Source organism: Enhydra lutris, unplaced genomic scaffold, assembly GCF_002288905.1.
Source record: "Enhydra lutris kenyoni isolate GAN:26980312 unplaced genomic scaffold, ASM228890v2 scaffoldscaffold106, whole genome shotgun sequence".
NCBI lineage: Eukaryota > Metazoa > Chordata > Mammalia > Carnivora > Mustelidae > Enhydra > Enhydra lutris.
The window spans coordinates 626924-695776 of NW_019154190.1; the positions used below are offsets into that span (position 1 = coordinate 626924).

Sequence of the window (68853 nt, forward strand, 5' to 3'; positions counted from 1 at the left end):
CTACAAACAGGTAGCAAGGTCCAGCGGGGCCAGGCGTGGGACTGGTCCATCAAAGCAAAGCTGCAGTTTATCCAACTGCCAGCAAGCTGGAGGGGAGGTCTGGGGCCGGTTCTGACTGCATCCATCCTGAACCAGGTGCAGAGAGAAAAGGGAGTCAGGGCGACCGCTATATCTGCCAGGACATCTGTGCCATCTGTGGTTTTGAGGGGCCTGTCTTAGGCTAGGACAGCAGGCTCACAGGGTCAAGGGGTGGTGGGGCATGGCTGTGTGTACTAACCAGTGCACGCATGCTTGAGGATAGGTGTGCTCCAGGTGAGGACCTGTGAGTCCCAATGACCCGCAGCAGTGAGTTTGGCAGACATTCCTTGGTCACCAGGAATGGGGATGATGGGAGGGATTGCATCACCAGAGGGAGAGTCGCAGCTGATGTAGGGTTCCCCTGATGCCTGGATTGTGGGACCCCAGTGTGTTCCTATTTATGAAGCAAATACTTGGACACATGCCCATGCTGTTCTTTTTTGCTGGAACACCCTTCCCTTTCCCTTCTGTCAACAAGTAGCTATTTTTATTTTACACCGAAACCCTTCCTGATATTTCTGTACCAGCAGCCTCTTCTGGACACAGGTGCACGCTCCATTGGAGACCATGTGGTGGAGGGTCACTCTGCTTGTCCAGTGCCTGCTGCTGGCTGACTTCACACACCCCGCTCTCTCAGCCCCCACTGCCTGGGAGATGAGCAGGAGGCAGATTATGATTTACGCCTCTGTACGTCCCACCCCAAAGGTCTTCAGGGAAAGCCCAGGCAAGGATGGCTGAGGGCACTTAGACCTTTCCTGGCTTGAGCACTTCCGCTCCGTTTCACTGCCCTGTGCACAATCCCATCCAGCAGGCCCCCAAGGGTCTTGTCAGGACTAAAAACCCCCTCCCTGGGCACTCAGTGTAGGGTTTTCCTGTTCAGTTAGTTGTGAGACCTGATTTGCATGATTCCCTTCTCTAGGCAGGAAACCAAAAGCTGCCTTCTGGTTTCCAGTTATTTAGAACAGAGCCCTGAAACTAGTATCTACATTGATATGGTATTGTTTCTAGCTTCCTACCACGTCCTGATTCCTCAAACACCTACTATGCACATTTGTCCCGCTTTAATGTCACTGTTGGCGTCATCATAATGTAAATTGTACAGCCACGGTAATAATGTTCATGTCATGTTCGATCATATTGCATTTCCTACGAGCGCATGGCACTGATCATCTGCTAGTATTAAAAACAAAACTGTTTAGACAAATCAACCCTGGGTCCCAGAGAAGGGAGCATCATGCTGAGTGTGTGTGTGTGTCTGTGTCTGTGTCTGTGTCTGCGTCTGTGTGTATCACTGGGTGGCCTCTGAGCCGGTCAACCTGCCCTCTGCTGGTTTTCAGCCAGATGAACCTGGGAGAATTTACTCAGGCAGGAGCAGCTGAGCAGACAGGCACCAGCCTGGGTTCCAAAAAGTGGCTGACCAAAGCACAAAAGATGGTTTGTCCAGTTCATCCTTTAGGAATAATTTTGTTCTCCCTGACAGAAAGTTAGCTCATCTATCCCAATACAAATCTATTATCTATGGGTAGCCTGTCTTTTTATCCTTAGTCAGAAAGCCGAGCAATGGCATAGTTTTCCTTCTCCAGCCCCTCCTATGAATGTGAGAGGCAGGGTTTCCAATCCAGATGGTTCCAGCCTCTGAGTGTTACGATGCCCCCTGCCCAGAGAACCTGGCCCAAAGCCACATCCTGTGACATCATCCCAGAGTCCTCACAAAGCAGCTTCGAGTACAACTCAGAAAAGATGCTGGCATTGTCCCCACTTTTCCAAGACCTGGAAGGGTGGTGGAAGGGGGCTGGGGTTGGGGTTGGCTCTGGCCAGAGATAACCCAATCTTGAAGGCCTGTGTCCACACCCTGTGTGTGGCTAAAGGGACGAAGCTGGGTCTTTTCCTGCAGAGGATCCATTAATCGTGAGTCCTGAGCTGACCTTGAGAATGTGACTTCAGGAAAACCCCTTGGTCTTTCTGGGTCTTCATCTGTAAACTAGGTGGATGTGACCAATATCACCTAAGGCTCTGACATCTTACTCATTCATGCATTAAGCCTCTTCAAGGCAGCACGCTGCTCTTCAAGGACAGAGCAGCAAACAAAACAGGACAATAAAATATTTTAAGCCCTACCCTTAGTCTGTAAGTGGGAATTTCAATAACTGAGTTAAATTTGTTATTTATTAGTCGTGTTAAATGCTATAAAAATGCAGAGTGGATGCGGGAGTGGGTGATTTTCAGGGGGCAGGTCAGGGGAGGCCTTGCTGCTGGCACCTGGGCACACACCTGAAGGAGAGGACCCCAAAGTCAGCCAGGAGGGGGTAGAGCATAAGAGAGCTTTGCAAGAGCTTAGGTGGGCCAGTAGGAGCTCTGACGAAAGCTGTCTTGTTCCCACTGCTTGGGCAAGTCATCAGCTATAAAGAACCCTTCCTGAGTCTTGCAGCCTCCCCTGACCGTGTCCGTGCTCCTGGCAAATCAGACAGGCTCTGTGCATGAAGGAACCAAATGCCCCACCCTCATCCTAATTGACCATAAGCCTGAGGGCTCCTCTGCGCAGGGGGGTGTGTGAGGTGGACCCAGACCCCAGAGGAGCCTGAACACCTGTATCCCATCCTCTGAGTCTTCCTATCCTCCCTGTCCCTCCCTGGGAAGTTTGAGGGCAGATGGCCAGGCACACCAGGACTGGGACGGCCCCAGTCTGGCTCTCAGAGGCCCTCACCTGGGACAGTGGTGAGGATGAGGCCAGGGTAGGGAGTGGCCACTTGTTGGGGGTCAGGTCCTCAGTGGCTGGTCTGCGAAGTGGCATGGGGGAGGGGTGCTGGGTGCAGGTGGGTCTCCAGGAGACCACCAGGGTGGGGCGGGGTGGAGCTCAGGACGGCAGGATGGGGTTTGGGGGCTGGGACAGAAAACCTTGCATTCCACTGAGCTCTGAATACACACACATACACACACACACACACGCGCGCGCGCGCGCGCGCGCACACGGCAGAGAATGAACCTGTGGGGGCTACCAGAGAAGGGGAAGGAAGGGGAGAGCCCCCTCCAGGACAAAGCTCCTCCAGACAAATGGCAGACCTGGGCTCCTGCTAGGAACATTTGCCCCACATTTGCCATGCCAGGTTGGGTCTGGCCCTCCCTCCCAGTGAGCATGGCAGGGTCTGGTGGGCTTGGGCACCTCTGTCCTTGGAGCAGCAACAGCCCCCGCAGGGACACGCCAGAGACCTCTGCTTCATTTCTGGGCTCCCGGTCCATCCAGACCGAGGCCTTTCGAGGCTCATCTCTCCAATTCTAGATCTTAGCTCTTTCCTTCTGCCTTTTTTTTTTTTTTTTAATTTACTTATTTGCTTTGTTTTAATGGAGAAACAATGGAAGCCTGGGCAGAGACCTTGGTTGAGGCCCCTTCTGTCCTCTTTCTAACCTTCTGACAACTGAGGCCATTTAACCTCCCTGACCCCTTGTGATGGCTAATCTTATGTGTCAGCTTGTCCAAGACATGGTGTCTGGATATTTAGCCCAATACCAGTCTAGATATTGCTGCTGAATTCATTTATTTTTTTTTTTAGACTAACAACAAAATCAGTAGATTCTGAGTCAAGCAGATTACCCTCCATAATGTGGGTGGGCCTCACCCAATCAGTTGAAGGTCACGGGAACAAAAACTTGGGTTTCCTGAGATAGAGGGAACTCTGCCTCCAGGTGGCCTTTGGATTGAAGTCATAACATCAGCTCCTCCGTGGGGCTCGAGCCAATGAGTCTGCACTGAAGACTTCAGCCAGCCCACCCCCAACTGCATGGCCAATCCTTAAAATAAAATAAATCTGCCTATTTATATATAGATTTCTTATATATTATATAAATTTATAGTATATATATTTATTTTTAGATATATATAAACATAATGTTTCTATATTTATATTTACGAGATACACAAACACACACATACATCCTATGGGCTCTGTTTCTTAGGAGAACCCTGACCAATACAGTCTTCTAGCCAAAAGGCATTTCCCACACCAGACTAAGCATCAACGTGTTAGAGTCTCTGGGACCCTTGGGCAATGGCCCCCTCTGCCCATGTGGTCCCAAGGGACCTGGAACAGCACAGACCTGCCTGGGACAGGCTGGTACTGGTGTGCCCAGGGCTCTATTTCCAAGCCCCATGAGGCCTGGGGAACCCTTGGCACAGTGACCACAAGGAATAGAAAAATAAAATCACACACTAACCATGAAGGAGCTACATGGGTCTGCTGCAGGGGGAGTGGGGGCACGGAGCTTCTACATGCCCAGGAATTTCCTGGTGATGGCAACGACCCTTGTTTTAAGCCAGTGACTCTGGGCAGGCTCCTGGGTGAGTGCTGGTCACACAGAAGATGGAGCCCGGACCAGAAGCCGGGAACTTGCCATCCTGCCCCCATCCCCTGGGGCCCCCATAGGAACCCCAGTAGTGGGGGGTTTGAGCAGTTCCCCGTGTGGGGAGGGAGTGCCCCCTGAGCCTGCAGACCACCCTCCCAGACCCAGTCCATGGGCCTCTCGACCTGGCTGTTCTTGCGTGTCCTATCACACATTTTCTTATCTAAGAAATTGGTAACTGTTCACAAGTGTCCTCCTGGAATCTGGGGAGCCACTCCAGCAAAGGATGGAGGCCCAGACAGGGGTCTGGGCACCTCCGGTTTGCAGCCAAGTCAGACAAGAGTTGTGGTCCCCTAAGGACCTGCTCCCTGAGACAGGTGTCCAGAGTGGGGGTGTGCCCCGGAGCAGGGAGGGGGCTGACACCAAGTCTGGATCGTGCAGAATGGAGGTGACCTGTGGGACACCCAGCCCGTGTCAGAGTGCTGACTGCGGCAGCCATGGGGCAGTGAGGCACAGACCCACAGGGTCTCCTGCCTCTTCACCCCTCATTCCTGGGGGTTCCCTGTCTGGAGCTCTGAATCAGTCCTGGGTACCAAGGTGTCAGGGGCTGGCTCACCCTTCAGCCATCTCTGTCACAGGGGATTTTCGGTGTCCTCGTGCCCCGTCCCCTGTGCCATGCTCCTGGCCACCTCCTCGGGCTCCATGAGTAGCACTTAGTAGCGTCCATCTGACCCACTTAGAAATACATAAAAACATACAGATATGGGTATATGAACACACAAGTATGATATATATCACAATCTCTGTCTCCCAAAACCCACATGTGGAATCCTAACCGCCCTCGGATGGTGTTGGCCAGTGAGGGCTGCAGGAGACAACTGGGTCACGAGGACCGAGCCCCATGCAAGGACCCCAGAGAGCTCCCTCCACGTTCCCACCACATGAGACCCAGTGAGAAGATGCCAGGAAGCAGGTTCTCCTCAGACCCTGAGGAGTCTGCCCGCACCTTCATCTTGGATTTCCAGTGTCCAGAACCGTGAGGAAGAGATGTCAGTCTGCTGTGGACAAGCCCATGTGACAAAATCACACACATTCCTAAACTGACAGACTCATGGACTCAATATTCTAGTTCTCCCACATGTGTGCATGTCACGTGAGCATCCACACCCCTGCTTTTTTCACGGTTATGCCAAACGGGCTGATAGACTTGAAAGCAAACACATGAGGGGCCTCCTGCTGCTGTCCCTGCAGATGGGCTGGCTTGTCCCACAAAAGGTGGGATACTGGAGTCTGGCCCCTAGAGAGGGCTTCGAAGGATTTCTCCAGACAGGGGGTAAAAGGAGCTGTGCCCCACACCGAGGCTGACCTCCCTCCCTCAGGCCAGGAGACAGCAAATTCCCTTCCCACAAATCCCAGGCAGACTTCCGGCATCACAAGGGCCAGGAGCAATCTAGGGACCCCACAGTGACCCAGTCAGCAGGTCTCATGTCTCTGACCTCTTAATCTCAGGGAAAACGTTAGCACGAGACCCTCAGTTAAAAGGTTGAGCCCGGGGCACCTGGGTGGCTCAGTGGGTTAAAGCCTCTGCCTTCGGCACAGGTCATGATCCCAGGGTCCTGGGATCGAGTCCTGCATCGGGCTCTCTGCTCAGCAGGGAGCCTGCTTCCTCCTCTCTCTCTGCCTGCCTCTCTGCCTACTTGTGGTCTCTGTCTGTCAAATAAATAAATAAAATCTTAAAAAAAAAAAACAAAAAACGTTGAGCCCAAGTCCAAGCCAGGATCTCACCCGAGTAGGACAACACCAGAAGGGGGACAACACGACCCCCAGCAGACCGCATGCTGAGCCCCGAGTCCTTGGCCATTGTCGTTGTACCCAACCTTGCAAGTGGGCATCAGGGTACTGCTGGGGCCCATTGGCACTGACGGCTCAGCCATGGGCCAGAAAGCCACCCCATCCTGAAGGAGAACACAGCTGAGCGGGATGGAAATCGTGGTCAGAGACCCCCTGGGATCCAATGGGACCCCTGGGTTTTCTGTGTACTACTCTGCCTTCCCTGGCAGCTCAGGCTCCTAGGAAGGTCTCCGGGAAGGGGACTGCCCCCAAGGCCCAGCCTCTCCACATGTCTTGGTCTTATAACTCAGAAGCAGCTGCTGGAGGAGACAGCATTCCCACCTGAGGTTTCCTCTGCAGGACACTGGGCTGTAGATTTCAAGGACCCAGACTTCCAAGTAGCCATGGGGGCTTGACAGACGGTTTCACATGGGGAGGCTCACAGACGGCACCAAGCATGCAGTCCTCAGAGGGATTCTACATAGCAGAGCGGAGCTGGAACCAGACCATCAGCTTCTTGGGGTTTGAAATGTGTGGGCCTCCTGAAGAGGCTCCAGGGGGCTGAGCCAAGATGCTGTGAGGGGCAGCGGTCCCCAGGACCCCTGCATGGCCGGTCTGCAGCCTCCTGCTTCCTGGGTCCAGAATATGAGGCCAAGAGGTGCTGCTTCCATCCCCAGAATTCTTTATAACAACATGCAAGGACATGGAAGGCCAGGGAGGTCACAAGGAAGGTCTGCAAGGTTGTTTCAGACCCTCCTGGCCAGAAAGGTCCGTGGGTTCCAGTGTCCACCCATCCCACAAGTGCTTACTTTTCTTCTTTTGTGACACCTCGTTATTTTAATATTTCCTCCAGTCTTGCTGAGAGATCCATCCCTGTGCAGGTTGAAGGCTCACGGCACAGTGGCTTGATTTCAGTACCTACAGCCACACGTGTACACCTTCTCCTACCGATCCAGTCAAAATGTCATAATAAAGGGAAAATGTTCCTCCTGGCGAGCAGCCCTCTTAGCCACTAACTTGCCTCTATATTCCCACACTGGTGTTAGCTACACTCACCACACGGCACATCCCATCCCTAGTGCTGATTTGTGTCCTAACTCTAAGTCTGTCCCTTTTGACTGCCTTCCCTTCCCCCCAACCACCCTACTCCTTGCTGCCAACCCCCGGAAACCACAAGTCCATCTCTTTCTCTCCAAGCCGGGGCCTTTGCTTTCCTGTTGTTCCATCCCACATACAAGTGAGATCATACAGTCTTTATCTTTGTCTGACTTCTCTCTCTCACTTAGCACAATGCCCCCGAGGTCCACCCCTGCTGGGGATGGTGGGACTTCCAAGGGTTTTATGGTGAAACACTATTCCACCGTGTATGTGTATAGATACACACTGTCTTTACCCATTCATCTGTCCATGGATACTTGGCTGCTTCCATGTCTCGGCTATTCTCGGTAACACTACTATGAACGCGGGGTGCTGATATCCTTTCCAGTTTGTGTTTTCCTTGCCTTTGGATCTATTCCCAGAAGTGTAATTCCTGGGTCATAGGGTAGCTCTATTTTCAACGTCTTGAGGAACCTCCATAGTGTTTTCCAAAGTGGCTGCACCAGCTTGCATTCCCACCAACAGAGTGAGATGGTTCCCCTTTCTTGCATCCTCACCAATACCTGTCATTTCCTGCCTTGTTAATTTTAGCCGTTCTGACTGGTACGAGGTGGTATCTCGTGTTGGGTTTGTATTTCCCTGACGCCGAGTGATGTGGAGAACTTTTCATGTGTCTGTTGGTCATTTGGATGTCTTCTGTTGAAAAACATTGATTTGGGTTCTCTGCCCATTTTTTAATTGGGCTATTAGGGGGGGTTGTTTACTGGTTTCTGTGTCCACTACTGAGTTGTAGAAGTTTTTTGTATGTTTTGGATATTTAACTCCTTATCAGTATGGTTTGCAAATATTTTTCCCATTCCATAGGTTGTCTTTGAATTCTTCAAAAGTGACATGATTAATTTTGGTCATATGAATTTCACCCCAACTAAAGCACACACACACACACACACACACACACACACACACACACAATAGCAATCCCTTACTCCAGAGTTCAACTCAGGGAGGTTTACCAGATGGCCAACTGGCCATAAATTCTCCTTTCCTCCAGATAGATGCCTTCAGGCTCTGAGCTCACACATGTTCTGCTTTTCCACATGCTACGACTGGTATCTGCATCCCCCATGTGGCACATTCCTGCATGTTGCACTAGCAGGAGCTATCTCTCTCACCACTCTCCTGGCCTGTGTCTGCCTGCCCTCTTAGAGCCTTGCCCACCAAGTGGAGGGACTTGGAACACATCACAGGTCTGACTGCCTCTGTGACTCCAAACTGACAAGGGCCTGAGGCGTCAGAAGCCGTCAGAAGGCATCAGAAGCCGGATTCTGTGCATATGGGTGTGTGCTAGGGGCTTCTCATGTCCCGCATCCAGACCAGATTCCTTCCCAAAGAGCCTCCTACGAGGATTCGAGTCCATTTCCGATAAACAAGAGTCCCTGGTCCCAAGACCCTAGCGTGGAAGGCAGCTGGAGGACCCAGTGGGATCACTGCTGGTGAGGAGCACACGGCCCTGCCCGGAACTCTCGGCGCTGCACCCACCATGCAGACAGGTTCCATTTATGTGTGGTGCCACTACCACCGCTTTCACGCGTCCCCCGGACAGCCTTGTCTATGACATGTGGAGGAGTCACCCCGGAGTGCCTCGGCAAAGCATAAACACTCACACAAGTGTTCTGGCAGCAATGAACTATAGTTCATTACACCGCCACGAGGCACAAAGGCAAAATCCAGCACAAGCCCGACCAGTGGCAGCTGGGGAACAAACGCCAAGAATGGAGCCACTGCTGCAAGAAAACAGTCAAGTAGTGAAACCCTCCCTGTTCAGGGCCGTCTGTCCAGGGGCTGAGACACACACCGGTCTGCAGAAACGCTTCAGGAAGTCTTGGGTCCAGGATCTGCCTGCAGAGTGCAGAAAGGTCCAGACCAGCCGGAGCGAAAGGGACTCAGGAGACCGCAGGAGGAGGCAGGAGCAAGGCCCCACAACTATTTGGGGTTTGTTTGTTTTTTAAACCGCTTTTTTGCAGGCTGGCAGGTGACCTGTTGCCGAGGTTTCTCAGCGAACTCCGCTAACAGGCACCTATGGACTTCTCAGACTTTGTTCTAGTCCAGAACTGGTCAGTACCGGGCCCATGTGACTGGGAGATTCTGGAAGAGCTCAGACCTGTGCGACTGGGGCTGGAGGTCAGCAGTCCAGAGGTAGGTCGCCCGCAGTTTCTGTGTCCTGCTAAGAACAGTTGTGGCCCCTGTGCACCAGGAACCATCCTGGAAACCCACACATTTTCCGGCCTTACTTTTCCCGGCGCTCGTGCGCCCATCTCCTCCCAGCCGGGCACACGGCCGACCCCACTGGCGGTACTGGGCCGCGCGCCCGAGACTGGAGTAAGTGCCCCCTCGGGAATCACTTGTGCCAAGCCGTTCCCGGCCACAGGCACCTGGAAGGACCAAGATGCCACCCGCTGAGGGCTCCCCTGGCTGTTAAGCCTCCAACGCAAGGTGGGAACAAAGGGAGTGAGCGAGGGGGTAGATGTTTTCCTCGGCCTTCTTGGCCACCCTTGGCTCGGGGACTTCGGATGGACAAAGACAAGGAAGGACAAGGACGGACGAGAGCCGAGAGACCCACCCGCAGCAGGGCCTGGACATCTGTCGGGCAGGACGCCCCCACACAGATGCCGGCCAGCTACAGGCGCGGCGGGACGACGCACGCCGTCTTCCCGGCTTGCACCTTCCCTCCCCGCTCGCCAAGACAGCACGACTGCGAGCCCGGCGCGGGCTGGAGGCCTTATATACTGGGAGCCTGCCGCAGTATGCACCGCTCACCAATGAGGTGCGGGCACCGTGCCGTTCGGGAGCCCCATTGGCCGCTCCGCGACGACGGGCCCGCAGCTTGTCCAGTCAGACGAGACCTGGGAAGTAGCTTCATTTGCATACAGCCCGAGAGCCGCTCCTCCGGGCGCTGCCGGCGCGCGTGCGCGGGAGAAGTGTGTGTCTCGGGGAGTAAAGCGCCTCCGGCTTCCTCAGTTGCCCGCGGAGCGTGCGGCGACCTCGCGGGCCGGCGATGGGGAGGAGCCCCGGGCCGGCTAGCCTTGCGGGCGCGCACAGATTGGTCGCCCTCGGTTCCGAGAAGCCTTGGTTTGTGTGGGGCCTCTGCTGAGGACGCGTGGGCGTGCACCAGGCAGGGCTGCGGATGCCCCGGGAGCTGTGGCTGGATTCCTGCGGTTCCTGAGAGCCGCAGGGGGCCCCGGCCCAGGGCTTCCGGAGCCGGCGGCCCGGCCTTGGATCTGAAAGGCGGTTCGGAGCGGGAGGGCACAGCCGCCTAGGCAGCGTCAAAGTGGGGAGTTCAGAGGGGGTCTCCGTAATCGGAACGAGGTGGTGGCTGCACGACGTGGTGCCGCGGAGGCTGCAGGCCTGAGCCGGCGTCCTCGCACGGGGGCATCAGTGTTCTGTGCTCATTTATGGAAGACCCCAGCCTTCTCTAGGGTCATACTGCCTTCCAGAGGCTCCCTGCGCGTGCACAGGTGTACACACGCGGATAGGGCGGTACGTGCATAGGTGTACACACACACATGGATAGGGCGCTCCTTGCAGTGATAGTCACTGGGTACAGAAATCCCAAATTGACCTTAAGTGACCTGAACTATCCTGAACGACCCCTTCTTTCTGAGCTGGGGACGTGCCTTTGCCCCTTACACGTACCATCCCTACTCTGTCACCTTCCTTCCTTTTCCTTTTATAAAAAAGAGAGAGCACAAGCAGGGGGAGCAGCAGCCAGGGAGGGAGAAGCAGGGAGCCCAACGCGGCCTTGATCCCAGGACCCCGGGACCATGACCTGAGCCAAAGACAGGGTCTTCACCAGCGGAGCCACCCAGGGTCCCCACCTTGGCTCCTTTTCAACTCTGCTGGGATCCCCCCTTCCCCTCCGCAAAGGCACCACGTGCCACCGATAAGTTCTGAGTGTCTTTGCAACCTTGAATTGTTCCGTGTGCACACATTTGAAACTTAGGTAAATCACACTTTGTCTTGTACTCCACTTGCTTTTTCTTCATGACTCACCACGGTGCCCAAAGCCACTGCAGGTCACCCCGTGTCCAGCTCCCATGTGTCCCCAGGGCTGCGGAACTCCCACCTGCCCAGTGAGGGGCAATGGAGTCTGCCCTGCCCACTCCCACCCACCCCCAACAAGGACAGTGCACCCAATGCCTGCGTGTGCCTACCCCTGAGGGCCTGGAGAGGACATCTGTGGAACGTAGCATCTGCAAGTGGGGTCACTTAGACCCTCGGTCATCCTGCCCTAAATCTCACGATATGTGGCAGCTGGTGGTTGAGAAGCCAGCAGCAGTGCCGGGGCCGCAGTAGGGACACCATGGGCAGACTGGCCTCTCCCTGGACATCTCCGCTGGTCTTAGGCACCCACATTGGGTCGGGGCACCCTGCATGAGTGTCTCGGCAGAACGAGCTCCACTGCTCAGTCCCCATGCTGGCACCCATCCCTGCCTTTCAGCTGCCTCAGTCACCCGGACAGGGTCCCATCCAGCCTCTCAACCTCGCACACAGGATTCGGTCATTCAGAACCATGCCTGCCCCAGGGCTGAGGTGCAGTGTCACATAGCACGTGGCCCACTGTGTAGTCGCTGCTCAGAGGGGACCTCTGAACTGGACCCCTGGGGTGCCCTGCCAGAGCCAGGGGCCACCCCAGGTGGTCTGCCCAAGTCACGTGGGGTGGGGGCTTTCTTTGGTCCTCAGCTTGATTTCCTGGGGTCAGTGTGGTGTCAGCATGCCCTCTCCACGGCCCCAATCAGGAATCTCCCAGTAGGCCGCGGTCTACAGGGGTGGTCACACACTGTCCTGATGCCCAGGCATGTCCGTTTTTGGCACCTGTCCTGGACTCTGCCCTGGCTCTTCCTTTGGTTCAGGGTAACCCATCTCCTCTCCCTGATACGCCGTCCGGGTGAGCACAATGGCCTTCGGTGAGCTCTGGGAGCGCTCTGGCACATTCCTGAGCCACAGGGGCCGGGTCTTAGGCTCAGAGTCCCCCTGACCTCCCAGCTGGCCTGACACTCCTGTATCCTGACACTTGGGCCCAGCTCCCAAACGGCGGCTCCAGCCCACCACCCCTCACCACATTCTGACTCACGTCCTCTGGGGTTCTCACTTCCAGGCCGGGTGCTGGGACCTCACCTCACTGCCCTTCCCCGGGAGTGTCCTGGAGCACCACAAGATGCGGGGATCCCTCCCTATGCTGCTGCACTCCACCGCATGTCCTCCACACAGCAGTGCGTCTCCCTGCTCCCCTGGACTCAGGACCCTGAGCAAACACCCTAGACATCCCCATTGCACCTGGATGGGTAACGGGAAGTGGAGGGAAATGCCCCCGGGGCTCGGAATGAAGGAATGGGAGGCGCCCCCCCCCCAATTGGTGCAGCAAACCTCTGCTGCTCCCAGTCCACGCAGAGCCCAGCCCAGCTTCCCTCCCCTTGTGCCCCTGCATCCTGGGACCAGCATCCTGGGACCAGAGAGGAGCAGGGACTGCAGAGCGCTCACCAGGCCCCTGCGAAGCTGCGTCCGCAGGCAGGAGCTCATGAAGACAATCCACTGTGTCTGTAACTCGTCGTTTTGCTCGGGCTGGTAGACATCCAGAGGAGCAACACTATTCCATAGGGACCGGGGGTCACGCCGGAGGAGTCCAGGGCAGCCAGCGGGGAACGTTCACCCAGGCACATGAAGGAGCTAACAAGGGGGCAGCAGTTCTGGCTGGAATCAACAGCAGGCCGCACTGGGATGTTCCTGGCCTGCTGGACACAGGTGGCTCCCTCCAGTGCCTGCCCCTCCCAGTCCCCATACTCCTCTACGACAGGGACACCCCTAGCACTGCCCAAGATGACAAGTGTCCCTGATGTCACTCAGTGGAGGCACGGGTCCCATCAGGACAAGTCCCATCTACAGTAGCCCCCTTTATTCTGCAGGGTGGACACAGGGCCTCTCTGGAGACTGGCCGGGCAGCGGAGCTGACAGGAGGGACGCCAGGTAAAGCGGCTGAAGCACGCCGTCTTGGGGGAGGGGTGAAGGGGCTCCAGGAGGGCAGGCCATGTGCCAGGGTGTAGAAGGGGTGGACGGAGGCCGACGCTAAGGCAGGTCCCTGGGAAAAACCACAGCACCGGAGGGGCAGATGGCACAGAGAGAAAGCAGCACAGCTGAGCAAAGACACCGGGAGACAGACGGGGGGGACAGAGCTTCAAGGGCATGGATCCCTGAACACAGGCCCCACAAAGACCCTGAAGACAGAGCTGGTACTGGATGTGCAGGCTGTGGGGGGCGGGGGGCTACTGCCCACAACTGGTCTGACCTACCTGCCCGCCTCCCCCCACCCAGATGCTGTGAGCATCCCTTTGTCTCCATGTACACCGCAAATGTACCCTTAGTGGGCATGCCCGATGCACACACGGAGGTCTGCAGGACCCCTGGAGCAGCCCCATCGTGGGTGCATTTCAGGGTGTGAGTACCAGGTCTGCAAGATCCAGGCTGCCCAGGGACAACCATGGGCCTCGGAGACACCAGGCCAATCAGACTCAGTGGCAGCAGTAAGAGCTTTATGCAGAATCGTGACACACTGGGGCTGAGCACACCCCTGCTACAGTTCTCTATGGTAAAACGTTTACAACCTGGGGGACACGGACACCCAGAGAAGGGGACAGGGACACTGCTGAGGGACACAGTCTTGAACAACCCGAGGCGGGCACCGGTGGTCTGTGTCCCGCGTGGGCACCTAGGTGCAAACCCTCATGGGTGGAGCGCGCTGCGTGTCTAGAAGGCGGCAACGGAGGAGCAGCTGGGGGCCAGGCCAGGGTGGACACATCTTCTAGGGCCTGGAGCCGGCGCGGGGAGCAGGACATCACTGCAGGGGGAAGGGTGGAGGTGGGAGAGAGAGGCAGCTGCTGTGCCAGGACCCAGGCCATGAGGGGGGACCCAGCCCCTGCCAGGCCCCCCAGCCCCATATATCTCCCCACAGCCAGAGCCTTATCATGGCCATTCCACCCCCTTGGCCTCTGCAGAACCAGAATGGCACCTGGGGGACCAGAGGAGGGAGGGACAGGTGCTGCCAGACCTGCTGTCAGGTGAGAGGGTGTGTGGAGGCCAGGGTCTCCCAGGTCCACCATCCCTATAGTTCAGCCCCTAGCAGGAGCCAGGCAGCTGGGGTGAGGCCATCCCCCTCCCGGGCTGCCCACCTGCAGCAGCATGCTGAGACCCAGGCTGCGGTGCCTCCTCTCCAGCTCGGACACCACCTGTAGCAGCGACCCGAAGCGGTCTGCAGGGTCAGCGTCCTCATCCTCCAGGGACCCCTCCTCTTTCTCCGCCTCCTGCAGAAAGCGCTCTTCCTCCTCAGCAAAGAAGGCCCGCAGCTTCCTGTAGTCGGTCAGGGCCTTCTTCCTGCGGTCCATCACGTGTCCCTGCAGGCCAGGGAGGGAGCTCACCCGTGTCCCCGCCAGACACCTGGGGCCTCCCACCCCCACCGCTGCCCCCCTCAGGGAGAAGCTGCATCCCCGCCTGGCGGGGTCAGAGGCCCCTCCTTGGGCAGACCGCAGGCAGGCCTGCTGCCACTTGCCTTCCACACGGCGGCGGCAGACTCCGCCTGGCCATGCAGGTCCCGTGCGTCCTTCAGGTCCTTTCTCATGATCTCCACAGACCCCTTGTTCTCCTGGAAAGACACGCTGGTTACTGGGGGTGCGGTCAGAGGCCCCGGAGGTCCCACGAGCAGTATCCAGGGGCAGACCGGTCAAGGTCTGCACAAGGGGACTCAGCAGCCCCGCGAAACTCTCTCCAGAAGAAACTCGGGTGGGGAAGCACCTGCTAAGACTGCAACCAGGCAACTGGACAAGGACCACGTTCTGGGGTCCCCAGTGTTACAGTCACCAAGGGAGCAATGCTGAGTGGCCTCTCAAGGGGGCACGGACCCCAGGCCTAAGGTCTCCCAGCAGCAGAGCCCAGCTCCAGCCCACCTGTCCACCGGCTCCAGCCCCAGTGCAGCCCCTGCCCGCCACCCGCCAGGGCCACCCCCAGTGCTCACAGGGACCCCAGGACCCACCACCTGTCCTCCCTGGGGTGGGCGGGACCACACACACTGTCTCTCTGCGGAAGGACATTCCGACTGTCTTTACTCTAAAATACCTCCATGGGGTGTCCAGGGCCCCAGCTACAACCCCCCCTCTCCAACAGCCGGTTTCTCCCCAGGGTCAACAGCGCAGCAAAAGTTTCCAGACTGGGGGGCGGGGGGGGGGGGGTCGCTGAGAGCAAGGGAGAACGCGGTCTGGGTGAGGGGAGGTGTGCGCCCTGGACCCCAGCAGCTGACAGCCAAGCTCACTGCCTGGTCCACCAGACAGAATCTCAAGGGGCACAGGCGGGGAGTAGGGGGGTGGGAACCCTGCGGCAGAGTGACGTCACACCCGGAGGCAGGGCAACGAGGTGCTGGGGGGCGAGGTATGGGGGCAGGGCCGGCAGAGAGACGCTTTCTTCAGATGGGGGGAGGGGTACAACAGTCCGAAGAAGGTACAGGAGGATGACTGTGGGTGGTTGACAGGACACCAGCTCAGAGTAGGGGAGGGGGAAACCATCACCGTCTGGAGGGAGGGGGTGACAGGGCACCGTCCGGGGATGGGACACCCCCTGAGAGCGGGGGAAGGTGTACAGAGCACCGTCTGGGGGCGGGGACGCGGGTTGGGGAAGGGAGACAGGACCCCAGCTTGGCGGGGGGTGGGGGGGGGAATAGGGCAGGACAGCGTCTGGGAGCGGGGAGGGGATGGAGAGGGCACCATCCTGGGGCCGGGAAGGGGAACAGAGCCGCGTCCGGGGCGGGGGAGAGGAGGGAAAGGGCACCATCCAGGGGCGGGGGTGGAAGGGACAGGACAACGCCCGGGGATCGGAGACCCGAGTTGGAGGTGGGGGACGGGACACCAGCGGAGGGTGGGGAAGGGGCACAGGGCCGCGTCCGGGACGGGGACCCGCGATGGGGATGGGGACGCGGACGCGCCGCGCACAGGTCGCCGGCCGCGCGCACCTTGCCGCGCAGCGCCTTCCTCCAGCGCGGCTCCCACTCCGGCGGCTCGGGGCCCGCGGCCATGCGGCAGGCGGCGCACAGCGGACCCCCGTCGGCGCGGCACAGCAGCTGCAGTGCCGCCTCGGACGCCGGGCCGTCACGCGCGGGCGCAGCGGCCGCCTCCTCGAGCGCCAGCAGCCGGCGGCTGAGCGGCGGGCGGCCTGGCTCCACGGCGCGCTGCCAGCAGTCGTCCGCGCACTCGGGGCACGGGAAGGGCCCGTCGTCCTCGGCCCAGAAGCGCACCACGCACGCCCGGCAGAAGCGGTGGCCACAGTCGGCGCGCACCGGCTCTCGGGGCGCGCGCTGGCACAGGGCGCAGGAGGCCTCGGCGGGGCCCGCGGGGAGCGCCAGGGCTGCGGCGGCGGGGGCCCTCGGGGAGGGCGCGGCCGGAGGGCGGGCGAGGCCGGGGACGCGGCAGACTGCAGGGAAGAGGATGGAGACCGTAACCGGAAAGCCGAGGGCCAAGACCAGGATGGCGACGGGGCCGCGCGGGGCGGGGACGGCAGGGCGCCGCGCGCCGGGTCCTGGCAGCGGTGTGCTCGGCGCTCGGGGTTCCCGGCCGCTGCGCTCCCGGCCCCAGGTCCTGGCAGGGGTGCGCGCCGCGCATCCCGGGTCCTGGCAGGTAAGCGCTTCTCGTATGGTCCAGGCGGCGGAGCACTCCACACCCCGTCCGCGGCCTGCCCACAGCTTCGCGTCCTGAAACCTTACCAGGATGTCCACTTGCCCCATCCGTGACTCGCGGACGAGAGGGAAACTGGTTTACTAGTGTATGAAGTTTCCGTTGAAAGAGTCTTTTGTAAGCTGCTAGGACCTGAGCTGAGGAGCCCCCCCCCCCGCCCACTCGGGGTTGGGGCGGAGCTGGAAACTGGGAGGGGGCCTCCTCCCGTGCAACCGCTGGGCACGCACCGCCACGCGTGGGTCTTTTCTCCGTGCACGCGCTACCACGCGTGGGCCCTTTCCCCGTACACGCGCCGTGCACACGCCTCCTCGCGGGAACCCTCCCGCTCGGCCCACCGCCATGTCCCCGGGGAAATAGGCCTCCCGTCCAGCGCCCTGCGCAGGTTCTAGTGGAAGAGTCTAGAGGCGGGGACTGTAGAGGTCCCTTGAGACCTGGAGCTACGGGCCCCGGGACTTTGATTAGCATTTCTTTAGAGAGTAAGAAAAAAAAAAAAAAAAAAAATGGAGCTCTGTTTCGCTGTTATTTCTAAAACAACCGAGCACACAGTTAAAATTAAAAAGTCACTGTGATTTAGCACTACATAATTTTTAAATTTTAAAAAAATTCACTCGCTACTCCATATGAATGCAAAATCTTCTGAGTTTCATTGCTTCCAGTTTAATATGTTCTTAAAATTTTGACACAGAACTAAGAAGGCAGCCAATGAGAAGTGTAATTAGTAAACTAAGGTTGGTTCTGTGCAGTAATGGTCAGAAGAGGGTTTCAAGCCCAGTATACCCAATCTGCTTGGTAAATTAAGAAGGTAGGGGAGAGAAAAGCTAAGAGGGCTTTTCATAAGATTGAAATTTGGTACAGAAAAATATAATGGAGAAACAGCACACACACACCCCTCCCACCATCCCCCTAGGATCTGTCAGTTCACAGATAAAAGCAATTGCTGGGTAGATTGTTCTGTGTAGCTAGATGTTTCTGGGATGTGTCCCACCACAGGTGGTGGGAGGTGAGCCAGCCACAGGGACGTGCACACACAGCTAAGGAATGTTGCTTGTGAGACTGTGTGAATAACCTTAGGAGCCTGGTTATTTACATACATCATTCTGGCTGCCCTAAAGGAAAAACAAATAGTTACAGAGCTCACAATCCTACAAGACCTAAGTCTCCCTCAGCTTACAAATGTCTTAGCAATCTACAAGAACAAAGTATTTCCATCAATAACCTAGCTTCCAGAAGAGAATGTAGACACAATTAAATGTCTTTATAGTGCAGCCCATGGACAGATACTTGAAGCGGATGGACAAAGTGTAGTGTCCCTCCAGAAGCTCCCAACGGTCTTACTGTTCACGCCTTGCTAGAGGGGAAAACGACCTTAACCTGACAATGGCAAGGCCTCTGGTATCCTGTGAGTCTTCTTTAATGTACAAAAATCCTCATGAAGCCTCCCTTTTCCTTACCTCCCCCAACTCCGAAGCATATAGTCAGCCACTCCTCAAGACCCCTGGGCAGCAGCTCTTTCTGCCCATGGGTCCTGTCCCATGCTTTTGTAAACCACCATTTTGCCCCAAAGACATCTCAAGAATTCTTTCTTGGGTCATCGGCTCCAGATCTCACCCCACCGAACCTCACTTATGTTCTAAAACCCCATCAGAAATGTGAACACATGGAAATGCAGCTCACTCCTCCTAGGCGAACAGATGTTTGACTTCAGACCCAGTCATTTGCCCTATAAATAGGGCCCTTATGGGGATGGTCAGCTGGAAGTCTCACCTGAGAGGAGAACTCTGGGCGCAGGCCTCTCAGTGGAGACGCCAGCCTGTCTGTCTCCATAGGGCACCCCCAGCTGATGAGGTTGGATGTTGGAAATGTCTCATTTTGCCTAATTCTCATTTGTTGCCTACTATTACATCAATGTGTAGATTCTTTTCTTCTATTACGTTTCTATTACAACAGAGTTTTCTTTCCTTTTTGAAGTCAAAACACAGCTGTTTAGAATCTTCTGTTCAGAACACAGATGTGAGGAGGAAAAAAACACTCTTACTAGTTACTAAGAAATAGAAACATAAAAGAAGACTTTTCTTAACTGTTAATTTAGCAGACTCCCAAAACCTGGATTTTGCAAGTATTGTTTCTGGGAGACCATTAGGCAATGTAAGGACCTTCAGATTTCTCAAAACCTTTGGAAATCCTTTTTTAAAAATATTTTCTATTAAAATAAATCAAAATGGAAATAAAGCTTTTCCTGATTTGTCTTGGTTTGGTTTGGAGAAATTTTGTCACATCACTATTTTGGGAGGGACCTCCAAATTTCCACTCATAGAGAATGAGCAAGTTGTAGCCATCCATTTGAAAATGTGTGCATGAGTTGAACCCCAAAGTTTATAGCAGCAATGTCCACAGTAGCCAAACTATGGGAAGAGTCCAGATGTCCATCAACAGATGAATGGATAGAGATGTGGCCCATATATACAATGGAATATTACTCAGCAATCAGAAAGGATGAAGTCTTGCCATTTACAACGACATGGATGGAACCAGAGGGTATTATGCTAAGCCAAATAAGTCAGTCAGAGAAAGATAATAATCATACGATTTCACTCATATGTGGAATTTAAGAAACAAAACAGATGAACATAGGGGAAGGGATAGAAAAAGTAAGATGAAAGCAGAGAGGAAGACACACCAAAAGAGACTCTTAACTGTAGGAAACAACCTGAGGGTTGTTGAAGAAGAGTGGCTTGGAGGGATGGGGTAGCTAGGGGATAGGCATGAAGGCAGGCATGTGATGGAATGAGTACTGGGTGTTAAATGCAACTGATGCATGACTAAATTCTACCCCTGAAACTAGTAAAATTTTTTTAATGATTTTATTTATTTGACAGAGAAAGATCACAAGCAGGCAGAGAGACAGGCAGAGAGAAGAGGGAGGAAGCAGGCTCCCTGCTGAGCAGAGAGCCTGATTTGGGACTCGATCCCTGGACCCTGAGATCATGAACTGAGCCGAAGGCAGAGGCTTAACCCACTGAGCCACCCAGGCACCCAAAACTAGTAAATTTTTTCAAGGAGAAAGAAAACGTGTGTGTGAGAGATTTCTGGGAATAAGGACTAGCAAATATTGTTTCATAGTCTCTAGATCTGTGCCAAATGCTAATGTGGACTTTCCCCACCGTCAAGCAATTCTCTGTGATACCAGGTGCTTTGTACAATTTCAGTGAATTCTACCCAAGGATCGTGTTAGCCCCTGCGGGTTAAAGACCCCACAGTAGCCCATCACTCTTTAGGACCAGCAGAATCCAAATTGCATTGTATGGCTTCCTCACTACCCAAGACAGACTTAAAGGGATCCCCCGGCATTTCTCCCCCCACCCTCTGCACCCTCCAGGTGAGAGATTTCCTGATTGCTATTTCAGGACACACGTTGGGTGGACAGGGCAGAGAAGCTGAATAGGCTCTCCCTCTAAACCACCCAGAAAATGGAAGAGTCCCTTCTAGATCTGAGGCAGAATCAGAGTGGGTGGTGATAAGGATTACTGCTCAGAATTACATTCCATGAACACCCACAAGACAGCAGGACTGTCCAGGGCTCTGGCTGTCTTGAATTCCCACCACACTAATCCCAAAGCACTAACTAAGAGAATGCCTCCCCACAAATGGGCGGTACTCCTGACTCAGCTGGCTGCGTTCTGACCCACTTTCCTTTCTCTCAAGATCCTATTCTAAATGGATTCATAGAAAATGTTTCGGGATTACACTGGCAATGATGAAAAACTGAGTATTGTCCGTAAGACTGTGACAAAGGAGTTTGATTTTGACCCAACAGTAGACCAAGAAGACATAAAGAAAGGATTCTGAAGGGTGAGAAGAGAACAGGCCCCCAGTGGGGGCTACTTTGGCATGAAGAGGGTTTTGAGCTGCAGAAGCGGCAGTAAAAGGCCTGCCCATAGCTCCCTCCTTGGCCTAGAGGCAGACACTCATGAGGAATGAGCAGTTCCAGGGCCTGAAAAACACAGGAGGTGGGCCCCCCAGGCGGACCTACACTACTGGGCTTTATATGGTGTCCCCAGATCAGATGTCCGCTTGGCCCCAGCTCGCCGTCCTTCCTTTTCTCCTGTCACTTCTCTGCAAAGGCGTCGTACCGACCCACGCCCCGGTCCTAACAATCCCTTGGGACTGGGGATTGACCAATCCCCAGTTCGTCATCACCCAGCTCTCCTTCAAGGGATGTGCCCCACGGGTACGGATCCTTAGGGTGTTTACTTTGTTGGGCTCATTCTGGGGTCCCAGCCAACGACCCTCAGAAGGGTAGAGGAAACAGGCTCTTCCTGCCCCACACTGTTCAAGCTGGGAAGAGTTCTCCCGCCTTCCCCGCGCGTGTTTGACGTGTTATATGGCCTTTGGGGTCGCCCTCCTTTAAGTTCTGTTCTCGCCAACCAGGCCGCGCAGAGGGAGGGCACAGGCCCTGCCAGCTCTGCTGCAGGGGACCAGCTGAGGACACTAGGGGGTTTATGGACTGCTGGCTGGGGGCACAGGGCTCTTGATCTTGGGGGCGTCAGTTCGACCCCACGTCTGCGGGAGACATCACTTCAGAAAAAAAATCGGACTCGGTGCAAAAGTCCCATTTGGCCCACGGAAAAGGAATCAGAATAGTTAACTTTTATTGCCACGACAGGAGCAGGATGCAGAGGGCCACCAGCCAGGTGGGCGCCACAAGCCAGACCGCCCGCCCCCCCCCAGGCCGCGCATGCGCTCTCCCCGTCACCGCCAAGGCGGCCTCATTATCATACATTTGCATGGCGGGTTCCCGAAGCTTGATGGTCTCCTTGCAGACGGCTTGGGAAGAAAGCATAGGAGGTGCATAAAGAGACAAAGCAGCCAGACTATCGGGGCAGGAGAAGTAGGGCAGGGGCAGGAGGGCGGATAGATACAGGCAACAGGCTGCGGGCAGGTCGAGACCCCGCTGGAGCAGGACCCGCGGAGAGGCAGGACGGGAGCTGAGCGGAAAAATGGAAGCACAGAGGCAGAAGTGCGGGTGTAGGGGTTCACCCTCTGTCCTGAGTAGCCCGCTCCACCCTTGTGCCCTGTGAGCTTTTGCTGTAACTGCTACGAAACGTCTGCTTTCGTAAGAGGTTGACTCCTGAGTCCTTCCGAGGGCGGGAGGGGACATCCGTCGGGCTACGGTCGTGCTGAGTCAGCGAGGTCGCTAGTCCGGGGCCCGACCGTGTGCCTTCTTGCTGCCTGCACGCGGCTCCAGAGGCTCTCCCTGTCTCTCTGCTCCTACCCCCACTGTTCCCCTACTTACCCTTTATAATAGACCTTTAGAATAGACCTGGACTTTGGGGTCGAGTGCAGTGCCAGAGAAGGCACAGGGTTTAAAAAGAGACCTTGGGGCGCCTGGGTGGCTCAGTGGGTTAAAGCCTCTGCCTTCGGCTCAGGTCATGATTGCAGGCTCCTGGGATCGAGCCCCACATCGGGCTTTCTGCTCAGCAGGGAGCCTGCTTCCCTTCCTCTCTGCCTCTCTGCCTACCTGTGATCTCTGTCTGTCAAATAAATAAATAAAATCTTAAAAATTAAAAAAAAAAAAAAGAGAGAGAGAGAGAGAGACCTTCCACCCGTCCTTAAGTTTCTATGCTGTCCAGAGGAAGGCATCTGTTGCCTCTATCTATCCGCCCTTCTGCCTCCTGCCCCACTTCTCCTGTCCCGATAGTCTGGCTGCCTTGTCTCTTTATGCACCTCCTATGCTTTCTTCCCAAGCCGTCTGCAAGGAGACCCCATAATTTTCAAATACCCCCCACTCCTCCTCTCATCACTGAGTCCTGGGAGAGGGATGGCCCCTTTATCCCTTTGATATCCCATCTTTGATGGAATCATTGGCTTGGTGGGAAAGATTGGGAAGGAGAAAGAAATAGCAAACATTCATTTTCCAGACTCCATACAATCTTAGAAAAGGGAAGACAGTTCCCCATCTTGTGAGACAACACACATCCGTGAAGGGGGAGGGGTTGGGGGGGTCCCTCTTGGGGAGGCTTACCAGGCCGAAGAGGTTCATGGGTCAGGGATGCTTTTCTGCAGTGGAAACAGCAGTGGGGAGTTTCATAGGACATATCTGGGTCCCAGGCTCTCCAGGGTGATTTGGGGTTCGGCAGGGACGCCTATAGCTCCAAAGGATTGTCAGTCTGTCTTTCCTCTAGATGGGCAAAAGATCACAATTCCACCTCCCCATTGGAAGACTTGAAACAGAGTAGAGCTCAATCCATATAATACAATACATGGGTTATAATTTATAACAAAATGGCCACAGTAAATAAGGACCACAGGAAAGGCTCGGGGAAGCTCTAAGTGCCCATCCCAGCTTGGACCCTGAATCGGAGGCTGGCCGACTTTCAATACCTTGAAATGGCCAACTGATTCCTCACCCAATTAGCCCCGGCAACATCCAAAGGCAGCTTCAGAAGCTCTCCTGCCTGAACTTCTGAAGGTAGCCTCTTCTGTGTTTCGTAACACAGGTTTAGTGGACAAAAGGGCTATAGAGAAGGGAGCAAAGGAAGGACAAGAGACCAGCTTAGTTGCCAGCTATCCTACAGCCTGGCCGCTTTAGCCTCCGTGGTCCTCTGGGAGGATGATCCCTACTGGGAACTGCTCACAACTTCAGGAAACCCAGATGCTGGAAAAACGAGTGTCCCCAAGGGGAGAAGCCATCTACTCCCTGCCCACTGGGCAAAGAGATGGGTCACTGGAGGGGGGGCTGCCCTTGGGGCCAAGGGGACCTGGGGATCCCCCTTTTCCACTGCCTACCCCTGGAGCAAGGAGATCCAGGCACATCACAGCTCCCTCATACAGCTTTACTGTCTCGGGGATGGAGCCCAGGGTGAGCACGGAAGGGACAGCTGAGACCTAACTGTCCATGGATACGGAGCCACTCACTCTGTCCCACCTTCTTTCTGGGGCTTCATCGTCTTACTTGCCTGCGTCCCTGAAGTCGGTGTCACCCGCCTGTCAGTGCCTGGGTTATATCCTCTCTGCAGAAGAGCTCAGTGCAGGGACTGCTGCCTGTGTGGCTGGGCTGTCGTTCCCTGTGGCTTTGATCTCTTGGGATTATAGCTCCATATCCTTCTCTGCTTGTACCCACAGGGTCTAAGGTATATCAGGTGCCCCGAGTAAGTGGGTAAAATCTCTTTTCCTGTGTGTTTCTTCCATCTAGCTGTCCCTGAGTTCTATTCTTTTATACTAAACTGAAAAGTAAGTAAAAGGTTTCCCTGGGTTCATAAAAGACACTGAAAATCACAGCCATCAGGTTGATTCCCTCCACAAAACCGGGAGACCACCTTAAATAAAAACGGCCTTATTTCCCTTTGGGTTTTCCACTTCAAGAAAAATTGTCTCACTTTGGGTTCAGAGAGGGAGAAAATAGAAGAATATTGGTGATTAAACAAATTGCAAGTACTGAGAAAAGAAAAAGGTGGGTAGCAAACATACATTGTAATCACATAGTCGTTCTATGGGAGTTAGGTTCTCAAATTTTCTAGGTGTTCACAACAATGCTCTGGTAAAATCATTTCTCAGCCTGTTTGCATTCTTGTGTGTGTTTAAAGCTGTATTCACTCGTAAGTTCAGGTAAGTCAACCATGTACATTCTCTAGGTAGTATTTCTTTTTATTAGAATCTGAATATTTTTAATTTCCTGTAAGATTTCCTTTTTAACTGATGTATCATCTAGTCATACATTACTGAGTGTCCCAATATATAGAATTTGCCACCAGACTTTGGGTCATGACTTGTGCCTTTGCCACCGAAGGGACGCAGAAGAGGACAGTCTGGAATTTACTGAGCTGTCTTAACATGACTGAACATGGTAAATGACCCATGTGCTCAAACGTAGCGAGTTCTCGGCCTGCTGGTCATGATCCTAAAAGCTGCAACTCTTGGCTGCGTTGCCCCTCTCTTCCATCTCCCTCTTTGTTTGCACTTGATTACCTAGTGTCTGAGCAAAAGGTGTCAAAATCTGCAGGGATATGTATTTACCCACTTGCGTGTAAATTTTGAGCCGCTTGTGTATTTCACGATGGAATGGGGTGCCTTTGTGCTAACCGTTACATTGATCTAGAGTTTGTGCTAGAGCATAATGTCCTGCTTTGACATTTTTAATCAGTTTTACCTTAAATTCTTCGCTAGAGCTTAAGATAAAAACATGGTAGACAATGAGAGCTCCTGGAAATACCTAGCAGTGATTTGCACGGTGGTTACTGCACGCTAAAATGTGCAGGACCCAGATACGCTCTCCTTGAAAGGAAATGTGTCTTTAAACTCCCATGAGGGTAGGGGGTGGAACTACCCCTTTGTTATGGGTTGATGGCATCCAACAAAAAGGTAACCTGGAACCTGCCAGCGTGACCTTGTTTGGAGAGAAGATCTTTGTGGACGTGGTCCAGTTAAGAAGAGGTCATACTGAATGCAGGTGTCCCTAAGCCCATGCCCAGTGTCCTTATAAGAGGGGAACTCGGACCACACGGGTCTGGAAGCTCACTGCACCCTAGCTCAGCCCAGAACATGAGTGGGGCCGTGGCCAGACTGTGGTGGGATCGAAGGGGTTCTGGGGGCAACTGTGCCTGGCTGCCAGCTGCTCTGGGGATCCCCCTCCTGAAAACAGCCCTGGGAACAGGGAAATCTAGACACAGTAAACAATGTTAAAGTGTGTCTGAGCGCAACCTGATTCACATCAGGTGGGCTCCGATCTTGCCGACCAGACAGCATTTGAGGCGCTGGACAAAAGGAAGGACTTCCGTAGGCAGAACGGAGTCACGCAGGGAAAAGCAGCTGGTTATTGCAAGGTCATTTTCCTTCAGGGAGGGGATGGCAGGGGCCTGCCAGGCCAATTTCCTCACCAGGGCTGAGCAGCTAATTCCTGACCAATTAGTGTAAGATTCCATTTCTGGCAGAGCTGAAACTGTCATGAACATGTCTGGGTTTGGAGACCTGGGGAGATCCCCCCACTCCTGGCACCTCCACTAATGCTGCAAGCCACTCTACTCACCATCGACACACTGCAAGATTTTTCCATTTTCATACGTACAGAGGATGTCGTAGAAATACACGGTATCCACATGAGGAGGGGAGCTCAGGCCCATGGGAGAACCAGGGAAGCCAAAGGCTGGTAGGAGAAGGCGTGTCTGTGTGCCCTGACCCCAGCCTGGGGCCACCCATGGGTCTGCCCAGGGGGTGGCTGTGCGGCGAGGGGCGAGGGGCCAGCGTGCCTGCAAGGGCACTGGGATGGGAAGGGTACCTCCCTGGAGCGGGGCCACCTGCTGCCCCCTCTCAGATTCAGCTCCCGGATCCCTTGCCCCTCGGCTGCTCGCCATGGTCTGCTGTCTGTCACCCACACCTGAAGCTGGGATCCCACGGCAGACCCGCTCCCCTCTGCCTGCGAAAATAACGTGAAATGTGCACAGAAGAAACCGTGGCCTGCACGAGCTCAAAACCCTGTCCCCTTGCACAGAAAGCAGGGTAGCCCCTGTCGCATCCGGGGTCCTGCACATGTGGACCCAGGAGCCCCAGAGCCCCATGCAGAGGAGGCCAGGACCTTGGAGGGAAGGGTCCCCAGCCTCCTGCCCCAGGAGAGGCAGGAGAAGAGCCTTAGTCTGCAGATGCACAGGGGACGCTGCCTCCAGGAGAAAGCCGGCTAGCTAAGCTTCTTCCCCCCTCACAAGCCTGCATGCACGTAGCATGGTTTACCTTTGCTGTGCCAGGCTCCAGCCCAGGCTCTAGCCCAGGCTCTGTCCTGGCAGCCACCTACCTGCCTCAGCCCCAACCCTTAACCCTCCTGCTGGGGGCAGTGTCCTCTGCCTCTGCAGGGCACTGGCTGGGACAGATCCCTCCTTCTCTGCAGCCTCCGGAAGCAGCAAGAAGAGCCTGAGCTCCTCCAGGACGGACAGAGTCCCCTTTACCACCGGAGGCAGGGGTCTGCCATCGCAATGTTCCACGCACAGTAACGTTCCCGGCTGGGCTGGCGGAAAGCTCCCCACATGTCATCCTTCTCCTGGAAAGGATGGGGTCACGTGCATAAGAACACGGGGTGCTCAGGCCACCAGGGAAGGGCCAGACTCCAGATTCTGGCTCAGGTCGCGGTCTTAGGGCCGGGAGATCGAGCCCCGCGTCGGGCTCTGAGCTGGGTTGGAGCCTGCTTAGGATTCGTTCTCACCTTCTCCCTCTGTCCCTCCAGCTGTCTTCCCCCATCTGTCTCCTCCTCAAAAAAATAATAGTAGTAACATTAATAATAATAACACACAACGGCAAAAGGGGTTTCTTTCCTTCAATCATTCATGCCACAGGTTGGAATTGCTTCCAGCACCAGGCGCTATGAACTAGAACCGTTATGGAAAGAAAATTTTTGATTTTTTTATCATCCAAACCCTTTTATGTTTTATTTTAAAGATTTTATTTATTTATCTGAGAGGTGGGGGGAGACACAGCCAGGGAGGGAGAGGGACATGCAGACTGTGCCCTGAGCACAGAGGTGGACACAGAGCTTGATCCCACAACCCTGAGATCATGGCCTGAGCCAAAGCCAAGAGTCAGACACCCAACCGATCGAGCTGCCCAGGCGCCCCCAAACCCCTTTATAATGACTCTGGTGGCCCAACTCCCATGCACTGCCATCTGACCCTGGCAGCTGAGCTGCGCCCACTGTTACCTGGTTTTCTTTCTCTGTGCTCTTGTTGGCCTTTCTCCTGTCAGGACAAAACCCACCCCCTGTTTTAGACTCTCTGCCAGGAAATAGAGAATGTCATGACACCCAAATCAGGACAGCTGCCGGGCACCCACAGGGACGGAAGGGCTCCGGGAACCCACAGCCTTCATGGGGGAACACAGCTTCTGTGCAAAGAGCCAGGAATCAGCAGGTCGGAAGTATGTCTTTGTAAACCCTCATGGACATTAACATGCAATAGCAATCGCAAGTGTTAGTGCCAAAGAACGCTGGTAGTGGGGGCACTGGTCTCTGTCCTAAGGAGAAAGCAAGGATTCCCATTAGGCTGTGCATTCACGAAGCAGGTGCACCATATATGCTCGGTGTGAACAAAGTCAGGCTGCCTTAGGGAGAAATCCAAACTGGACTGATGTGTGGGGGCTGAGAGTCTTTCCCTTGCAACTCTGCCTTCCCCACCTCCCTCCCCCTCCCTCTTCCTGTTTCCTCCCCCTCCCTCTTCCTGTTTCCTCCCCCTCCCTCTTCTTCCTTCCCTCCTTCCCCCTTCCTCTTCATTCTCCCTCCCACTCCCTGCCCCAACCCTTCCTCCCTCCCTCTCCCTCTTCCTCCTTCCCTTCCTCCCCCTCTCTCTTTCTTCTCCCTCCCCCTCCCTCCCCAACCCTTCCTCCATCCCTCTCCCTCCCTCTTCCTCCTTCCCCAACCCTTCCTCCCCCTCCCTCTCTGTTCTCCCTCCTCCTCCCTCCCCCTCCCTCCCTGTCCCTCTTCCTCCCTCTTTCCCTTGCTCTCCCTCTGCCCCCTTCCTTCTTCCCTCCTGCCTCCCTCCCCCCTCCCTCCATTCCTTCTTAGAAAAGCTCAGCTTGCCCTACAGTGTTCCATCAGTCAATACACCATGTTGCCCTTGACCCCAGGACAAGCGTCTCAGTCAGCTCAGGTTGCTGGGATAAATGCCACTGACCAGGCCACTTGAAGAGCAGACATTCACTCGTCAAGGTTCCAGGGGTCAGGAGTCCAAGATCAGGGTGCCAGACACTGGGTTCCTGGTGATGTCTCTCTTCAAGTCTTGCAGAGGGCTCCTTCTCACCACGCCCTCACAAGGAACAGAGAGAGAAGCAAGTGCTGTCCTGCCTCTTCTTATAGGGACACTAATCCCACCACAGGGGCCCCCAGCACCATGACTTCCTGTAACCCTACTCTCCTCTTAAAGGCCCCACATCCTGACACCAAGCCCCTGGGGATTAAATTTCAGCATGTGAATCTGGCAGAGACCCCCACAGTAGCAACCAGGAGAGTCTGGTCCTGACCTTCTGGCACTCACCAGCCTCTACATGCGGGTAGAGGGACTCGCAAATCTTAGCAGCTACACAGAAACACAGCCTCCTACACAAGGCCCTTCCTAGACATGCTCCCCTCCTACCCCACACCCCAGGGACGCCAGAAACCCCAGCAGGATCTGGTGGAGGACCAGCGTTCTGAGGGCTGGCAGGACCAGGGTGGGTGAGGGGACTGTGGGGGCAAATGGCTAGGATCACCCCCCCAGCCCCGCATAGAGCCTGGGGCACCCAGGACAAGCTTCTCGGACCTGTAACCTTGGCCCACACCGGAGCAGCCCCAAGAAGCACCCTGAGCTGGCTTCAGTGCCCTGCTTGGTCATCCAGCAAGTCTCAGTAGTCTTGGGATGAGATGCCAGGATGCTCATTTTACACGAGTTTCTGCACATGGTGTCCCTGGCTTTGCGCCCTACCCATATCACGACCTCCCCAAACCAGGTTGTTGGTCGCACAAACTCTCTGCTCCCGGACATCGCAAATGTGCTGACAGCCTCAGTGTCCACTGAGACGGAAGGACAGCTTCTGAATGGTGACTTGTGAGAAGATGTCTGAGAAGTGTGAGCCAAAGGCACAGTCCCAAGGAAAGCCCTTCTTGCTGGGAGCACACCTCCTGTGGAAGGTCAGGCCTCTGACCTCTTCCAATGGTGCTGGGAGGCGAGACTCACCACCTATGTGCATTACCCAGCAACTCTCCCAGAGTTGATGTCCGCCAAAGTGGTTTGCATAAATGACCCAGAAACAAGTTCTATTTTCTTAAGTGCCTTGTATTCAAAGACTTTATCTTTTTAACAGAATCAGTGACTGTGGAAGTCAGTGCAATTTCATCTATAATGTCATCTTTCTATAGCAGCAGAAATTACACGACATCTGACTCTTTTTTTGATCAGAGTCATAAACACAGAGCAAAGCATTTGTGTTTTAAGATTTTTCTTCTACACACCCCATCATGAGTGGCGTTCCTTCCTTCTTCAAATTGAAATGAAGTTCACTATTCAAAATATTTAAAACCCTAGGTTGCACTTAGCTTGGTGCTTGGTGCCAATCAACCTGATTTCCAGGGTCAGCTCTCGCCTCAGGGGCTTTTTAACTTGGGACATATTTTCTTCAGCCTTCTGCTACCCATCTGTAAAATGGAGTTGATGACAGTGCACTCCTGGAAAGCTTGTTATGGGCACCACGTTGAATTAAGTATTTAATAAACGGTTAGCTAGCTCATATGAGCTCTATAGAAATGCTTGTTAAATCAACTACATATTGTTAAGGTAAACAGATGAAATGGTTAATGCTCAGTATGTCCAAAGCAGCTCAGGCACCCACAAGTCGAGAGGCCCATGGACCTCAGAGGACATATTTGCATATGGAGGGCTTTTGTGTTGGTATCTTGAAGGAATCTTGCTAACTGCCCTGAAGCTGTCGGCCACTGCATCTTGGGGGCACCATTAGGTTTCCTGGCCTACTTGAAGAATGCCCTGGGTGATTAAAGTGGCCAGGAAAGTGACACCACCCCCCAGATATGAGCTGTTTGAAATACAGATTCTGAGTCAATACCTTTGATGTGGGGCCTAAGAGTCTGCATTTCTGACTAATGAGCTTCCCAGGTGATGCTGAAGTAAGTGAGAAACGTGAAATTCCTAACAGCTTTTGTTTTTCTCTTGGCATTTAACATATAGGGAAACTTAACTCAGGGTTATAGTGTGGAGGCCGAGAAAATTAAGGCCATCCCACCTCAAGTTTAGCTGATGTGGGAAACAGAGGCAGAAGAAAATCATCAAAGTGCACAAGGTCCATCTTAGGTGCTGAAGATAAAAAGTCATTAAAATTCCTTACCTACTGACAAGCCCCTGAAACAGACAGAGTGGCTCTCCCCTGGGGACTTAACTGTCCTCACCTTGAGGTTTTGCTAAGGACAATCCTAGCCTGACCAACCCCTTACCCCAACAGGTCCAACCAGGATCCTGTAAGTCTACTTTAACAATTCCTTTATCTCTAAACCTCCAAGATAGTGTCGAGAATCATTCCCAAGTATATGGCCCACTGATATATATCTAAAGGGTCTCACGAGAAGATTTTTATTATTGGTAATAAATAATCTTTCTCCCAACAATAGCTAGCCCCTCAAGGTCCTGGAGACCTTGCTTCCAAAATTCCTTAGAGACTTAATCCCCTTTGTCCTCACCTACCCCCGAGTCCACCCCTACTCTGCCTTTAAAAACTCTGACTGTAATCTGGTTCAGGGTCCAAGTCCCTACTCCATTGTGTCGGGTATACTTGGGCCCAAGCTTAAGCTTGTCAAATAAATCCTCATGTGATTGCATCGGTGCTTGGCTCCTTGGTGGTCTCTCAGACACGAAAACTCGGGCACAACATAGGTGTTGGGTCGGTGGCTCCAGGAATGCAGGCGGAAGGATAGAAATGACGGCAGGGGTCGCCATCTTCCAGCTCCCCACCCCTTCCTTAACCCTCCACTCTCCCACCAGAAGAATGTATGCCCAGGTCACATCTCCATAGGTAACCCGATACCTATGCATGAAACAGAAGTATCAGCACACCCACCCCCATGCCCTCCGATCACCAAATACCTTACCATGTATGGATGTGAACCCATGCCCTGCCTTGTCCACATAGAAGACCCCTCCGACTCCCTCCCAGCACGACTTCGCCGAACCTTGCCAGAGAGTGCCCACCTCCTCCTGGAGTGACTTTCCTGTCTCCCCTTCTCCTGAGCCCTGAAACTTCACTGGAGAGTGCCTTTAATAAATCTTGCCTTGTGCCTACCTCGCCTGGTGTTGTGTTTACCTCGCCTGCAAAACTTTACAATAGGAATTAATTAAATGAGGAGACAACTCAAGGATTGGTAACTTCTGATAAAAACAAGACAATAGGTACAAAATGGAGTGCCTTATGCTAAGGGCCACAACATCTAAGCAAGACCCAGTGTTTTGAAAGTGTCAGATCTCCCAGGATGGAGCCTGTCAGGAATCCTGAGATCAGCACCAGTGAGATGATAGGCCCCTGCTGTCCTGTAAAAGGAAATTGACCTTGCAATAATGCTTTCTTTGCTTTATGTGACTTCTTGTTCACGTTGAGTTCTGTCTATACATGTTTTTCATTTTGTACTGCTCCTTGGAACTCCTTTATATCTGTTCAATTGGATTCTGCCTGATTCTCACCCATTTTTGCTCAAACAAATTATTAACATTTTTAATAGGCCTCAGCTTATCTTTTAACAGTTCCATAAGCCTGTGTTCTAGTGAAAGGCTTAGTTAGAGAACACTAGCATTTGACCATGGGATTTTTTTTAAAGATTTATTTCTTTTAGAGAGAGAGAGAGAGTGGACCCCCGACGTGTGCCCACGAGTGGGGGGGGGGGCAGGGGGAAAGAATCTTCAAGGAGACAATCCCTTGAGCATCCAGTTGAGGGCCTGGATCCCACCACCCAGAGATCACAACCCTAAATCACGACCCTAGATCACGACCCCAGATCCCCACCTGAGCCAAAACCAAGAGTCCAGCTCAACCCACTGCGCCCGGCAGGTGCCCCTAAGCGTAGCATATTTTAGCAGACTCGATGAGATCCTATGTATCAAGCACTTACCGTGTACCTGTCACTGCAGAGGGGAGGAGTCAGCCTTGAAAGAAGCAACTGGAAGGAGGGCTATTTCCCTTGACACAGATTCATTTCCTCCCTCCAGCTGAAAGTCGCCCTGCAGCTGCATTCCAAGAGAAGTACCTTACTGTATTTTAAGTGTTTCCTAAGAAGTCCTTTGGATTTGCTCATGAGCTCTTAAACTGGCCTCGCGGAGGGGGTGGGGTGGGGGAGGAAACGATGGGAAGTAAATAGTCGAGTTATTCCCATTCCCCTCCGCTCAATAAGGATCAGCTTCTCCTCCCCAGCCTTTGGCCTCAGAAGTGCGCTTGCCCCTTGACTGGAGGTGATGGAGACGCAGGGTTAGACCGGGTTTTACTTCTTTATTTTACTATTCGTATACCCTTCGTTTTCGGTCCCATCGAGAACCTACGACCAAACAAAGAAGCCCCTCTAGCCTGGAACAAAGAAGCTCAACCTGACTCCCCGCGCGCGGCGCCGCGTCTTTGGATTGGCTGGATTACCGTCCAATAGAAAAGAAGAGCCGGCATCTTCTATTTGCAAACCTTCTCAGAGGGCGCTGCCAGCTGTCCAATCTGATTCCAGCGATTTGGAGCCTTCATTTGAATATGGGACGATAAAAAGTGCTGCCGGCCCAGCCTACGCATGTGGAGGCCTCCACTTCGTCCCGCCTCCTTGAGCGCGTTCCGGGGCCCGGCCGCCCCCTCCTCAGCCTCCGTTGTCTCCGCCCCGCCTCGGCCGCCGTCGCCCGTCGTCCCGCTTTCGCCCCTGCCCTGCCGCCGCCCCCATCCGCCTCGGTGGCCGCCCCGGCTGTCCCGCCGCCATCCCCATCCGTCCCCTACCCCGCTGCAGCCCCCATCCGCCTGGCTCGCCGTCCCTACCCCCCACGCCAGGCCGGAACCCTCTTGCTCGGCGCCCGCGCCCAAGAAGGGCTCCAAGAAGGCCGTCACCAAGGCGCAGAAGAAGGATGGCAAGAAGCGCAAGCGAAGCCGCAAGGAGAGCTACTCCATCTACGTGTACAAGGTGCTCAAGCAGGTGCACCCCGACACCGGCATCTCGTCCAAGGCCATGGGCATCATGAACTCCTTTGTCAACGACATCTTCGAGCGCATCGCCAGCGAGGCCTCCCGCCTGGCGCACTACAACAAGCGCTCCACCATCACGTCCCGCGAGGTGCAGACGGCCGTGCGCCTGCTGCTTCCCGGCGAGCTGGCCAAGCATGCCGTGTCCGAGGGCACCAAGGCTGTCACCAAGTACACCAGCTCCAAGTGAGGCGCGCCGGCAGCCCCGGAACCCAAAGGCTCTTTTCAGAGCCGCCTCTGGGCACAGAAGGGAGCTTGCCATCCTGTCTGATTGTGAGGGGCTGTTCCATGGGGGAACTGGGGCACAAGACCCGGCCAAAGCCGAGCTCCTTCAAAGGCGCGTACCCTGCAAAAGCCTCTTGGGTCAGTCTCCAGCGAGCCAGCAGCGGAAGAGGGAGGGCGCCTTGGCTTTAGGCGGGGACCCGGTGGGGTGAGGGTGAGCATCACCTCCAGGAAGTCCTCGGACCACCCTCCCCTCCAGCAACCCCCCTGTCCCTGAATGGGTGAGATCAGGTACGCTGGGCGCGACGTGAGTGAGGCCCTGGGTGTTGTGGCGCAGCCTTGGCTGGGCGCCTGTTCCCGTTGCCTCACTAGACCCAGAAGCTTCTGGCCAAAACCAGGAGTCTTGGGTTTAAGTAGTTTTTTATGCAGACTACGCGTTTCTGCTGGAAAAAATGAAAATGGCAGATTGTGCCCTCCGCCCTCCTACTCCGCTAAAAATCCTCCTAGTAGGACATTGCTCATTCTTTTTTCAAAAAACGTGTATACTTTTAACAGAAGCCCAGTAAACCGTGAAAGAGCATTTTTATTTTAGTTTTTTTTAATTCAGTTAGCCAACTTATATGTAGTATATCATCAGCGTCAGATGTAGATTTTAGTAACTTATCAGTTGCATGGAACACCCCGTGGAAAGAGCCTTTTTAACAAAACGAATGGAAGTCATTTAAGAACAAAACAAAACAACGAGGTAAACCATATGCAAAGGAGGTATAATTGCCTCCTTCATAACCAAAGCACTAGGCCTGACAGGTCAAGCTGCCCTCACCCTAAAAAACATCCCGCTGTTCTAATGACTCTCAAACTACAAAGAACACCTCCAAGAGCATTCTGTCTCTGAAAGCCAGCAGGCCTCCCAGGATTTGGATTCCACCATCGATTCCCTCAGGTGGGCCTTGCCCTGATTCTTGTCCCCTAGAGGACTCTGGCCATCTCCAGTGACTGCCACGCTCCCATCAACATTTAACCTCTTATACAGCAGATTGTTTGCTTTTGTAGATTTTATTAAAGGGATAGCCCCTGCCGCTGTAATTAGCAAATTTGACTTGAAATTTTTAGCTGAGATGGGGGGAGGGAAGTGCTCTTAAATGTGCCTCAGACAGGAAACCTGCGGAATTCCTCCAGTGCCTTCCAGATCTGAGCGTTTATTTCATGATCTCAAACCCAGAGGATTCCACCACTGTGTTGGGCCCTCCCTCTCCAAGCCTATGCACTGTCAGTACCCCGCATTGTCCGCATTTCCTCCAACCTCCAGCTTAATGTAAATAACATTTCTCTTTCTCTGCTGTAGCCCTATTACAAACGTGGGCTCTGTACTCAATTTCCCTCCATTTCTTGATTATAAATTCTCAACACCCTGCATCTTCCTTTATAGATGCGCTGGGAGGAGAGGGCCCAACCAGGCCCATTCTCTGTCTGGGGCTGCTGCTGGCTTTCTCTGTAGCCTCAACCCTACTGTAGAGCACACAGATGCAGTCTTTTTTGTTGTTGTTTTTTTCTTTGTTTTTTTTCATGATAATGAAGTGTGTGTACCAGAGCAGTGAAAAGACTGAGAAATTAATCTGCATTTTGCATTATCCAGAACAAGACATTTTCATGCCATTGTATCTGAGAATTGTTTCTTCAGCTTCTATTTTATTTTTATTGCCTACTGCTAGCCCAATCACACACTGCTGGAGACAAGTTTCATTTTATTAAACCTATGTCTTAAGCTCATTAGTCAGGCAGAGAATCGTGGATCTGGGAGACTAGTTTCCTGTTACCAGAAGTGCTCGAGATAGACTCCTAGTCCACCTGAGTAGAGGGCTGAGGGCACAGACCCCACCCCCCCAGGACACCCCTGCTTCACAGTGGAGGGCTGGATTCTGTAGTGCTCATTATGAATCAGACATCTCTTAACAAGTGTTGATGTTGATGAAAAATCACTGTTTTCAAATTTTGGAATTATAACTAGGAGGGAGAGATTTGAGTAAAATAGCCATGATGAAATTTCTGTATGTATGGGTTTGTTTGGGTGTTTCTGTTTTGTTTTGTTTGTAAATATTGTTTCAGAGCATGTAGCTAAAAGAAAAAAAAAAGTAGAGGGAAAGCGAGGAGGCACACCACTGTCACTGTAACCACTGTAATTGTAACCACGACAATACTGTATGTGCCCGTGAATGCATAAAGGGAGCCCACAAGGTAGGGAGAACCCATCAATCTCACTGAATGACGTAGGTGTCACTAATATTCTGATTGAGAATTACTTATAATTATATTTGATGCTTATATACCAAAACATGTTTTCAGCAATTACGTACTGTCCAGATGATTTTTTAAACACTTTTTAAACACAATTACGTACTGTCCAGATGATTTTTTAAACACAAAAATTTTTAAGTTACAATTTACATATCTCTTATTTATTTATTATTTTCTGGATAAAGAAAGGTCGTGGATAAAACCCTTAAAAATATATCTTACATTTGGGTGAAATTCCAAGAAGTGCAATGGGAATGAGTTCAGGGAGAAAAAAAAGATCATCTAGACTATCTCAGCGTTAACCAACAATTTGATCACGTGTTTTATGAATTATGATATCGAATTGCTATTTCAATAGATACCTTGAAAAGATCGTGTGTCCTCAATAAAAAAGATTTTGAAAACGTATAAAAGCTCAAGAACTTTACAAATATTCAGACATTTCTTTAAAATTTTTGGTTGTTGACCATTTTGCTTTTTAAAACGTCCTGTGTTGGGATTTGTGTCCTTGTTAACTATTAGAACTAAGGGAAAAAAATATTTTAGATGCCAACCGAAAAACGTGTGAGGTTTTCAATCCGTTTAGCCTGGACCCACGCAGAAGGAATGGGTGGGTGGGCTTCAGCGCTGGGGCGGTTCCCTCCTCAGACACCCCCTACCACCCCCCAGGCCGGTACCCAACCGGCTTCCTTTGGAGAGATGATTTGCAAAAACACGATTGTTCTCTTTCATTGTGTGTTACGTGTTCCCTGCCTGAGCCGAAGACACGTCCTTTCAATCCATCTAAGACTCAAAACGGCTCAAGGAAAGCGATTGTTGGGCATCTCTTATTTACAAATAAGAAAAGCCAAGCTAAGCAAAAGGAAAAGCGACGTCTTTTCCCAAGTGAAGACTCTGTGCCAAAGCGCTTTTTCTGAGCCAAGAAGACACTTTCCAAATTAAATGCCCTAAATTCAAAGGGGGAATTCTGTGTCACTGACGCTTCCCAGAAAATAAAAGTGTAGCTGAGAAGGAAAGAAGCTAATTTGTTCAGAAAAGGTGGAATTACAGAGGATTACAGACATCTTGAGCTGATGTCCCCCCCATCCCCACATAGGTTACAGCTACCCGCAAGTTTCGTCTTATTACATCTGGCTCCCGCGCACAGGGACGCTTCTATTTCCCGTTTGGTTCCAAACATTCTGCCGCTGCAAGATCCAGCCACGCAAACACTCTCCCGGAACCGTTCACCGCTCCAGGATGACGACGCCTGGTCCAGGCAGGGATGACGAGATCTGATCCAGGCAGGAATGACGACATCTGGTGTGGGTAAGTTAGCAGCTCCAGGCGCTACCGCCCGGGCCAGGCAACCAGAGTCCTCACCTCCGGGGTTCATTCATCAGGGACACTGGGGAGGGACGGTAGGCACGAGAGCCTCCTGGAGGTGCCCCGCGCCCCTCACCCACAGGCGCACGCCCCGCGCAGACAGCGCAGAGCCTAGGAGTCCACGCGCGCAAGGGCCGGGATACACTCTGCAGCCACCAGAGGACGCAGAAGCTCAAGGCTCCGACTTCGATTGGTGACGCATGATAGCCCCAAAAAAAGGGGAGGGTGGACATGGGATCCTTGAACGCCTGGCCAGGATTCCCGTCCCAGAACTCCGCACGGAATAGCTCCACATTCTTGCTCACACTCACTCACAAACGTGCGCACGCACACATCCCCAACCACCAGGAAACCGCTAGGACGCACAAAACGTAATTGGTCCACATGACAATCCTTCACCGTGTTCGAAACCCTTTTTCGATTGTGTGGGTGGCTCTGAAAAGAGCCTTTGGGTTCCGGGGCTGCCGGCGCGCCTCACTTGGAGCTGGTGTACTTGGTGACAGCCTTGGTGCCCTCGGACACGGCATGCTTGGCCAGCTCGCCGGGAAGCAGCAGGCGCACGGCCGTCTGCACCTCGCGGGACGTGATGGTGGAGCGCTTGTTGTAGTGCGCCAGGCGGGAGGCCTCGCTGGCGATGCGCTCGAAGATGTCGTTGACAAAGGAGTTCATGATGCCCATGGCCTTGGACGAGATGCCGGTGTCGGGGTGCACCTGCTTGAGCACCTTGTACACGTAGATGGAGTAGCTCTCCTTGCGGCTTCGCTTGCGCTTCTTGCCATCTTTCTTCTGCGCCTTGGTGACGGCCTTCTTGGAGCCCTTCTTGGGCGCGGGCGCCGATTTGGACGGATCAGGCATGGCTGCAGATCTCTCCAAACAAAAAGAACAGAAAGCCGGAGCAACTCTATTTATACATCCCGTATGCAAATGAAGGATCCAGAGTTCCTCGTTCCTCATAGGCTCAAGTGCTACGTCACGTCACCACTGGAAAAAGGCGCATGCAAATTAGGGGATGGCGGTCTCCTCTTCTGACTGGTGGCTGTCGCTATCCAATCGGACGAGGCCGGCTAGGCTACCTCTGGACCATATATAAGGGCTCACGGGGCCTAGCTGCCTTGTTGCTTCGGGCGTCTTCTTTCAGGTTTTTTCTCTCCCCGCGCCCGACTTGGAGATGTCTGGCCGAGGCAAGCAGGGCGGCAAGGCGCGCGCCAAGGCCAAGTCACGCTCGTCGCGGGCCGGCCTGCAGTTCCCGGTGGGCCGCGTCCACCGCCTGCTCCGAAAGGGCAACTATTCGGAACGGGTCGGGGCCGGCGCGCCCGTGTATCTGGCGGCCGTGCTCGAGTACCTGACGGCCGAGATCTTGGAGCTGGCGGGCAACGCGGCGCGCGACAACAAGAAGACGCGCATCATCCCGCGCCACTTGCAGCTGGCCATCCGCAACGACGAGGAGCTCAACAAGCTGCTGGGCCGCGTCACCATCGCGCAGGGCGGCGTTCTGCCCAACATCCAGGCCGTGTTGCTGCCCAAAAAGACCGAGAGCCACCACAAGGCCAAGGGCAAGTGAGGCCGCGGAGGTGGGCCGGTAACGGCCGCGCGCCCCAGGGGCCCCGTGACACCAAAGGCTCTTTTCAGAGCCACCCCCAGCCTCACGAAAAGAGCCGCACTGAACACGCTTCCGTTCCTTGTCCTAGGGCTGCGTTCTCCCGGGCGCACGGGGAACCGGACACGAGACACGATCCGGGCTGGTGCGCCGCCGCGGGTGCGGACGAGCACGTGGCCGCCCTCACCCCAAGCTACCGCTCGCCGTGAGGGTGCTTGTCCCTGTGCTACTGGGCCACGTTGAGACGCCAGGGACAGGCCGCTTGCCTACTCCGGGCCTGCAGAACCCGGTGGGTTCACTGGGTACTGGAGAAGCGTCCTTAGTGGAGAGAAGGAGCCACGTAAACCTTAGGATTTACATTTAAAAATGTGAAGGTGCTTGAGCGGGACGATGTTTCGAAGTTTTTGGAAACCATCCGAGTTCTGATCTGATCTGAACATGAGGGTCTCGAAAAGAGTTCCTGTTCTAGAGGCGTTTGCAATCTTTTCTAAGAAACCATTTTTAAGGTGAGTGTTAACTTTTTTAAGAAAATGTTACTGTAAATAGAATGTTTAAAAGAATTAAGATTGTTCAGTCTGGGTTGGTGAAACATGAATCCGAGTCCCTTAGGCTGATAGCTAAAATGAGAGAAGAAGCTAATTTGTCCACTGAGTTTGGTCAGGAAAACTAGGTTTGTGACTTAAGTCCGTGTAAAGTGAATATTATCAGATCATGTAATATAGGTGTGGCTATTTCGGAAGGGCACTGTCCACGAGCTCCACGTGGTGTAATAAAGGAGTTGGACAATCCCAAGGGTCCTGGCCAAGTCGTGGGAGCGGAGGGATTCACTGGTTGATTCCTAATAATTTCTTTAAGACAGTGTCTGGCACAGTCTGATCACTTGTTACTTCTACTATCATTATCTTTATTGTTTTCATCAATTTTTTATAGCAGTAAAGACAAGGCGGTGAGACAATTCAAGATTATATAATTTGTACTTCCTGAAATTAGGTCTACTCAACCAGGGCTTCCTAGACACCATCTGGAGCTCAGCACACATCTGCTGGTTTTAGGAAAATAGTCTCATGCTGTGAAAGAAATTCACACCCAGGGTGTGCAAGCCTGACCTATCCACGTGGACCAGAACACAGGACTCCACTGCAGCGGAGGAACATAGCAGAGCACGTGTATCAGCAGGCCCCATGTCAGGGACACAAGCTGCAAGGATGTCCCAGACACTAGAGAGCCTTCTGGAGATTGAGCTGGCCATCGTGTGTCCAGTGACAGTCTTCAGCTCTAGCAGAAATTTGTGTTTATGCATTGATATTGATGTATGTATGTATGTATGTATTGATGTCATTGTATGTCATCAAACTCCTCCGTGGCATTTAAGAAATGCTGAATTTTCAGGGGCAGGGGACTGAGGTCTGCCGAGTCTCTCTGGGGAGCTCCCGATTTTTTATTCCAGAAGTGGGACACGAAGAGGGAGGCTGTGCAGTGGTGGGGGGCGGACACTGTTCTTAGAGGCAGCCCTTCATCTGTCATCTCCAAGGCTGAGCTGTCCCCTGTAGAGACCAAGAAGCCACCAGAGCTGTTCGGGAGTCACTGATTTAAAATTGAACACAAGGGTGCAGTTTCTCAGGTGTCCTGGCTGCCTATGGCCAGCAGCCTCACATTGGAAAGCAGGGGAACAGAACAGCACCGTCCTCGCGGAAAGTTCAACTGCACAGCTCCAGTCTAGTGTCTGATCGATCGTCTGTCAGGGCTTACCTGGCTCAGATATGTGATAAAATGCTAAGAGCTGCCCACCTGTGCAACAGGAAGCCCCTCGGACCCTCACTTCCATAAGAAAGCAGCACATGGCCCTGCAGTCCCACGCCCAGGTACCCACAATGACTTAGTGACTTGTATGTTCCCAAAGCCGGAAACAGCCCAAACATCCCCACAGACAAATATGTAAGTGAACTGTGGAACGCCATTCAACCACAGTGTGGCACTGGCCTGCACTACCATGAGAATGAGCGTTGAAAACACGTCTACCAGGGAAGCCAGACAAAAGGGCCACATGGGGTGTGATCCCATGTCTAAAAAATAGCCAGAATGGATGGGGCCATACAGTTGGGGAGGAGATCCATGCTTGCCAGGGGCTGGGGAAGGAGGGGAGATGGGGCAGACCGCTAGCCTCTACGAGCCTGGAGATCGGAGGCCTGTTCCCGTCTCACTATGGCAAGTCCCATGTACCCGATCCCCCGGCTTGGGATTACCTCTGCCATGCTCCCCACGTCCCTGCGGAGCGAGTAGTTTATTGAGAAAGGGGAGCCCGGGAGGTACAAAGTCCCACAGGAAGAATGCAGTAACATTCACAACCACGGCCAGGAAAGTGCTCCCAGCTTCTGGAATTCTCTGCTCCCTTGGGCCAGGTTCCATCACTCAACCTGCCCCTCTCCTGGGCCTGGATGGGTCTGTCCCAGCCCCTGCCCCACATCGGGTAGCTCCTCCCTGCTCTGTCCACTTCCAATGTGGTCAACAATCTCCCAAGGGGGGCGGGGGTGGGGGCTCATTCAGTGAAATGTCTGCCTTTGGTGCAGATCATGATCCCCGGGTCCTGGGAAGCAGTCCCACATTGGGGTCCCTGCTCAGGGGGCCACTGCTTCTCCCTCTCCCAGATTCTGCCTCTCCCCCCCGAACGTGATCTCTCTCTCTCTCAAGTAGATGAATAAAATCTTTTAAAAATGAAAAATTTTTTTTAAAAATGAAAAAATAAAAATTTTCTAAAATTTAAAAAAGACTGCCAAGTGAACAAGCGTAAAGGACCCCCTCAATTTACATATTCACTTGGACCATGTACTAGAGTGTTAGGGGACACGCCCTGAGGAGGACGGGTAGCCCAGCTAGAGAGCTGTCAGGACTGGGCAGAGCCCAGCTGCTCCACCCCCATGCTGCTCTCCTGCGCATGGAGGTCCCAGGCCTGGTCACCAGAACTGACCACCTGCTCCCAGGAGGGTCTGTTTCCACGCACTGTTCACCAAGCTTCACCGAGACTTTGCTCTTCTCTCCGTGCCCACCCAGCAAAACCTTTAGAATTGCATCCGCCGCTCTGCCCACTCCCCTCCGTGCGGGTGGCTGAGTCCCAGGCAGCTCTCTGGGGAGACCACGTCCTGGCGCCCCCCTCCTCCCCTGAGACCATGGGGCCCATGACCACCCCTCCTGCCAGCACTGCCCTCAGGCCTCCAAGACGCCTTTCCTTACCCACTGCCCCATCCGCAGCTCACCCCAGGCCTGGACAGCCCTACTTGGATCCTGTCTTGCCAGTTTTCTCCTGCAGCATGATGGAACAGCCCCGAGTATCTCAGCCGTGGAGGGTCTGGGGGTTGGGGGGAGGCGGAGGGGTGTTAATCTGGTAGGTCAGTGGTTGATGTGAAGTCACCTAGGAAAGCTCTGCTCCAGAGAGCCCCCATCGCAACCCTGGGGGCCTTGTGTCTTCCTGTATCTAGGCTCTCTCCAAGGATAGTTCAACTTCCTCACGCTGTCCCCCGAGGACAGAGTCCCCTGAGGCCCAGCCTGCACAATGGGACTCATGGCCCATGCTGGGGTTCACAAGTCTTGAGGCTTGCTGGGTACCCAGTTTGAAGAAACCTCCACCGTCCATGAGAGCCATGCTGTCGTCCACCACGGGTCCTGGGGCTCAACGAGAGGTGTCCTCTCTCCTCCTGCTCTCATTCCAGCCAGGGCAGCGGTGTGGCCCAAATGCCATCCCTGGCAGCTGCCTTCCCGGAGATGCAGGCTCCCACCCTGCTACCAGGGAGTGCTCCCCTCTCCTGGCGGCCAGCCTGCACCCTCCACCGGAGGCACACCCACATTGCGGCACCTCCTCATGGTCCCCCCAGCCAGGTTCGCCCACGTGGAAACCATCAGCACATGGGGAATGTCGGGAGGCAGGTCCTGTCTGTGGAGAGTCCTGGAGCCCACCTGTAGTGCCCTCACCACCAAAATACATATGATCCCATTCTAATGTCCAGAACTTGTTAGTGTGATCTTATTTGGGGACAGGGTCTCTGCAGGTGTCATGAAAAGATCTCGAGATGAGAAGGTCATCTTGGATCAGGCGGTAGATACAAACATGCACTCCACGGTGAAGAAGCACTCTTGGCTTCTGGGCAGGCCAGGCCTCCCTTTGGCCATTCATTCCGCTCTCTACACTCCCATTTCCTCAGCCTGGCTGCAGCTTCCCAGGGGGAGCACCTGTTCTATTACATTAGAATGTTCCATTCTCCTGGGAAAGACAAAGAAATAAAAGTGGGCAGCTGGGGTGCAGGAGGGGAATGGATGAATTTCCTAAGATGGGAGTGTAGATAAAGGTGAGGAGAGTGAGTGGGGCTTAAAGATACAAGAGAACCAAGACACAAGGTAGTCCAATGTGAGGCATCTGGTCGCTAAGTATTCGTGAGTGTAAAGTATACAGAAGGCACTAAATAGGATAAGTAAGTATGCAGTAGGCACTAAGCAATCACGCTGGAGACACTCAGTTTCCATTAGGTCTTAGTCAGCCACCTCTGGGACTCTCCACAGGTGAGCCTGTCCAGCGTGGCAGGGACACCACACCTGTGTGCATGGGCCCAGCACCCGGTGGTGGCCCCAGCATCAATGGGCAGGCTGAGGCAGTGGGGAGCGATGGGACATGGGACAGGCGTGCCTGGGATCGGAAGGGACACGGTCAGGTGTACCTAGGGTTGGGAGGAACACGGCACAGGTGTGCCTGGGGTCAGGAGGGACACAGGGACATGGGACAGGCATGCCTGGGGTCGGAAGGGACACAGGGACACGGGACAGGCGTGCCTGGGTTTGGGAGGGGCAGCCTTCCTCCCCACTGACGCCATCTCTTGCTCTTGCTTCTGCTGGGAGTTTTCAATGGATTTAAAAATCCACCTGTTTGAGTGCTCTGATGGGCCTGCAAGCCCTTCCGTGCCAATACCTGCAGTGAACTGGAAAGCACATTAGCCTCCAGCTACCCCCAGGCAGGTGAGCCCTCTCAGAGCTCTCCCATGGCAGGACAAAGCCTGGGTGCCCTGATTCCCAAGGACACCTGTGCACGTGGAGAGGAGCGGCCTGACGAGCGCCCCTACAGGTGTGCCATTCACTGGGTGCACATCTGCGTGGGATGCGCGGCCATCTGCACACGCCTGGTGCTGTCCGGCCGGAAGAGCCCTAGCTACTTGGCTCCAAAGCCCTTGAAGCTACCGCTGCCCCAAAACGGTCCGGGGGCTGCACCCAGGCTGGGTTTCCTTGGGATGAAGTCACCAAGGAAAGAAAACGAGGGACTCAAAAAAGAGGGCCACCCTTCCGCAGGCTCCGAGATGCAAGGGAGCTCTGGCGAAGGGCGCGGCCTCCACCAAGGCAGTCGGGGACAGCGTGCACGGCTGTTTTTGCTGAAATGGAAAAAGGGACAAGGGCTTGCTGAACGGGGTCGCCATCTCTAGGCCGCTCCCCGAGGATGCGGCGCATGCGCTGGGCGTCCCTGGGCTGGTCGGGGTCGCGCGGGATAGGGGGGCTCGCACTGGCTGGCCGGCCTAGTGCCTCCGCCCGGCGGCGCACCGCGGCGATGCTCGGTCTTAGGGTTCTAGGTCCGGGAAGGCAGCGCGCGATGTGGAGGTTTGGCGAATCCCTGAGAGCGGCGGAGCTCTGGGGATACGCGCTGGGGGTGCCAGGTGGCAGGGAGGCAGGAGTGACGGGGTACTGGTGTGGGGGTGGGGGGATACGAGGGCGCAAAGGATGCAGGGATACCAGGATGCGGGGGTGCAGAGATGGAGGCATGCAGGGGTGCGGGGGCTCAGGGATAAGGAGGCGCACGAGAACGCGGGGGCGCAGAGAGGCCGGGATGCGGGGGCGCAGGGACCTGGGGACGTGGGGGCGCAGGGGCCCGGGGACGCGGGGGCGCAGGGGAAGGTCGCCGGCGGCTGGTGGCGCGCGCGCCGAGGCTGACTGAGGGCTCGGAGGCTCTGGCTCCTGCGGGCTGTGCTCGAGACTCTCGCGGTGAAGCCCTGAAGCCTTTGCAGCCTGACGGCATTGGAGGCGAATTCTCCCCGGTGGCCTTGGGATGCTGACCGCCACCGTGAGCCCGGCGGCCGCCCCGCCTCGCCGCTGCTCCCCTGGGCTCGCAGTCGCGGATGCTGACCGGCGTCTGTACTGGACGTCACTGATTTCTCTCAGGGACGCGCATTCCTTTGCTGTAAGCGCCCCGTGCGCCCGCCCTTCCTGAAAGGGATCGTTCTGTCTGTCCGGTGACGGCTCCTCAGGCCTCTGCTCCAGTGCGCGCAGGGATGGAGCACGGCCAGCACCCCGAGCTCCCAGCCGGCCAGCTGCGTCTCTCCCCTCCTCCCCACTGCTTGGAGTGCACGCTTTGTTTCCCTCTTTGCTGCCCACAGGCATACGCACATGTCCACATCGGAGCGTTCAGATAAACACGGGCTTGAGAACCCAATACCCACGTATGTCAGCACTTTCCTGTTTACCGAAATTGATTAGAATACAACACCATCTCATTTACATCCTTCTGCGGTCTCATGGCTGTAATCTTCGTGTAGGCTGAACGTTCTAGCTAACCGTGGACATGGACTTGCCACTGGCGTGGGATCCGGGTGTGGAGTGGTCCTGTAGGACTGAGCCCCGCGCTGTGGGATCTGACGCTGTCTCCAGGTAGACAGGGGAACAACTGACATAAATTAGTGGGCCGTGCAATATCCTCGGAGGCCGGGAGAATTACTTAGTGATGATGACCAACACAGATTGGATTTAGGTGGTGTTTTTTGCTGTTGTTGTTGTTTGTTTGTTTACCCAAAACATGAATTCAGCTATTTTGTTTTACGTTTTTGCACTCAGGGTGTGCAGAAACCACAGTCCAAGGGGTTTTGGTCTTGATGAAAATTAGTATTGCAGATGCAGTGAAGAGCGCGGTAAGCCCCTCCCAGTGGCGGCGGGGTGGGGGGAGGTAGTCACTGATGTTCTTCTATGCCTGTTTCTCTTGGCCACTGTTCTCTCCTCGTGGTGACATCCGTGTCCCTCCTGCAGAGACAGATTGATCTTCTGAGTCCTGGGATCGCTGGGGGGTCCTCGACAGTTTCCCACAACCAACACTGGGTAAAACTGGTTCTTGGGAGGCACTAGAGAAGATGAGAGCATTCCTTTCTTCCACATGACTCTCACCAGGCCTTTCCCTTTGGCAGAGCCAGCTGGGATATCTGTATATTTTTTCCATCAGAGTCACTCCATGTAGCAATGCGAATTTGAGAGGTCACCAGTGTGCTGTGCCCTCGTCTCTTCCTAGCTGCATCTCTCTCCTGCATCTTTGCTTAGTTTCTGCTCCTGATCTGAGGTGGGCTTGCCCTGCACTAACCCTCCCTGTGATGCTTGGAGTTCAGCAAATGTTTCCCCATCTCAAGCCACACACTTCACCCCAGGGGCCAGCTCCCCTGCTCCACTGACCTTGGGTGTAGCCTCTACCTTGAGTGGGAACTGGGAGGAAATCAAGGATCTTGGCAGGAGGAGCTTCTCCTGGATCTTTCTGGTCTTAAATGCAACTATATGTCTCTTGATGGAAGAAAGGCAGAGGGAGGTGGACACATGGTGGGGGAAAGGTGAACATGGATCCAGAGACTGGAGTAGCCACAGGCCGAGGGACATCTGGAGGCCCCAGGAGCTGGAAGAGGCAGGAGGGATTTGCCCCTAGAGCCTCTGGAGAAAGCATGGCCCCATGAACCTCTGAGCTAGGAATTCTGGCCTCCAGGTCAGGCATGGAGTGGGGGGAGTGGGGGGTTGCTTATACCCTGTTGTAAGCCCCCCAGTTTGTGGTATTTGTTAGGGCAGCTCCAAGAAGCTAACACACCAGGAAAGACTTTGGCCTATTACAACCAGGGGTGAAAGACAAATGAGTGTGGTAATTCCAGATTTTCTCAGCAGGGATTCTCCAAGAAGCTGAAGCAATAGGATAACAGAGAGAGATGTGTTTTAAGGAATGGGCTCCCGTGATTGTGGGTGAGTCTGACATCCACAGGCAGGCTGGAGACAGAAATAGAGCCTGTGCTCTAAGGTTTTACCAAGTCGTTTTCACCTTGGCAAATTTTTTTTTTAAAGATTTTATTTATTTATTTGACAGACAGAGATCACAAGTAGGCAGAGAGACAGGCGGAGAGAGAGGAAGGGAAGCAGGCTCCTGGCCAAGCAGAGAATCTGATGCAGGGCTTGATCCCAGGACCCTGGGATCATGACCTGAGCCAAAGGCAGTGGCTTTAACCCACTAAGCCACCCAGGCGTCCCTCACCTTGGTAAATGTTAATGTATAGCTCCCTGTTATCCCAGGAGTGGGACCCACACAGAGCAGAAGCTGAAATTTTTCCTTTATTAGTGCTTATAAGCTCTGTGTAGTCTACTACTACACAGTTGAGAAGGTTTGTAACTGACAAAACACCTGGAAGACAGGATCTGCCATTTGTTGAGAAGCGTCATTAATTATGACCCTGAAATATTAAACAAATGTGTTTTAGTCAACTGCGGTGCCCTAGGAACTCAGGAAAATATGTATGCATGAATTGAGACAATATTTTGTATTTTATTTTTCCAAATAACCTGAGGCAGAGGAAGGTAAAAATATAAAAGAGCAAAAATTGGTCTTTGGCTGATAATTGCAGAAATCCAGTCTATTTTACTATTTTGTTTACTTTTGCATGCATTTGAAATTTCCCAGATTTTAAAGGAAACCCAGTTATTTAACAAATTACAGTGGACCCTTGAACAACACGGGTTTGAACAGTGCAGGTCTGTTTAGACACAGATTTTTTTTATAAATAATTACAATACTGTGAATGTATTTTCTCTTCCTTATGATTTTCTCTTTTTATAATTTTTTTAAGATTTTTTTTATTTATTTGACAGGCAGAGATCACAAGTAGGCAGCGGTGGGGAGGGAAGCAGGGCTCAATCCCAGGACCCTGAGATCATGACCCAGGCCGAAGGCAGAGGCTTAACCCACTGAGCCACCCAAGTGCCCCTCTTCCTTATGATTTTCTTAATGACATTTTCTTTTCTCTAGTTTGCTATAAGAATCCTGTATATAATATATATAACATACAAAATATATGTTCACTGACCATTGATGTTATCAGTAAAGACTTCCCATCAACAATGGGCTATTAGCAGTAATGTCTTAGGGTAATCCGAAGTTACACATGGATTTTCAAGGGCTCATGGGATCAGCACCCTAACCCCTGCATTGTTCCAGGGTCAACTGTGTTTTTGTTCTTCTGGAGTCTGAGCCACAAAGACTTTGAGGTCGCCTTGTTTAGCATGACCCTGGTCATATGGTCCTCACCAAAGACATGGCCATTTATGTGTGTAGCGTACATCCCAGGAGGCTGACACTTATGATTTCTCTCATTTCTTTCTACTGAGAGCAGACGAATTCTTCCGTGAACACATTTTGGATTTTTGTTGTTGTCTATTTGACACAGAGAGAGCACAAGTAGGCAGAGCAGTAGACAGAGGGAGAGGAAGAAGCAGCAGGCTCCCCTCTGAGCAAAGATCCCAATGCAGGGCTCGATCCCAGGACCTTGGGATCATGACCTAAGCCTGAGCCGAAGGCAGATGCTTCACCGACTGAACCACCCAGGCGTCCCTGTGAACAAATACATTTTGTATCCATGCAACCATAACATCTGCTCACTCCAACTTCCCATGCGTTCCCCATGATTGTATCTATCATTCATTCAGGCAAGCAAATATTCCCGCCCTGGAGAGCCTCAGACATAACACCCCTTCTGTGTTAGGACTGTCTGACACACCCCGGTGTCACCAGGTCACTTTTCTTTCTTTCTTTTTTTTTTTTTTAATATTTTATTTATTTATTTGATGGAGATCACAAATAGGCAGAGAAGCAGGCAGAGAGAGAAGAGGAAGCAGACTCGCCGCTGAGCAGACAGCCCAATGCGGGGCTCAATCCCAGGACCCTGGGATCATGACCTGAGCCGAAGGCAGAGGCTTTAACCCACTGAGCCACCCAGGCACCCCACCAGGTCACTTTTCTAACACAAAACCAACACACGTCCCAGCTTTGTTATATCCCATTTGGTTGAGCCATCTGTGGCTGTCCATGTGAGCATGTGAACCTGGCTTACATGCCCAGGTCCACCCACGGAGGAAGGAGCCTCGTGTTTACTACAGAACCTAACTGGTTTGAATAATGGACAACTCCACATGTCCTAAGGGAAAATCTGAGTGGAGACATCTCTGGTAACCAGACCCCAACCCCTTCCTCTGCTCCTGCCCGACCTGCAGCTGTCATGAAGGCTGCAGATCTGCGGAGAAGGACATTATCTTAGATTTCCCAAGCTGATCACAGGCAGCTTACCAGGAGGGAGCTCTGTCCGCTGGGGTAAGAAAGACGCAGCACAAGACACACTGGAAGTCGGAGGGAGGATGGGACCCGCCCAGGCCGCAGGGGACCCCGGGCTAGCCAGAGAAGAAATGAGGGCCGTGGCTGGGGGAAAAGACAGCCCACGCTGGGCCAGCTAGCAGTCAGAGGGGCTGCCTGTAGCCTCCCTGAGTCTTGGCGGCGGGGGTAGCGGGGGGTTATCCGGAGCCCTGGGTCAGGAGAGCAACCCTAAGGATCCCTTGATTTGAGCTCATGAGCCTCAATGGGGCCCAGCTGAGCAAGGACCTCTGGCCTGCAGAACTGCGGAAGGAACTGGCTTTGCTTCCAGCTGCCGTCTTTCAGGTGGTTTGTTAGGGCAGCCATAGAAAACCAGTATGAAGTGTGTTGTTGTTTTTTATTAACATATATTATTAGCCCCAGGGGTACAGGTCTGTGAATCGCCAGGTTTACACACTTCACAGCACTCACCATAGCACATACGTTCCCCAATGTCCATAACCCCACCACCCTCTCCCTACCCCCTAACCCCCCAACCCTCAGTTTGTTTTGTGAGATTAAGAATCTCCTATGTAGGTTTGTCTCCCTCCTGGACCCGTCTTGTTACATTTATTCTTTTCCTAACCCCCCGCCCCCCTCCCACGTTGCAGCTCCACTTCCTCATATCAGGGAGATCATATGATAGTGGTCTTTCTCCGATTGACTTATGAATGGGTAGTGAAGTGTGTTTTAAACGTAGCGGGAGGAGTTTGGGTTAGTAAAGGGGGTCTCGGAACGTACTGTAGAAAGTGGTGAGCCTGGAGATCCAGACCCTCTGATACATGCCTCGTGCCACCGTTAAGTCCCCGGGTGCAGAAGCTCCCCCACAGAGGCGATGGCGCAGTGTGAGAGATCTGGAACAGCCGCCGCAGTCCTATTTATATGGCCCGCATGCAAATGAGGGTTTGGGAACAGACAAATGGGATTGGACCAAAGAGCGTATTCAAAACAGCGGAGGCAGTTCGGCTCTCTAATTGGATACACTAGCTGGGGCACCCAGCCAATCAGAGCACAGAAGCCCTCCCAAAAGCGCTCCCGTGGGTTGCGGCCGCCAGAAAGCAGCTGTGGTCAGAAGGCCCTTGTGGTCCCGGGGGTGTAGGTGCTGCTGGAGCAGGGAAATCACATTAATAGGACTCTCGGGGTCGTAGTAATGCGTGGCTCCTCACAGTGAGGAAGCTCTAGCGCGACTATAATGGAGACAGCATTACCCTCCGAAGGGCAAGGAAATCTCATACTAGAGTCTTTATTCTGCAATATCACAGATTGTAGAGAAAGAGGTTTGGGGGGTGTTTTGTGGGTTTATTTGCTACTTTTCCTAGCGTATGTGGGGGTATTTAACACCTGCAAATCCTAGAGCAGTGTTTCCAGTGCGGTACTTAGCCAGCATCAAGTCACCTGGGAGCTTGTCAGGAAGGCCAAGTCCAGTCATCCCAGGCCCAGTGAGTCACGAGGGGATGAGGCCCAGCCATGCATTCCGCGAGGCTCGTCGGTGTGCAGATGCATGGTACCGTTGGAGAGCCACTGCCCTGGAGAAGCAACACACCAGAACAGGCTCCCCCGGAAATTCAGTGACGTACTAAATTCTCTTTCCTTGTCTCCCATTGAGTCAGTACAAAATCGAGTGGGGAAAATGTCACTCATGATAGTAAATAAAATAAACAAGGATGATCTTGGGAGAAGTAGGCTTATTTTCATGAAAATATAAAGCTCGCTGGGAAGTTGATAGAAAAGGTTTAAAGAGCGCCTTTGGCTCAGGTCATGATCTCAGTGTCCTGGGATGGAGTCCCACCTCCCGCTCTCTCTCAGCGGGGAGTCGGCCCCTCCCTCTGTGCTCATGCACGCTTTCTCGCTCTCTCTTTCAAGTAAATAAATAAAACATGTTAAAAAACAAAGAAAGGAATGTAATGCCCCACAGTTTTGGAAACTAGAAGTCCAAAATCAAAGTGTTGTATTGGACATCAGTTCTCCAACCTATGTACCTGGGGAGGGGTCCTATGCAGCCTGTCATGGGAGGAGCAACATCTGTGAGCAAAACAAATCTGTTTTCTGAGTCAGCATTTTATGTTGTGTTTCCTGCTGGAAACTGGAGGAATGCCGGAGGGGTCCCTGGAGACAGCTGCTGGACAGGACCCTGGCTCCAATGCTCCGAAAAATCACCTGGAGCTGGTACTCGGTGACAGGCTTGGAGCCTCCGGACACAGTGCACCTGGCTAGCTCGTCTGCCCCTCGAGGGATGAAAAGGCGGAATGGCTGTTGTCATTCACTTGCCGGATGGGCGCCTGCGCTCAAGGAGGTGCCATCCACAAAAGCATTCATCTCTCTACAGCACTCAAAAATTCTCAACGGCCTGTAACCTGTACAATCCAACCCAGTCTCCCTGACTTCTAACCCTAACCCTGACTTCACAAACTGGCCCTGGCACCGTGGTCAAGCTCAGCCCCACCCCAGCCTACTGAGAAAGCAGCAAGCACTTCATCTAGCCTGCTCTCAGTGCTGCAGCCCCCATGTCTAAGATGTTTCTGTTTTATTTTCACTTTTCTCTGAAAAGCTGTGTATTAGTTACGGAGCTCCCTACAAATAGAATTAATAAGATACATAGATGTATCCTTTTTATTAATACTCTTATTTGTAAGATCTATGTATTACATACATGTAATTATATATATAATTCACTCTGGACGCTCTAGAGCATCAGCCAGACAGAAGGAGCTTCTGGGGCCTAGAGCTACCGTTGCCGAGGCTCAGCCCAACCCCATACCCAGAACACCACAAGTCCTCCCAATGAACCCTGACTCTCTCAAGCTCTTATCACTCAGTGTGAGCATCACATCTGGCCATCAACCAGAAACCACCAGACATGCCCAACAGTAAGGATTCCTGCATAAAGAGAGACACAGCCATCAGGACCACATGCAGGTCGATGCAGGTGCTGGAATTATCAGACTGGGGATTTAGAACAACTGCGGTAAAACGCTGAGGGCTCGAGTGAATGAAGTGGACAGATGGGCTGACACAGAAGGGAAGGCTGCCTCTGACGGGCTCAGCCAGCCGGCTTTGGCTGAGAGGAGAATCAGGGAGCCTGAAGACAGGCCAGTAGAAGCCTCCCAAATGGAAATGAAGAAAGAAGATGGAATAATATTTTATGTAAAAAACCCAGAATATGTAAGGACTGTGTGACAATCACCAAAGGAGTAATATATGTAATTGGATGTGTCTGGGTGGCTCAGTCATTAAGAGTCTGCCTTCCGCTCAGGTCATGATCCCAGGGTTCTGGGATCAAGCCCTGTATCGGGGAGCCTGCTTCTCCCTCCGCTGACCACTCTCCCTGCTTGTGCTCACTCTGTCAAATAAAAGAAAAAAAATCTGACAAAATAAGTAAAGAAATAAATATTTAAAAGTCAAAGCGGCGGGATGCCTGGCTGGCTCAGTTGGTGAAGTGTCCTCTTGGTTTCGACCGGAGTTGTGATCCCAGGGTCGTGCGATTGAGCCCCACGTCGGGCTCCATGATCAGTGTGTGGTCTGCTTGAGATTCTCCCTCTCCCTCTGCTCCTCCCTGCACTCACACGTTCTCTAAATAAATAAATACACAAAGAAAATATTTGTAAGAATAAAAAATTAAATACATACATAAAAAGCAAAGTGGACTTAGATGGGTCATAAATGTATATTTCAAACCCTAGGCCAATTACATAAAAAGAGGTTTAAGTAAAAGTCTAACCGATGTGCTAAGCAGAGGACTGCAGATGGGATCCTTGCCATACAGAGATCTCTAAATGTCCTTCCTGCCCACAGCCACTTCCAAATGGCAGTAGTCACAAGCCTTCCCTAGCGGACCTTTGCACTCACTGCAGTAATAAACATACGTATTTATACACATGCAACTATATATATAATATACATAGCTATATGACAAATTAATTTTGTATATATTTTGACAATGTATTTCAGTATCGCTGACTTCCTTTGCAATTTTAAAAATGTCATGCATTTAAAAACATTCTAAGGCATTTCATTGTATGCATTTTTAAATGTTTTAAAATATTCTGAGCTTCACCAAATGACCAGAGGGATTCATGAGGTCAAAAAAAGAACAAGAATGAAATTCTTGCCACCTATTCACCAAAACAGAAAACACCACCTCCTAAAAAGGAAAAAGTTACAAAGAACCTACAACGCCATGCTTCACATAATGCTATATTTCCCGAGTCGCACAGGCAAACACCGTGAATGGTGAGAGCAAGGAAAGAACCATCTAGATGAGGGAGGGCTTCCCTCCAACGCAGGATGGATGCTGTGACAGACTTTTCAGTTTGTGGAGGGAGGATAAAGATAAGCTCAGTTTCTAAGGAAGGAAGCTCTGCAGGCTGAGAATGAGGTCTACAGGCCCCCAGAGGTCTGGTCATTGTCAAGAAGAGGTTGTTTCTAGTCTGAAATCAAACATCAACATTAAGGCACCTGCGAGTTCCTTGAGAGAAATATGCCATGCTCAGCACACCTCCGGGATTTACCAGTGGGCTGCAAGCTATAATGGGATTTCCTTGTAGTGGCCTTTCTCTGGCCTTTGTTCTCCTCATCACAGTGATTGAAACCAAATGTATGCACAAAGCACACACAGCCTGACCCATACAATGCATGTGTCCTAGACAAGCCAAAACTTCGGGGGGAATGTTTGGGTCCGAGGCTGTCTCTGGAGAGATGAACTTGGGGAGAGTTGTGTTCTTGAGGGGCGATTTTCCCCTGGGCCTTGGCACCTCTGAGGGAGTAGGAACCACAGAGAGCTCAGTTCCTGAGGTCATGAAAAGTGTCAACTGAACTAACTACACAGAGGTTTTACTGTGATAAAGAAACTCTCAGCTTCTCAAGAGTGTGGGCCCTGCTTCTGGGCTCCCAGGGGAGCTATATGTCGGCCAAGGTCAAAATGACTCCAAGCATGAGCTCTCTTTCCGTGTGTCTGCATCGTTAAAAACACATATAACCAAAAAGGAGCATTCCAAACACAGAGAAAAACAGAAAAGCTCCCTGGCTACCATAAGATTTAAAGTGTACAGCCTTGCACAATACAATACTAAGAAGATAGAGTCTGTGATTTTCTGGAATGTTCTCCAAGATGACTTGGAACTCTAGGTAGGAATCACATAGAAACCTCCACCCAGAGGCCCTTCCCTGGAGCCCTGTGTATCGGGCAGCTGTCCCAACTTGGGAGCCAACAAAACTTTCCCCTTTCTTTCTTTTTCTAATTAAAAAAAAAAAAGGCTGATGCACCTGGGAGCCTCGGTCAGTTAAGCATCCAACTCTTGGTTTCGGTCCAGGTCGTAATCTCAGGGTCATGAGGTTAAGCCACGCATTGGGCTGTGCGCTCAGTGTGGTGGCTACTTGGGATTTGGTCTCTTCCTCTGCCCCTCTCACATTTTCTAAATAAAATCTTTAAAAATTAAAAAAAAAAGGGGGGCGGTTGCTCAATTGGCATCCCCACATACACAAAGTACAGATCACGGTTTCAAATCGGGGTACGGGCAGGGTACACAGTAGGAAGCCCCCAATTCCTTGTTTTCTGTGTTGGTTCACTCAGACACATGGAACCAGGTGACATTCTGCCTTATGTCCAGGGAGTGGACTCGAGTCCCCTGAGAATCGAGAAACAGAAATCTGATAACAGAACGAAGTTCTTGTGGTCTGAAAAGCAAGCCCCCAGCCATGAAGCCTAAGTTGAGCCCCATGGGACTGCTTCCAGGGGCTCCGGGGCCAGAAATCCCTGATCCACCCACCATCGTCGCCTGGTGCCTTGGGACACCCAGTGATCTGGGGTCTGCCTGCGCTGAATGGGTGATCACACTGGAAAGATTCACAGGGGAGTCCTAGCCAGGCTGCATCAGACCCACACCCTATACACGAGGCAACCCGGGTCGGTCCCTCCTTTCTTCTCCCCCGCACCCCACCAACCTGACCTGACTTGGGGACAGCAGCAGAGCTTCTGTGCGACCATCATGACCAACTAAAAAAAGTCTGGATGCAGGACGGAGAGACTGTTGTTGGAAAGGACTATTAGAAGGGAGGGGAGAAGACTATTACAACAGGGCAGGAGCTTTCTTTCCTCTACTCATCTTAGATCTCACTAAGGACTCTTCTCCAACAAGAGAAAAACATTTATTTCTTTAAGATTTTATTTATTTATTTTAGAGAGGGTGCAAGTGTGGGATCTGGGGAGGGCAGAGTTAGATGGAGAATCTCAAGCAGACCCCAGGCTGAGGGTGGAGTCCCACGTGGGGCTCCAACCTGTGACCCCCGAGGCCATGACCTGAGCCAAAATCAAGAGTCTGAGGCTTAACCAACCAAGCCACCCGGGTGTCCCGAGCATTTGCATTCTCTTGTGACAGAGGAACCTTCATAGGAAATGAAGACACACAGAAGGGGCCACAACTGCATGCTTTCATGCTAGGTTGGACAAAGAGGGGCAATTGCAGAAAGACACCCCGGGAGATGGAAGAAGACAAAAGTTCTGCCAACAAGGTCTCGGTATGCACAGTCCTTGTGGGTCTCCGCGTCCCCTCCATGAGGATAAAACGCTTCTCTCCTCCACTGTAGACCCCTCCCCTTTTCCGTGGGACTTGTAGCTCTGTTTTCAGGAAGAAAAAGAGAGCTTTGAGCTGTCCCCTTGTATCTGCCATGTTCCAAGTGCCTTCAGCTCAAAATAACCCTCTCGTAGACCTTGGCCTTCTGGGGTGGCACATGTGGTTCAGCCTTGGGCAGTAAACTTGGGGTCTGCAAGTGCCTAAAGGGTCAAGCAACAAGGGAGCTCTCACAGGGAAGAGGGAGCAGACGAGGAGAAGCCCTGAGTGCTGCAGGGGGACGAGGGGACGGGGGTCAGTGCCCATGAGCAGCCAGAGATCGGGCGGGATGCACAGCCGCTGGGCGTAGTCCGGGTAGGGGTCCAGCTATGGCGACCGGCAGCTCGCTGGTCACCCATGAGGGAAGAACGCGGAGGCAGAGGGTCTGTGCCTGGACTCCTCCTGAGCCTTCCACTGCCGGCTGCGAAAACTCAACACTGTCACCACAGACAGGCCGAGCGCAGAATGCCGCCTTCTAGAAGGTTCTTCCCGCCCTGGAGCATTGGGGAGCCAGGGGAATGCTGAGGGGGGAAAGCAGGGAGCTGTGTGGGGAGAGGCACAGCCCCCCGCAAGGTGACCCGACCCTGACCCGCTGGACCCTGACCCTACAGTCCGGTAACCCAGCCCTGACCCTGACCCCCAGCCGGCCAGCGCCGGAACCAGCGCGTTCCAACGCCTGAGCGCCACCCCCCCCCAACTGACTGGCTGTCACGCTCGCACCTGCGCAGATAAGGGGCGGGCGGCCGAGTGGCGCGCGCTGCGGGCCAATCAGAGCGCAGCCTGCCATCGCGCCACCCGGCCGCCGGCCAATGGGAAGGCTTCAGCCTCTATAAAAGCGGGCACTGCCCCGCGCACCCGCTGTAAGCAAGCGGCAGTGGAAGTGGCGGCACTTCCTTCAGCGGTACGGGACCCATGGCCCGCACGAAGCAGACGGCGCGCAAGTCCACAGGCGGCAAAGCACCACGCAAGCAGCTGGCCACGAAAGTGGCCCGTAAGAGCGCGCCGGCAACAGGCGGCGTTAAGAAGCCACACCGCTACCGGCCTGGCACGGTGGCTCTGCGCGAGATCCGGCGCTACCAGAAGTCTACCGAGCTTCTGATCCGCAAGCTGCCGTTCCAGCGGCTGGTGCGTGAAATCGCGCAGGATTTCAAGACCGACCTGCGCTTCCAGAGCTCGGCGGTCACGGCACTGCAGGAGGCGTGTGAGGCCTACCTGGTGGGGCTGTTCGAGGACACCAACCTGTGCGCCATCCACGCCAAGCGGGTCACCATCATGCCCAAGGACATCCAGCTGGCGCGCCGCATCCGCGGGGAGCGCACCTAAGGCCCACGCGCAGGCCGCTCCACCAGAGCACTAGCGCTCACCCCAAAGGCTCTTTTCAGAGCCACCACCTGGCCACAAAGGGTGCTGTGCCAATCCGGGGTGACTCCCGACTACTTCGTGTTGTCTCCGTGTCCACTTAGTGGGTTGCAGTAACTAGGATTCCCCGGGGAGAGCCCACCGAAGCCTCCACCCTTGGGAGGGTCTGTGGCTGCCAACGTTATGTGAACCAACCTCCCAACCCTGCAAGGGGAGTGAGTGGCAGGATCTCCACTAGCTGGAGGAAACCCAAGTGTGTGGGGGGGGGGGTTAATCCTTAGGGCTGTGATGGGGGGCCCCTACAATCAGGATAGTGGGGAAGCCTTACAATGGGGAGTGGGGAAAACCTACAGCTGGGGTGGTGGGGAGGACCCCTATAACTGGGATGGTGGGGAGGAAGCTAAGGCTTCCAGGAAACCCTGGAACTGGGGTGGTGGGGAAGGCCTACAACCCGGGTGGTTGGGAAATCCTACAACTAGGATGGTGGGGGGAACCCCACAACTGGGGTGGTGAGCTGGACATGACTGCAGGGTGGGAGTGGGAGTGGGACTGACCACCTCAGCATGGCTGGAAGGTTAAGGACAGAGAACTTTTGCAGGCATGGTCTCCTCAAAGCATTAAGCTGGTAAGACCCAACTGGTGGGTACGGTGACCTGAAGTCCATGGGTCTGTCCTTGCAAGGTACTCCCAGTGGAGTGAGGGCCTGGATGGACACGTGTCCCGCCGTGAGCCGTGTTTCAGGGACCGCCCATGCTCTGGCCTGAAAATCAGTGCTACCCCTCAGCACTCGGCTCCGGTTCAGTCAGTCCATGTCTGGCCGTTGTGCCTTTTCCACACCTCCTGAAGTCCTCAGGAAAGCTTTGCCCAGTGCAGAGAGCAAGACCTCTGTGTCCTTCCCCACCTCCTGCTCAATGGCCTTGGAGGTGAAGAAAGTTGGCCAACTGGCTGCATTTGGGGGAACCGTGCAGATGGCTTATGCCTGGCAGGATGGGCTGGGCGGTGGTGAAGAAACTTCCCTTAGCAGACCATGCCAGGGAGGGGCAGATGCAGGTCCTCTGTTCTTTGTGTCCATTGCATGTCCCATCCAAGGACCCGAGACAGGAGGTAGGAGAAGCAAAGAACTGAGGACCAAGGAAGAAAGTAACCAAAGTCCCTCAGGGTCACGGAAACGGATGGTCATGGAAGCCTTTCCAACAGGTGTCGAAACAGATGGCTATGTCCCTGCTGGGACCTCATGAGAATCCTCTGCTCACAGACGCACTCTGGAGATCTGGGCAGAACCCCTGCCAGTGGGGACACATCACCAGCATCCTGGGGGGGGGGGACTGAGGGGGCTCAGCCTTGCTCTCTGGAGAACCTTCCAGCACCCTCCCAACTTGGCGGTGCATGGCGAAACCGCAGGAACAGCGCTGAAAGGGGGCAGCCCCATGGCCGGAAATGCTGGGAGTGCCCTCCAGCATGGTGTAGCCAGAATCCCGCAGTGAACACCGCAGGACAGAAAAGGGAGTGCTGCCATCGGAAGTACAGCATGGGGTCAGGATGTCCTTTTTTTAAGGCCAGCTTTCAGGTGTCTGTCGTGAGCACCAACCTCGAGCCCCAGGGAAGAATTGCTTAGCTTTGTAAACATGTAAAACCATGACAACTATGATCCGTGCCTCTGTCTGCCCGTCCCAAGCATGTGGGCATACTAAACATGCAGTCTGTACCTGTTCGCCCCAAGTCCACGCCTTCAGGCCTCATGTGCACGTGGGGACAGCCGAGTGCGAAATGTCTAGGAGAGGACTGAAGGCAGGCAGGCCAGCACCTGATCGCCGGCTGGGGCTCAGAGCAGCTCCTCAGACAGACGCCCATGACAGGTGAACACATACATGGCCGAATGCACGGGCCAAGCCCCAGGCTCCAGTCCAGGGAGTGGGTGACAGTCAGGAGGGGGCAGGAAGGGGTGCGTGGTGGTTCAGAAGAATCTCACGGGCCAGGGATGCCCCTTCTTAGTCCCCAGCCTTCCGCACCCTAGATCCTGATGTGTGCAGTTACTGTTCAACGAAACAAATCCTCTGTCTGTGTTTCTAATTACACTCATGGGCTGGGAGACGCAGTCTGGGGGGAGCAGGGCTGCAGGAGGGATCCTCCGTGCCTGAAATGTCATCGGCATTCCAAAAAACGTAGCATGCCGCACTGAAAGGACAGAATGGGCCAAGGGGACTCCAGCAATCCCCGGGGCGACGAGTCCTGGCTCAGAGCCCCCCCCAACAGGCCGTCATGGAGGGGAGGGCGCAGCAGGTGCATTCAAGGAGGTCCTTTGGAGGATGTGGGATATAAGGAACTGGGGCTGCACTGTGACTAGGGCTTCCCGACTGGGGAGTCAGGAGTCGGGGGACCCTCCTCCTAGCCTTCTTCCTTCTCAAGGGACAGTGTTGGGAAATGACATCAAGAAGACGTGACCACCGGGGTGCCTGGATGGCTCAGTAGGTTAAGCCTCTGCTTTCGGCTTGGGTCATGATCTCAGGGTCCTGGGATTGAGCCCCGCTTCGGGCTCTCTGCTCAGCAGGGAGCCTGCTTCCCTTCCTTTCTCTGCCTGCCTCTATGCCTACTTGTGATCTCTCTTGCTCTGTCAAATAAATAAATAAAATCTATGAAAAAATAAAAAGATGTGACCACCCACTGACCCAAGAGCTGGACCCTACACTCAAAGGCTTCTCACCCCCACCCTGGGTTCCGTGGGTCCCGTCTGCTTTTCCTGCACCCAGGGCTCCTCCAAGGACAGATCCTGGAGATGGTGAGGAGCTGTCGAGAACACCTGTGTGGGGTACGTGACCGAGCCCAGTTGTGGCCTCGTTACAAGCTTGCAGGTTGGGTGGACAGGTGTGGGGATCTAGGGCTCTGCTTGTCCGTTCCCTTGGCTTACCACCACACCATCTGCCAAGCCGTCACTGGGGTCTCTCCCTGCCCTCTGAATCCAGGTGCCAGTTCCAGATTGCACCTGAGTGTTCCCAGGGCTGGAGGTTTCAACCAACAGACGAGGCCTGGTAACTGCGTATCATCTCCAGACATCCCACGGAGCCCGTCCCGCGGTCTTCACAGGAGACGCTGGCTTCTTCCCCGAGTCTGGAGCCCAGGTTTATGTACCTGGCCTGAGTTGCACCGTGAGAGCCCCTGGACATCAGAATGTCAGCACCTGGCCCAGAGGATTTTCCAAAAGACACATCAGACAGTCCAATGAAGGGGACGGATGCTCAGTGTGTCCACCCTCTGAGGTGGGCCAAATGGTGTCTGCCCCGAACCCGGCAACAGTCCGGTGCTGCACCCCAACTCCCAGGATCTCAGAATGAGACCGTATTTGGAGGCAGGGCCTTTGCAGTGGTCGCAGGAGGAAATGAGGCCATGACAGTAATTCCTAATTCCATAGGACTGACGTCCTTGTAAGAAAAGGAGGTTAGGACGCAGACATGCACAGAGAGACGGCCATGTGAGGATGTGGGGAGAAGACAGGTGTGATATGGTGGCTGGCATAAGAAATAAACATTGGGTCTCAAACCTTTGGAAGTGTCTAGGTGATGAGGCTGATAGAGGTGACGTTCATTATTCACAAGCCCTGCCCCCACCCTGGAGTGTGTGCAGGTGAGGGGATTTGGAAAGCCCCTGACAATGGCAGCCACGGCCAGGAACCCTGCCCTGGGCTCAGCAAGAATGCGTGCACACATAGGGGGAGTCCTCCCGGCTCTGTGGGGACAAAGGCCCTGCAGTCTGGACCCTCCCAGATCCCACTGTGTCTTTATCCAGCTGCTGATTCATAGCCTTTCACGTCTTTTGTAGGAAGCTGGTCATCAAGCAAGTGACAGGCTTCCCTGAGCTCTGTGAGCCGCTCAGCACGTGCAAGGAACCCACCGTGGGGACCTAGGGCCTGTCGTGGAGGCCGGAGTGCACTTGCGATTGGGGTCTACAGTGCGGTGGTGTATGGGCCTGAACTGCGACCCTGTGGGATCTGATGCTGTGTCCACATCGACGGGGTTAGAGCTGAGTCACACTCGGGACCCCCAGCTGCTACCACAGACTTGCCTAGGGGGAGGAAGCGCCCCTCCCCCACATGTATTTGGGGATCAAAAGTATCAGAAGCAAAGCCAAGAATTGAAAGTAAGGGAAATACACGGAAGCATATCACTCATAGCAAGCCCGTCTGCATGCCGGGGAGTGGAGCCTCGGGAGGAAAGGGCCACAGCTGGAGCTCAGGCTCCAGGCCCCCAGGAAATGCTCGGGGCTCAGCATCCAGGCCCCTAGGACCAGGAGATCCCTAGGCTCAGTGTCCAGGCCCTAGGACTTAGAGACCCTGGAGCTCAGCATCCAGGACCCCAGGACTGAGAGACCCCCAGGCTCAGAGTCCAGACCCCAAGACCCGGCTGTGGTCTTTGTTACCTAGTCTGACCTGACTGATCTGCTGTCCTTACACTTCACATCAGCATTAGAATTAGTTCTTTCTCCCCCTGGCACTTGGAGGTGAGTTTCCAGATGTGGGGACTGTAAGGGCCTACTTAGCCAGAGCAACTCCATCTCAGTTAAACAGCCATTTTGTTGTTGGTGCAGTAAAATTTAAACTGACCCTGCCCACCCCCCAAGAGGAACTTACTTAAAAGCAAGTCTTCGAAACCAGTAAAATATAGTCGACCAGTTCCTGATAACAGAGCCCAGAATGCAAGGATGAGTCAGGCCAGGTGGAGACATCCAATCAGTAAAAAGCACATACTATCTCCCTAAGCACTAAAGAATGTAAACCCCGGCTTTTGGGCGCCAAACTTGGGCGCCAATTCTGACCAGAGTAATAGGCTAGTTCAAACAGCTACTATAGGGTAAATTGTAATTCAATTGGCCACCCGCGAGTGATCTAACATGACTATGCAAATTTCTCTGTGTGTTACAATCTCATTGGCCACGTGTATGTGGCCAGGCTCAACCACATGGCCTTTACTCTATAAAAGCTAGTCTGTGAGGCTGGGGGTCGTTGCTCTCTCTGTAAGAGACGGCCCCGACCAGTCGATTTGATTCTCGATACTGGTGCGAAATAAAGCTTTGCTTGACCTTCGCTTTGTATCAGTCTTGCTCCTTTGATAGTGGACCCCAATAGGGACAAGGGAAACTTTGTTTCCTCAGCTGGAAGACTGAAAGGCAGGAGACTCGGGGGCTGTGGGTCATGGCATTTATTGCCGCATGAAGCTGGTCCGGGAAGCTAGGAACTCATTCCAGGCTTTTCCAGCTGACCGCCTGCCCTCCTTGTGTGATGGACCCCACTAGGAGCTCCCTCCGAGGGTCCTCAGCCCTGTCCCCAGGAAGAAATGCAGGTGGAGATTAGAACTGGGAAAGAGCCCTGACCCACACCCACTGCTCCCCCGGGGGCAAAGGGTGCAGACTGGGTGGAGGGGCAGTTCTTTGCTGTGAAGAGGGTCACTCAGGGGCACGGGGGGGCCTCAGCCGGTTAGGTGTCTGCCTTCAGCTCAAGTTATGAGCCCAGGGTCCTGGAATTGAGCCCCACACGGGGCTCTGCTCAGCCAGAAGCCTGCTTCTCCCTCTCCCACTCCCCCTGCTTGTGTCCCCTCTCTCGCTGTGTCTCTCTCCATCAAATAAAAGCTTTGAAAAAAAAAATTGGAGAGGGTCACCCAGAAAAGGATAACAGCAGACCCCAAGTCAGGACAGTCCCCGTGGTCTCAGCTGCTGGACAGGGACATGGGGAGGAGCAGAGGCACTGCCGTGGAGCCTGCCACCATCTCCTAAGGTAGGAGAGCCCCAGACAGATGCTGTCCGCCATCCCCACAGAGCCTGTGGCTCAGTCCCAATGGCTCGGATTAGCTGAGCCCTCCTTACGCCGCAGGAACAACCTTCCAGCAGGTTCTGGCATAACTGGCTCCGAGTGCTGGCAATGTCTATCCCATGGCAGAGGCCGAGAACTGGTCTTCTGCATGAGGTCCCCACCAAGAGGCCGACGGGGAACAGGACATGCGACCCCACAGTCCACCATGTGGCAGACTGAGGATTTTGAGCTGAAGGCTACTGAGAAACAGCACACATAGGAGGACCTCTGCCCTCCCAGTTGTTCTCTCAAAAAGCAAGGTGGAAATTCCCATGTGTACAGAAAATTTCCGTTTGCAGAGTTGCCCCTCTCCTGAGCCGGAGAGAGGACGGTGACTCTTATCACCAGAGATGGTACTGAGATGAGTTTGCGTGAACAACCCTAGCCTATCTGCAGCTCCTCCTGTATGCATCCCAGTCACCTTCCTACAACTTACCCCAGAAACACAAAGCCCCTTCCCTCTGTCTAGGTATTTCTCCACAGCTTATCACCCTTTGTGAAAATGGGCAGAGGCCAATTTGTGTTTTCAGTTCTTTTTGTGAAGTCCCCGTACATGTACAGTTGAAAACATTAGATAAAATTTGTATGCCTTCTCACTTGTTCATCTGGCTGCTGTCTAATTCACAGACCCCAGGTGCGGAACCTAAGAGGATAGAATGAAAGATTTGCCCTTCTCCTGCAAGGCCCATGGTGCACATAGAAAGTGTGAGAGATGACCCTTGCTATAGCTATCTGTTGCATCTGGGGGGCCGGACTGCATGTTTTGGCCACAAAATCCTGACAGATACAGCAGGTTCTGTGGTAAATGCAGATAAAAACAATGATGTCAGCAAGAAATACAGAAACTGGGGTTTGCAGGAACTGCAAGTGCAGGTGCTGGGGCTATCATCTGCTAGAGAGGGGCTAGCAGGAAAGGAATGGGGTGAACAATAAAATTGAGACCCTCAACTGGAGGGTGCATGGAGAAGATGTGGGGGATGATGCGTGGGAAGATGTGTGGGAAGCGAGGGGGCTATTCCCGGCCCCAGAATTCCCATTTTATTTTAAGATAAAGACACTGCAGATTCAACAGGTGCAAAAGAAAGCCTCTTGAGAGCTTCCCTTGTTGGACCAGAAGCAGCAAGTTCTGGGACAGGAGGTTGCGCAGAGCCCTCTGGGAGCGGCTTTCCACCTGAAGGAGATGGGAAAGCCACTCATAGCTGTATAGACAAACAGGGTCACAGGCTTTCTTGCCTCCCCTTCTCCTCCACACCCATTTGCCTTTCCTAAAGGGACCTGTTTTTGGACCCATGGAGTCACTTCTCCCCTCCCTCTCCCTTACTGAGTCAGGTGTGCACCTTCTGTTCCCAGAAGCTGTCAACCATTTAACAAGCTGGAGAGTTCCTTGGCGGGCTCCCCAACGCACGCATGACACATGAGGTCTTTTCCAGGTGTAACAGGCAGGATCCCAATATTCCCTCCCCTGCAGAAAGCAGCAGGTGGGTGTGAGGCAGTGGGGCCTGGGGTTGGCTCAAGCCACACAAACATTCTCCCCCCAAGACAAAATAGCAGGACAGATCCAGCAAACACCCTAAAAGGGATTAGTACATGGGATCTATTGCTCTATTGTGTGTTTTCTTGAAATTATTTTAAAGTTTTAAGCGTTCTGTGACTCCATTTCCTAAATGGAAAGGAACCCTCCGCCAAGAATCCCCTCGCTGGTGGAAAGGACATCAGAGGGGACGGTGTTCCGGAGGGGAGATTAGAATCAGCAGGTGGTCCAGCCTGCCTCCCCCCCTGCACCGCTCAGGTGCAGACCCTGGCTGAGCTGCCAGAATGTCCTCGTGTGTGTCTACACCCGCGTGCATCTGTACCCGCGTGGGTCTACACCGCCCAACTGCTTTCCTGCCCTCCTGTGCAGGCCCATGCTGTTTCCCCATCTGCCCCCTCCCCCAGGGCCCAGGACTTGGGGACAAGCAGCCACCAACCAGTGCTAGGTCAGGGTTGGGGGCAGCAGCCCGCCAACCACCTCCTACGCTGGCAAGACCCCAAAGGGTCAACCCTGCCGGAGCCCCTCCACCCCTCCTTGCCTACCTAACCCAAGATCTGGTTGCCACCCTCTCCCCTCTCCACTGCATGACCACTAACGCGCGCACCAGAGAGGTGGGGCCGCTGTGGGCCTGGCGGAGGAGCCCCTCACCTCCCTCAAGGGGGCGACCTCCCCGCATCAACTCCCCCCGACCAGAGATCCCTTCACCACCCCCAATGGTGTGATCCCCCTTCGTACCCTCCAGACCCTTTCACCTCCCCCAACGGAGCGACCCCCTTCATCTCCCCCAGAGACCCCTTCACCTCCCCCAATGGGGCAACCCCCTTCATCTCCACCCAGAGACCTCCTTCCCCGACCCTGGCCAACTCTGAGCTCTCCCTCGCCTGTCAAGAGGCTTCCGCCCCCCACCCCCAGGCTGTTGACAACCCACAAGCCGTAGCTAGCCTCCACCCGCCCCGCCCCTGCGGCGGCCCCCGCCCCTGCTGACGCCACAAAGCTCCAGGCCCTGGCGGCTCCCTGCGCTCCCGCACCCCCGCTCAGAAGGTCTTCAGCGCGCAGGCTTTCCGGGGAGCTGTTTGCGCCCTTGGCTGCCTACGCTCTTCGAGGTGCGGCCGGCCGCCCCCTCCCCCGTGAGTACCAGTCCCTCAAGACTACCGGGGCCAGCGGCGGTCACACAGTGGGCGCCGCCGCGCGAGTACCAGACCCCGCTTTGAAGATGGTTACCAACTGGAACCAGACGGTGGACGGGTTTCCCCGGCATTTACGGAAGAGCATTCCCGGACGGAGGGGGGCCTGTCGGTCTTCACTGGTCCGGGGTCCTTGGGCGGCTCCCCCACCCCCCCCCCATCCTGAGCAGAACCCGAGCCCCCCTGACTGCCGCTCTTACCCCTGCTTCTCTTGGGGGCTCGGCAGTGCGCCTCCGGTGGCCGAGAGCTGAGGGGGAGACTGAGCCCTAGCCCTCTGCAGAGGTTAGCTCCAGTAAAGGGAACCCCTCAAGGCCCCGTGGACGATGTGAGGCTGCCAGCGTCCATCACTTCAGAGGACTTCAGAGCTAGGAGCTGGGGTAGTGCGTGCAGCCCAAGAGCGATGTGCACGTCCAGCCTCTAGCACAGTTCCAGCAGCCGCCTGTGATCTGCGTAGGGGGTTTGGGCCTCTGAGGCATGCGGTCGGGGTACTGGTACCCCAGAGTGTGTGCGCAGGTATATGAGCCCCGTGTGTGGATACTGTGCGTTTGTATGTGGATACTGTGTGTGTACATGTGTGCATACTGTGTGCGTGCATGTATATACATGTGTGTGTGCATGTGTGTATTGTGGATACTGTGTGCGTGCGTATGTGAGTACATGTGTGCATGTGTGTGGACACGTGTGTGCATATGTGGATACATGTGTGGATGATCTGTATGCATGCGTGGATACATGTGTGCATGTATATGTGGATACTATATGCGTGCATGTGTGTATACTGTGTGCATGTGTGTGTGGATACTCCATATGCATGTGTGGATACGTGTGTACGCATGTGTGTATACTGTGTGCATACATGTGCGGATACATGTGTGTGTAGATACACATGTGTGCATATGTGGTGCTGTGTGCATGCATGTGTGGATACTGTGTGCACGCATGTGTGGATATACTGTGTGCGTGCATGTGTGGATACGGTGTATGCATGTGTTTTCTGTGTGCGTGCATATGTGGATACTGTGCATGCCTGTGTGTATACTCTGTGCATGTGTGGATACTGTGTGTATGCATTGTGGATACATGTGTGCATGTATGTGTGGACATGTGTGCATGTATGTGGGTACACATATGGTTGCTCTGTATGCATGTGTGGATACATGTGTGCATGCACATATGTATACTGTGTGTGCACTGTACGTGCTCTGTGCATGTGTGTAACTGTCTTTGCATGCATGTGTGCAGACCGTGTGTGCTTGCATGTGTATGCTGCATGTATACTGTGTGCGTGCATGTGTGTATACTGTCTTTGTGTGTGCATGCATGTATACTGTGTGTGTGTTTGCATGTGTGTATACTGTGTGTGTCTGCAGTTGGACCTGTGTTAGCATCTCTCTGTTCTGTGCATGCACGCACACACGACTGACTTTTCTGCACCACACCTTGTCAAGGAAGACCAGAGTCGGTCTGTAGTTAGAACAGTAGAAACCGGTGTTGTTTCTACAAATGAGGTTTTTTCATGGTTATTGCAATAGGGAGAAAGAGATGCCAGTGGAGAACTGACTCATCTCAACATAGGACGGACAAGTGGGGATTTATGGCCACAGAGCAGGGGGTGGGGAGGTCAGTGATGGAAAGTCACTAAGAGGTGGCATGGGGAGGGGGATTCTTGCCAGACGGGCCTAACAGGATTCTTGCTCTAGACAGGTCCGTGGGGGGCTGAGGAACCTCCTACTGGGGGGGCACACTGAACCAACTTAGCATGATTTTCCCTACTGTGGGTGGGGCCGGCCAAAGACAGGGCTCTCTGCCAGAGGGTATGAAGGATCTCCTGCTCCTTCCCCAGGAGACATGGATGCCCTGGAACTTGCCAGAAAGCTGCAGGAGGAGGCCACGTGCTCCATCTGCCTCGATTACTTCACGGACCCTGTGATGACGGCCTGCGGCCACAACTTCTGCCGGGAGTGCATCCAGCTAACCTGGAAGAAGGCCAAGAGCAGGAAAGGGGGCAAGAAGCGGCGGGGCTCCTTCCCCTGCCCCGAGTGCCGCGAGCTGTCCCCTCAAAGGAACCTGCGGCCCAACCGCCTGCTGACCAAGGTGGCCGAGATGGCGCGGCAGCACCCGGCCTTCCAGAGCCAGGACCTGTGCAGGGCGCACCAGGAGCTGCTGAAGCTCTTCTGTGAGGATGACCAGAGCCCCATCTGTGTCGTCTGCAGGGAGTCCCGGGTGCACCGGCCCCACAGGGTGGTCCCCATAGAGGAGGCTGTGCAGGAGTACAGGGTGCGTCCAGGCTCAGGGGAGGGGGGTGCACATGGAGGACAAGTGCATGCGTCAGGAGGCTGGCGGGAGAACAGCTGCCATAAGGGACAGCCCAAGTGTGGGACCATGTGACCGAAGTGTCCGCACGCTCCCGCGACAACGCAGGGGGCTGGGTCACAGCTGTTGGGAAGTCCTGGCTGATGGAGGCCCTACCCGGGTCCCTCCAGTCAGGGCTCCAGCAGCATCGGTTCCTGGCGGCTGGTTCTGCCCTGTGTCCTCTCTGGGCACTGGGCAGGAGGTGCGAGGGCACGAATCCCGGTGTGGGGGGCTCCACGCTGGTGACCTCATCACCCCCC

At 53.9% G+C, this 68853-nt stretch overlaps 6 protein-coding genes across 6 annotated transcripts in view; 4 read left to right on the top strand and 2 right to left on the bottom strand.

The window, feature by feature from the left end:
- Positions 1–13908: 13908 nt before the first annotated feature.
- Positions 13909–17155, bottom strand: LOC111139415 (ring finger protein 187). The gene is made up of 4 exons (XM_022491662.1): positions 16388–17155; positions 14939–15031; positions 14562–14783; positions 13909–14230 (listed from the first exon to the last, which is right to left on the bottom strand). Exons 1-4 carry the CDS (start codon positions 17153–17155, stop codon positions 14228–14230), a joined length of 1086 nt encoding a protein of 361 aa, XP_022347370.1. The 3' UTR covers positions 13909–14227.
- A 16220-nt stretch (positions 17156–33375) lies between these two features.
- On the top strand, positions 33376–34073 carry LOC111139416 (histone H2B type 1-F/J/L-like). Its single transcript, XM_022491663.1, has one exon. It carries the CDS (start codon positions 33376–33378, stop codon positions 34000–34002), a length of 627 nt encoding a protein of 208 aa, XP_022347371.1. The 3' UTR covers positions 34003–34073.
- Positions 34074–38110: 4037 nt separating this feature from the next.
- LOC111139410 (histone H2B type 3-B) lies at positions 38111–38558 on the bottom strand. The gene has a single exon (XM_022491657.1). The coding sequence runs from the start codon at positions 38547–38549 to the stop codon at positions 38169–38171; it is 381 nt and encodes a 126-aa protein (XP_022347365.1). The 5' UTR covers positions 38550–38558; the 3' UTR covers positions 38111–38168.
- Positions 38559–38825: 267 nt separating this feature from the next.
- Positions 38826–40682, top strand: LOC111139409 (histone H2A type 3). Its single transcript, XM_022491656.1, has 2 exons — positions 38826–39797; positions 40282–40682. The coding sequence occupies exon 1, from the start codon at positions 38863–38865 to the stop codon at positions 39253–39255; it is 393 nt and encodes a 130-aa protein (XP_022347364.1). The 5' UTR covers positions 38826–38862; the 3' UTR covers positions 39256–39797; positions 40282–40682.
- A 16561-nt stretch (positions 40683–57243) lies between these two features.
- LOC111139406 (histone H3.1) lies at positions 57244–57654 on the top strand. The gene has a single exon (XM_022491651.1). The coding sequence runs from the start codon at positions 57244–57246 to the stop codon at positions 57652–57654; it is 411 nt and encodes a 136-aa protein (XP_022347359.1).
- Positions 57655–68080: 10426 nt separating this feature from the next.
- LOC111139425 (tripartite motif containing 17) overlaps positions 68081–68853 on the top strand; it is a 4338-nt gene continuing 3565 nt past the window's right edge. Inside the window, exon 1 of the mRNA XM_022491677.1 lies at positions 68081–68518. Within this exon, the coding sequence (XP_022347385.1) occupies positions 68090–68518 (429 nt within the window). The 5' untranslated portion in view covers positions 68081–68089. The remainder of the gene's footprint in view (positions 68519–68853) is intronic.

Excerpts from the sequence above, each read along its gene's own strand:
- LOC111139415 (XM_022491662.1), bottom strand. The coding sequence starts at position 17,155 with ATGGGGCAAGTGGACATCCTGGTAAGGTTTCAGGACGCGAAGCTGTGG. Across the intron at positions 15,032-16,387 it reads GGAAGGCGCTGCGCGGCAAG|GAGAACAAGGGGTCTGTGGA; the intron begins GTGCGCGCGGCC and ends GTGTCTTTCCAG. Across the intron at positions 14,784-14,938 it reads CTGCCGCCGCCGTGTGGAAG|GGACACGTGATGGACCGCAG; the intron begins GCAAGTGGCAGC and ends CCTGGCCTGCAG.
- LOC111139416 (XM_022491663.1), top strand. The coding sequence starts at position 33,376 with ATGTGGAGGCCTCCACTTCGTCCCGCCTCCTTGAGCGCGTTCCGGGGC.
- LOC111139410 (XM_022491657.1), bottom strand. The coding sequence starts at position 38,549 with ATGCCTGATCCGTCCAAATCGGCGCCCGCGCCCAAGAAGGGCTCCAAG.
- LOC111139409 (XM_022491656.1), top strand. The coding sequence starts at position 38,863 with ATGTCTGGCCGAGGCAAGCAGGGCGGCAAGGCGCGCGCCAAGGCCAAG.
- LOC111139406 (XM_022491651.1), top strand. The coding sequence starts at position 57,244 with ATGGCCCGCACGAAGCAGACGGCGCGCAAGTCCACAGGCGGCAAAGCA.